Consider the following 72,089-nt stretch of genomic DNA (forward strand, 5'->3'; position numbering starts at 1 on the left):
CTGCTGAATAGTTGTGGCCTGGAGAAATGAAACCCATATAGACTAGGATTTATCTTTTTTCCCTGTAACAATCAGCTACTCCCTAGCTTACAGGTCTCCCAAACGTGAACTACACAGAAAGCTGGTACCAAGACAACAAGAAAGCTATTGATTCACTGTGATCCACTATGTAACTAACAATTAGCGGCTAGAAGAAGGCTGAAGACCTGGCAGCTGCAGTTTGGCCAGAGGGATTTCTTAAGTAAGCAACCTATGCAGAGTCATTAACCCACCCGCACTCCCACGTGCACAGGACAGCATCCCCACCAAGCCTTTGGGTCATGATTTGATTTGCTTTTGGACTGTGTCATGAATGGCTACCCTTACAAGTGCTATGTCTGGGAGGGAGACCACATTTTAACAGCTTTGCTCAGTAGCTTCCCCTGTCAGTGTGCAGTATGTGCTGTGGCTGTAAAACAGAAGATGGTGCAATCCTTTGAGCAGTGCTTTCCAACAGTGCTTTCCGCGAAAGTCAGTGGGGACATTAGTGGGAGCAGGATGGGACCCTGAATAAGCAGAGAAAAAAAATCACCATATGTTGGCAGGAGATGAATATTATGTAAATAATAAGGCATACAGACATTTTATAAGTGGGCAGGCCGATCTCATTATTGATCTACAATTAAACCAAACTGTGGGGTCATACCATCCTATTATGTTTAGCAGATTAAACTCAGTTAGGCTGTCTCTTTTCGTTATTGTTTCTGGTGGAGTTTTAGAGATTTCTTAATTCAGGTCAAAAAATAAGAGGCTTCCTCATAAGCATTTTAATTAACCAGATGAAGAATTCTCTTGCCCTCAGAGACTCAAGGTACCAAATCCAGAACTCAGCACTGCTACCCCTCTCAGACTGTCATATTTCAGCTCAAATTGTGTTTGTTCCCCTTTCACATCATCACAGAATGGCAGGGATTGGAAGGGACCTCTGGAGATCATCTAGTCCAACCCCCCTGCCAGAGCAGGGTCACCTAGAGCAGGTTGCACAGGAACGCGTCCAGGCGGGTTTGGAATATCTCCAGAGAAGGAGACTCCACCACCTCTCTGGGCAGCCTGTTCCAGTGCTCTGGCACCCTCAAAGTAAAGAAGCTTTTCCTCATGTTCAGATGGAACTTCCTATGTTCTGGTTTGTGCCTATTGCCCCTTGTCACTGGGCACCACTGAAGAGAGTCTGTGCCCATCCTCTTGACACCCACTTTTTAGATATTTATAAGCATTGATAAGATCCCCTCTCAGTCTTCTCCAGGCTAAACAGACCCACTTCTCTCAGCCTTTCTTCATAAGAGAGATGCTCCAGTGCCCTGATCATCTTCGTAGCCCTCCGAATCTCTCCAGTAGTTCCTGGTCTTTCTTGAACTGGAGAGCCCAGAACTGGACACAGTGCTCCAGATGTGCCTCACCAGGGCAGAGTAGAGGGGGAGGATGACCTCCCTTAACCTGCTGTCTACACTCTTTTTAATGCACCCCAGCGTACCATTGGCCTTCTTGGGCACAAGGGCACATTGCTGCTCATGGTCAACTTGTCCACCAGGACTCCTAAGTCCTTCTCCACAGAGCTGCTTTTCAGTAGGTCAACCCCTAACCTGTACCCATGCATGAGGTTATTCCTCCCTAAGTGCAGGACCGTACACTTGCGTTTGTTGAACTTGTTCCTCTCCTCACAACTCTCCAGCCTTTCCAGGTCTCGCTGAATGGCAGCACAGCCTTCTGGTGTATCAGCCACTCCTCCCAGTTTTGTACCATCAGCATCATTATTTATTCAAGTCAAAACCACAGACAGCAAATCAAACCCACCCCCCTTCCTCATTGACTACTCGGAAACAAAAAAAAGTACCTTGAAAATTTGATTTTTGACCTAAACATGTTCTTTGCAACCACCAGCGCATGAGGACCAGAATGTATGAGGAAAGCAACCTCAACCTGTGGAAGAAAGCCCATTTGGCTGGACCTTGGGACTATGCACACCTCATCGCAGGCATCTTGCCTACCCCAAGTCACCAGCGCAATAGGGTCATCCAACGTTGTCTCAGGGCTGAGTAAGAGTCCTTTTGCAGGGCCTCTTGGTGCACTGACTCCCCAGGGAGAGGCTCTCAGTTGAATGGTTGAGTTTCTACAGAGCATGCTGCTCCTCAGACAGATAGAGAGCTCCTTCCCAGTCCATGGTGGCTCTTGCCCATGTTCGCTAGGCTGCGGCAACTTGTGGTGGCACTCCTGCAGCAAGCTGACCTTTCACCACAGGCCACCTGTCGTCCTGGCAGGCTTGTTTAAGAAGAGGAACTGCACACCCCCAAAATAGTCATGGGTGAGAAAAGCATGCCCCTAAACTCCCCCACTCCCTTGTACGCTCCTCTATGTGGAGCTGGCGCAGATACTGCTCCTTTCCAACTTGTGGGGTAATGGTGTGCTGTAAGGGGGGAGGACATTGAAGAGCAAGTATGGTTTTGGGAAGGGCAGCAGCTCCAAGCGGCGGGGGACAAAGGAGAGCATGCTGGGCAACCAAGCAGTTGTCAGCTGCCCTTGCAGTGGTGAGTAGTATCCCACGGCAGGGATCGTAGCAGCGAGCTTTCTTGGCATCAAGGTAGGAGCCTTTCAAGAATAAAAATGAAGTCTCAGGTGAATCAATACAGACTTTTCGTTAGATACAATTTACGATCAACCTTATTTGTTTCCCTGATGCTCAGTAATTAAGAAGGAAAGTTTAGAATAGACTCCTTAAAACTTGGTGATGTGCTGTCACCAGGGAGCAAGGTGAAATAGCTTTTGTTTTAGCCATGGAAAAACTCCTGACAGGGAAGAGCCTGTGTGCCAGCCTAGGTAATATTAACCGTCCTAGACTTAGCAAGGACATGGATCAAGGTCAAAAAGCCTAACAAGGCTGGACACTGTAAAGAGATATACTGACTGTCTGTAAAGAAGCATGGCTTTATGGTTGCAAATGTCATATTTTTTCCTGTTCAGGAAATTTCTGGTGGTAAAGATATTTTGATCCAAAGTATGATTTACAGTAAAATGGGGAAGGATCATCCCGCAAGAGACACCTCACACCATATTTACAAAACAGATTTCATTTAATGAAGAATGGCATAATACTTATTCCTAAAGAACTTGTTATTTGACCCTATTTGCTGTGATTTATCTTCATTATATTGCCATTTTGGTCTTTTATGGTCCTTCTTCTCTAGCATATTCCCATGTGAAGAGGTAACCTGGTGAAGGATAGCTATCTCTCCCTCAGTGGCTTTATACCTAGCTTCTGATACTCACTGTGATATCTGACTTGGGAGCAGGAACGAAGTCAACTTCTGTCAGATGCTGAAGGCCACCAAAGTTGCCAAATTTTTCATGTTTCCTCCACTTTGCTCGCTGGTTCTGGAACCAGATCTGGATACAGGCAAGAAAGAAAAGGCACAGAAATGAACAGGAGATAAAGGAGGATCTGCTCACATCCAACTACTTTCCCTACTCTCTAAGTAAGCATCAGAAAACATTGATCTCCAGCTCAGCAGAACCAGGGGCTGAACCTAAAGGAAAGCATTGGGTTCAACACAGCACGTTTCACACTTTGCATAGCATGCAGGATCTCTGCATTATCACGACAGCGTCTTTTCTCTCATACCTCACAGAAAAACTAGGATCTCCCCGTTCAAGGAAAGACAGTGGGATGGGGTGCAGCAGGTCTGCCAGGGCTCTCCTGGGAAAGCAGACCCTTTCACGGTCAAAGCTTTGCAGTAGTGAAGGCACACAGCATTCTTCTTTCCCTAGGAGCTGTGATTTGTTGCATGACAGGACTCTTTCACCCTGTTCCCAAGTCAATAGACTGGGAAAAAACCCACCTAGATGTTTTGCTGGGGTGCAATAAAAATGTGTCACCAGTGCGAATGTAGTAACAGGGCTCTTCCTATATTTAGCTGGTAACATTTTGAAATTCACGTAAGGGACCTATGCAAAAGACCCAAGAGGATGCCACCTTCGAAATCACTCAGCAGTTGTATGCTATCTGCTATCTCTTTTGCACTGGAAAACAGACAAATAATTTTTTCAAAGGAGTTTCTTTCATCTGTCAGCTGATTTGACCTGTCTGGCTTCTGGCTGAGGCACACAACTATATATTGTGCAGCCACAGTAGTGCATATTGCTGCTTTGTTGTGAAAAGTTGAATCCCCCTTTCATTGTAGTTTCTAGCTGGCTTAGGAACTTACTATTTGACTGTAAACATTTCTTTCTGGGCAAATGATTCATATGAACACAAGGTGTTAGTGATCACAACCAGATGCTGCCGGAGGTAAATACATATGTATTTTAAACCCAATAATGAGCAACTCAATTATTTCTACATCTTTTGCCCAGGAAGTGATGGGAATGTCAGGAGCCCTCTGTTATATTGCTGATAGTTGGCAGTATCTGAGGTTACTGAAAGGACAGTCCTGTTTATCTGGCTTTGCATGTGTTTGAGAACTGCTTAGTCTGTATGAACTGCTCCATTCCCTTTCTACCATGCAAGAGTTATATGGTGAAACAGCACCATAAAAATGACCTCTCTTTAATGCTGACAAAGTGATTGAGGGCAGAGAAGGGACTGAAGCCAAAATTCAGCCTCTGAAGTGTTTCTTCCAAAGTTTGCACATGGGATAAAGTCCTCACTTTCAGGTTTTTTTTCCTTTTTTAATAAAGACAAAGCTGTATTCACAGACCAAACTGCTCTTCTTTGCCCAACCAGCTCTCCAACACCCTTACCCCTAAAATGATTTCTCAGTGCCCACCTTGCATTTCTTTTACTGGGATTTAAACATATTCCTCCATGCTCTGTCTACCACAGATATCAAGCTACTGATATCATTTATTCTCTGCACTCTACTAAACTTCATTTTTCCATTGTTTCTGAGCTATGGCACTGAGACAGAGTACAGTATTCCCAGGTGTGTTCACAAAAGTCACACCAGTGGCTTTAGAGCCACGGACAAGTGCTTCCTTAATCCTGCCTGAGATTTCACAAACGACTCATTTGCCCTCTCAGTGGTCAGCAGGTTGTCCAAGGAAATAAGGACTAAAACAGAATGCAGAGGGAGGGTGTCATGACCCATGTTGTAGAAATGTCCTCTGTTTGTTACTCTGTATGATTGTCCCTTTGTTGTTCTCTTGCAGACACATGAGCAATGATCCAGAGCTTGCTGTAGTGAAGAGTCAGCCTTTTCATTATTTTCCAGTCCTTTAATCTTCTTACCATTTCATAGCACTATCATTAAAGATTTTACTGATTATGCAGTTCACATTCACATTTGTGTTAGTAAATGGTTCCTTTGAAATGTCTTAATTTCCAGTTGGACACATGTTGTGGACCTAGATTTTTGTCTACTAGCACATGCCATTGTGATCTGCTCCGTTTTCTTAATCCAAGCAGGTCCAAGGCAAGGTCCTTACAATGACATGCCCTTTATCAACCAAATACACAGAAACGTAGAAACACAGAATCATAGAATGGTTTGGAAAGGACATTTAATGTTCATCTAGTTCCAACCACCCTGCCACGGACAGGTGCATCTTCCACTAGACCAGGTTGCTCAAAGCCCCATCCAACCTGGCCTTAAACACTTCCAGGGATGGGGCATCCACAATGTCTCTGGGCAACCTGTTCCAGTGCTTCACCACCCTCATTGTAAACAATTTCTTCCTTACCACCAATCTAAATCTGTCCTCTTTCAGTTTAAAACTGCCACCAATAATCTCATCATAAAAAGATGAGTTTGACATCATCTATTTTCAATAAATCAGTGTTCCTAAGCGTTAAATGTATTACCCTTTCTTTAATTCATTAACAGAGACTCATATCGTCTTTATCACTGTTTTGCCAAAAATCAATGTTTGGCTGACAAGCCAGTCATTATCTGGTCATCCTGTTTATCCTTTAAATACTGACATAACATTAACTTTCTTCAAGGCCCTTGGAACTTCTCTTGTGCTCCAGGACTGATTAAATATCAACACTGATGACCCAAAGTGCTTCTCAAGCAGCTTTTTAAGAACTACTGGGGGGAAGTCAACTGGATGTCTGGATTTAAATATATGCATCTGTAACAGCTGCTGTTCAACATTGTCCTATGGACAGTGTTTCGTCATTGTGTGATACTACCACCTTATCTGACATATTTCCAAGGATAGAACATAAATTGTGACTGAACATCTCTGACATTTCTGCATTATCCTTGACAGTCCCACTGTTTATTGTAACAGATCAATATAATTCTTCACTTCTTTCGTTTGTTCTTAATGGACTTTTATTGAGTTTCTGATGATCCTTAATTTTTCTTACCAAAGCTTTGGCCTGTATCCTTCTGCTTTGCTTATTCATTTTTTATAATTTATTGTTTCTAATGTTTACTCATACAACATTCTTCATTTTGTGTTGCATGTAGGCATGCACACCTGCAGGGATATAATTCCATCTAGCCGCTTAAACTGTTTCACGGCAACCATAGCTTTGTTTCTTGATTGGAGGACACAAGCTTTCTGCACATTTATGAAATGTTCCACATGGTTACCCAAGGGTTGCTCACCTTTTTTTCCCCAGTTAAAATATCTCTCTGAGGTGATTTGACTTATGCTGCTTTTACCTTTGTCGAAACTATTATTTCAACATACCAAGAGCATATACGAATTCACTGCACTCTATTTTTTTTTCTCTTTGACAAATGCAATCAATCAAAATTATAACTTATAACTTATAACTTATAACTTATAACTTGTAACCATACCTTGTTAATATAACTTGTAACCAAACTTATAACTTGTACCATAGTTACAGTTCTGTGGCCAGTTTCCATTTATCAGCCAAGATGAGGTCAAATGCAAAATTTCCTGTGCCATGCATAACACTGTCTGAATTGGGAATTTGCCATCTGCGATTCATACACAAGGGGCTTTTTACCTCCTTCATTTACATCTCAGGTTGATGTTTCCCATAATAACCCCACTCCCCCAATTATAAATGATTTTTTAGACAGAAGACTGTCCTGTCTTTCATGTGATTTGCTGTTCTGTTGGGAACACTGACTAGTAGCCCAGCTTGTGCTTTATACCATTGGGAATGAATTGTGGGTGCAGTGATATTGCTAATGGGCTTATTACAGCTATGCTGTTCCAATTTTCCCTGTCACCTAACTATAAAGCAATATCATCATGGTTAGTCGATAGTCCCAGGCATGTCATAGTCAATAAACCGCTCTGTGTTGAACTTTGATTGTTAGAGTGGGATATGTGCATAGAAGTACACTGATCACTCTAGCATTGTGACAAGTAGAGAAACTGCCTTATGCAAAGATCATCACAACAGTGCCTGGTAAACAACACCAAATTCCAATACACAGTGGTATGTATATGTTAATGTAGCAGATTTCATATGCAGTAAACATTTGGGGTCAATTTTGAGCTCAGTCAGCAAGACTACATTACAGCTGGGGGGAGCCGGTTTAGTTTCCACGCACTGAAATTACGGCCAGGGCATTTATAGTCTGCGATATCAAAATACAGAACAGTAAGAAAGCATTTTCATTTGGGCAGTTATTTTTACTTTTTTTGTAACCCTGTAGAAAATGGATGTGGATGACGGTTCATGCTGGATGTACATTAGTCTATAAAAGGTTGATAAATGATTAATAAATATTTTCATAAATGGCTGCTCTGTTGCTACAGAGTCCAACAGGTTGTTCATAATCATCTGTAACTCCTGTTTGCTATGCATTTAGTATGCTTAGAGCTCCTGTTATCCCTTTGATTAATCTCATGTGGTTAGTCCCAGCTAGGTGACAAATACTTTTTTCCCTGTTTGTAGAAAGAGAACAGTGATACTGGCCTCCTCTGTAAGGTAACACAGAGGTCACATATTTCATTATCATTGTCATCCAGGCATAAACTATTAAGAACGTACTCTGAATAAAGTATTGGTGCAGTGAGCATAGCCTTTTGGAGACACAATGTACCTGAACTCTGGCTTCTGGGAGGTTTATCTTTGCTGCCAGTTGATTGCGTATATGGACATCTGGGTAGTGAGTCACTTGGAAAATCTTCTCCAGTTCCTGAAGCTGCTCAGCTGTGAATGTTGTCCGGATTCTCCGTTTCCCTTTCCTCTCAACTGTGCAAGCAAGGAAAAGCGCATCACATTTTATGGGAAAAGGCCACAGGGCCACAAGAAGATTCAGAGATCCATCAATTTCTGTTAATTGCTATGGGATGGCACCTCCAACACTTTCTAGATATCTACTTACCATAGGTGACTGTCTCCTGACCCAGCAGTAAACGTGAATGAACTCTTTTATTGTTCAAGGACTGAGTCAAAAGCGCCCATTTTAAGTGCTAATTCCATTGGTGCACTGCGTGTCAAGAGATACAAAACCCTGTGTATTTTAAACACAGTAGCCCTGCAATGGGTTTGTCATCGAAGTCCTTTAGTGCTGGACCAACCTCTGACCCCTTTTTGCCCCTGTCTGTCACATGCACACATCTGTTGCTAATTTATAATTGCTTATTAACGATTTGTGAAGAAACCCTTAATGCAGATGGAATGAAAGAGTAGATATTCCATTTTGTCTTGGTGCTGTTCTCATGCCTGTAACGAATCACCATCTTTCTTTCAGCTCATAAATTTTCCACCCCTATTTTTTCCTGTCATACTGGTCTTACTAAGCTTTCCTCAAGCCCTGAGGTATTATCTTATTCCATTGTCCCTGTATCGATTTTGATGAATTTACTCCTCCTGTATGCCAACAAGATGAAAGAGTACCCAAACATGTGTGCATATTGTGGAGGGAAGCCAACCATTCCAAACTGACTGACTGCTGCTCTCTTCCCATACCGTTCCTTCGGCAGTATTTAGGGATAGGCAGCAGTTTCACTGCAGTGTGGCATTAAAAATGTAACCTTACAAAGAAAAGTAATGGTATTCTGACTGCACCGTTGTGCGAGGACTTTCTAAACAAGCTTAGCCTTAGGAACTACAAGGCCTTAAAACCCATGGAGCAGCATATGGGGAACTTTGGGTGCTGTGAATTCCAGGGGATTCTTACATTGCGCCGTTCCTTCACCTACTGTGGTGTGACCACACTAAAGACTTCCCGCAGCATTCCTATGCTGTTTTGAAAATGCCCTTCTACACCAGGGTATTTTATTTAGATTATGAACTCTGTATGCCACTTGGTGTAAGTTAGAATAAGGTCTATGTTGCTCTGAAATGATCCTGGTGGGCTTATGTCTTGCAAGAAGGCGGAGAAAGGAGCAGCAGAAGCGAGCTCTAAGGCAGCTGATCTGCAGAACTCATCCCAAGGCTGGAATGTTCTTTCATGCACAAACAGAGTATCTTCTAGTTGACATTGAATGACCAGTGCAAAAAGCCATGGCCGAAGCATTGTGAGTCACAAGGTTTTTTCTACTGAGCTTGGCAAACTGCAGCCTGATAGGAGTATAAAAGTTTTAATATCACTAGTAACTATGATGAGTTTGCTACTCAGTGACCTTGAAGTAATTGGCAATGGCACCACGTTGTTTGAGAAAATGATCTTTTTGAATAACTGCTTTTGGTCTTCCATGCTCTGATGGCAACAAGCAATTCATTCTATGTAACTAGATGCATACGCTTCCTAATGTGAACAGTTAACCCAGAGAAGGTTAGTTTAGTCCCTCAAATAGACTTGGTACTTTTTTCCCCTCTCTTTTGTTCAACCATTAGCATAACCTTTTCCTTTTGGGGATAAAGCAGTGAAAAAGGTAACTAAACACCTTGGCCAATATAAACTGGGCTCTGTGCCAACCAGAAAATGACATTTTTCATTCTGTAATTGAAACTTCATTGTGACTCTGTTGACACAAAAAATAAGGAATACAAAATTCTGTCCACTGACTTGGTAGGAAGGTGCCTAGGACGTGACATCTGGGGACCATTAAGTGAATATATTCCATTGTGAATATTTCATCTTTTCTAAACCTTTCAGGTACTTTGAAAGGAAACCAGTCATGCAAGAATAACTGAGGAGTGTCATTTATCATGAACACTGTCAATACACCCATATCTCAGAAACGACCTAATAAAGCTGATGTCCAATACAGTTAAATCTGTATCATTAGACTTTTCACCAGACTATCAAAGTACTACTCATTAGACTGCAGCACTGGCTTCAGCCCCAAGGGAAAAATGTCATTTACATTGAATCTTGCTGGCATTACTGGGGCAGAGATCTGAAATGAGAAATATTTTTGCGCGTTTTTGCTCAAGATAGCAATGGGCACTCTCTCCTAAGAAACCTTGATTACAAAGTTGCATCTACTTGAACCTTCCCAAAAGGTGGCTGTAAGGGGGATTTATTGCTATGTGGATTAAAAGGGAAATAACAGTGCTGAGAATATGAATCTCAGGAGACTGCATCTCCTGTAGATATGGTAGACACAACAGTCCATAACGGTATGCCTTCTCTGGAAGATTTTTAGCTCACACCTCTCTGTGGGTGGCTGGCCTCCATATCCTCCTGGGAGACACTGCAGACAGCTAGGATTGAGTACAAAGGTGATATTTTGTCAAGCACATCATGTTCTGTCATACAGTAATGAATCTCCCTGCTATATTTCTATTATTACAATGTATGGTATTTATATTTCTCTAGCACAGGGCAATTCATATGGCAGATCCCAATGAGTGAAGTTTGTCCTGGTCTCAGGAATTTGAGGCCTCCTTGAGATGTCCTGTACATCTTCCTGAGCACTGAGCTGAGCTCCTGCCTCTATCCAGGGTAGAAGACTGGCTCCACTAACCTGGGAGAAGCTGCAGTCTACCTACAACATTTCCTGGGTGGAGCAAGAGATCCAAGCTCAAACTGTGACCACATCCTTGTTCCTGTGGTCGCAACTGTACATAAACATCTGGGATGCTGGCAGTGTTCTTGTCCTGCCAGGTTTTGTATGCCCAAGAAGTCTATGTGCCTTCTAGCAATCAGAAAGCCTTCAGGAGAAAGAGAACAAATCTGCCTCCCTCACAGAAGATTTCTGAATTAGCAAAAAAAGACCTTTTTTTAAAAAAAATGTATTAGATTAATGAACTGAAATAAAATTTCATGACTATGCAAAGCAAGAAAGAAACTGTCTACATTTTAAAATATCTCAGATGTTAACTCAGATAAAAAAAATCAAAGTATTTTATAGTATTCTGCATATACAGTGGAATACAGTAACTAATGATTTAGCCCAGTGTAAACCCTTCTGTCTCATACATTAACTAGACCGTATAGAAATGGGATGACTCAAGTGGACCATGATGGGATTAAAGTGAATGCCAAAGACCAGCTGGATCAGGCATCACTGCAGTGGGTACCATACAAAGAGCAATCACTAGTTCTTGCCTGTAAGCACACATGATGACAGCCATCACCTCCTCTTTATAATGTTGAATCGAAGTTAAGGCCAAGAGTTTTAGTGCCCAAAACACAGAATACTACCTGGGTTACAAAGAAATTGTTTGCATTATTAAGCCATGCTAGCTGCAGGACCTCTCCGTAGAGGATATGTTCATACACATCAGAAACAGAGACAAGAATGTGGATATCTATCCTTGGCTACCACCCTAACTACTTGTAGGCACTGGAAGGATGCTTACTGCAGAGTCCATTGGATTAGTCAGCCTACAGATAGACTCAAGAAATCAGCTGTTAAAAGCCATGCAATACCATCTCTATAGGGCCGAGGTGTAGAACAAAGTCAGTACAGATCATGACTCTAGAAGGAGCTGCAAAGTCTACCCTGCAAAGTCTATCCTACAAAGAATTTATGAGAAGACAAAGGCTGTGCACAGCTCGTGAAAGTTTGTGAAGAAACTTTTAGTTGGGCCATCTTACGGTACCTGAGAGCTGGACACACTGCCTTGAACCATACAGTATTTTAAATTGTGCTGGAGATGGGATGGGGAATGGATCTGCCAGATAATGTCTTACTGTACTCTGTCCCACTGACAGCTAAGAAGAGTCCAGGAATAGAGAGCATGGCTTCAGAGAGTACAGGCTTGTGAGTTTCTGGTGTCTCATATCAGCTTCTTTGATATGAAAATGACTCAGATAACTTGGTGATGGGCAAAAGAAACTCCCTATCAGTTCACTCGTACATCCTCCACATTTTACCTTCTTGAAAGGTGAACTGTTTTACAGACAAGACTCTTATGTAAGGGAAGGATCTACACAGTGCTCAGAAGCGTCAATCCTACTGAAACCAGCTTTTTCAAAGCTGAAACTCATCAGATTAAAGAAAATACAATAACATGAGGTCAGCTATGGGCCAGTAGAGACTGAAGGACAGGCTTTGATTTCAACTGGAAATGAAATTAAATAGACTCCTGTGAACTAATCAAGGCTTTTGCCAGTAGGAAATCTAGAATAGGGCATTTTTTGTCTATATGTAATCAGTCATGCTATTTTTTTTTAACTAAGAAAAAATACAAAATACCTAGGACTGTATGTTAACATTTTCTCTTGCAAGATGAAACTTTCTCTGACTGTAGCTTTGATACTTCCCTTTGCCTTGGGACCTCAGCTTAGAGATCCCATAGCAAACAACAGCATTCAGAATTACAGTCTAATAAAGAATGTGGGTGGAAGATATAAGGCTAGAAAGTGTTGCAAGTGTAACGTTGGCTTTACAAACGTAGCTCTAGAGTCTCTGGGGAAATAAAAGCCTGCCTGAGTTTCCTGAGCTATTTCCTATGTAAAAGATGGGGATATTCAAGAACTTTTATGCTCTGTGAAAGTCATTTGCAGGTTAGCTGGCTGCCGAAACCAAGCCTGAAAATAGCAGGCAGCTAAATATGTCAGCTTTTGCAGATGCTTAGAGATACAGCTGTCTGTACATTGCCTTACTGTTGACATTGGAAGGGCCAGATTCCCCACATTGATAAAGCTGTATAGCTCCTTTAAATTCAGTAACAGGCTCCATTTGTCCCCTGCAGGTGTGGCTTTGTTACTAGGTCAGACTTGAAGCAAGTTTAAACATTTGAGTTTGTAGAAATACAGATTCTTCTTGAAGGTGTGCAGTGAAAGGATGAGATCAATGGGTACAAATTGCAGCAAGGAAAATTCTGATAACATAGCAGGAGAAAGGGTTTTCACCATGAAGGTAGTCTGGCGTGGGCCTTGAGAGGCTGAGAAGTCTCCATCCTTGGAGATATTCTAAACTTGACTGGACAAAGGCCTAAGCAGCCTGATTTAAGCTGTCCCTGATTAGAGCTGGGGTTGGACAAGATGGTCTCCAGAGGTCCCTCCTAACTTTGTGATGTGATCCCTGACCTCCAAAAATCCATATGGTTTGAAGCTCCCCCATCATTCCTTTCCTAAAAAGTAAGGGAAGTTAAGCTCAAGGAGTCTGAATTGCAACTGCTTATTTACATAGTTTTAGCTTAGTGTATTATGGCTTATTTTCAGTGCCTTTTAGGTATAACACAGGTACAAGGTATAAGAGATATGAGCCAATCGATACCGAAGACTACTGCTTGTTCCTGAGTTTGCTAAGTAAAAGATAGGCATCTGCAGCAACGCCGTACTTGGGGAAATTTGTTCTGGACTGTAGTCAGTAGTCCAATAACCTACGGTACACCTTGCACTGCTGTTTCTCAGCTGCCCTGTGTACCTGAACCAGATAGATACATGCTACCTCAGTGAAATCTCTGCAATTGTATCTCCCATTTGCACTTACCCATTAGCAGGCTAAGACTGTATCAAGCCTACTTGCTCTCATTACAAGGGTGCACACACTAGAAGGATAAGGAACTAAAACCCCAAGAGAAGGGTTGGAAGTTAGTGCTGGCACATATTTGCTTTGCAGTATGTAGTCTGGGTAGATGAAAACTGGTGGGATCAGTTTATCTTGCTGCAATCCTCTTTGTCATCTCTGGACAGACACCCTCTCACAGTATGCGATAACCAGATCTAAAGATTTTGCTGCTTCTTTGACAAGAAGAGAGAAAGCTGTTACATAAGCAAGCGAGAAACTTGAGCTAAATATCCTCAGAAATGTATTTTTCTGTGTGTAACTAAGTTGACTGTATCATTTGTTTCTCAGAAAGAAACTCAGGGGCGTTGAAAAAGAGCCTCATTATACCTGGTTAAGTTCTGTTTTTTCCTTTTACCCTCTTTAAAAGAAGTTCCTCTCTCTTTTCTTTTTACTTCAGCCAATTACAGATATGTGGGTCTCCCAGCGGCTTCCTTCCCGTGGCTTTTCTGAACATTATTCTCTTGTGGTGACATTCTGCTTGTGGCAGCCAAGCCCACAGCAAAAACAATTGCAACTCTATCAAAGAGTTATTACAAAGTGCTGATGGCATCAAGACAAAACGTGCTTGTCTGTGTACAGAGGTGTGCCCGTGGCAGTCCCTCTCCCAGTTAAAGAGGTGGCTCATGGCTTTCAAAAGAGCTGGCGCTGCAATATTTAGGTGGGAGTATGGCAGTGTGGCTAATCTTTATTAAAGTGGTTTTCCAGCCTTCGTTAAGAAGGACTGGCATAGCCAGCAAGACTGATCCTAATTGGATGGGTACAATGTGCTCCGGATAGAGCCTCCTGCTAGTGAAACACAGCATTTAAAATCCAGCTGCTGGCCGTTCAGGCGTTGCAGAAGTTAAGACAGAGCAGCACGACTTGAACTTTTAAAGGCTTGACTTCCCTCCCTTTAGTCCAAAACTCCTTGACGGAGAGTTGCTTCCGTCCTGGCGCAGAGTACAGTGCCTAATCGCTTGACAGCAAGGCTGAAATGAAGAGAGGTACAGACTTTAGGTACTGTGAGCAGGAATACTAAAAATACCAGACCAGGAACCTGTTTAAGTGAGCTGTGTGGCGGCGGCCGGGGGAATTTCTTAGTCTGCTTGTCAGAGGAATCGGCAAGGAGTAGACAGCTCGTATGAAACCATTCATGTGGACAGTTTGTTGCGGAGGATGGTGCTCGCCATCAGCCTGAGCCCCCGGTGAATTTAACCCTTCTCATCTGCCAGCAAAGAGATAATGGTGTTTACAAACTCTGCTGCCCTGAAATGGTGTTGTGCGTAGCTCTGGCACAGCCAGCCGTCAGCAAAGTATCTGGAGAAGGAAGCACGCCGGCCATGGTTTGAGGGACCCCAACTGACATGGGGATGTGTTAGTCTCCGTCACTTGGTATCAGTTCTATAACCAGGCTAAATGACCTGCACCTTCATGAACTCCTTCAGGTCAAAGTGGATTTGGGGTAAGTATATGTGTAGCTTCCCCGTTCAGCTGAATCTCAGGCTTGAAACTTACTTTCTGTGAATGTTCGTCCACTGACAAACTTCACCTAAAAGACAAGCGAGCAGTGACCAGCCTAACCCAATAACAGTTTTCACTGAGGAAAACAGGTTCTCCACCACTCTCAAACTCTCTTGTCAATGCCTTTGTCAGAAAACAGCCATTTGCCCATGGAGAAAGCTGAGATTATCGCAGGTTGCACAGAGAGCTTGTTTTCTGCTTTATTCCTGCTCTTTGTGGTTATTTGTGCCCGCAAACCTCCAGACATCAATCAGGCATTGTTGTTTACATCCCTGCCTCAGAGTCTGTGCTCCCTCCAAGAAACCATAATTCCATCATTATTTTAGTACGTAGTCTCTGCTGTTTCCCACCTCAGCATAAAGCACTTGCTAATACAGTAGGTAAAAGGCCTGCCCTCAATTTTAAAGAACAGTAATTAAAAGCACCAAATCCCAGAGGTGTAATGCAAAGTTCTCAGACAATTTAGGAAAAGCCAATAAGTACTCGAAAGACCTTTGAAATAAACTTATCAAGACGTGCTATCAACTTTACAAGTGGTCACATTACACATTTTTGACTAGCAGGAACAAATTAACCTCTGGGTCCTGCATAGTGTACCCTTTGGATCCAAAATTCCCAGGAAAGAAGGGGCTGCTGGATGAAAGCATTGAATGCTAACATTTACTTTAAAAAAAAAATAATAATGAAGAAAAAACAGAAACAGAAGTTATGATAGTCCCTCCAACCACTGACAGCTTTGCTTTTTTCAGTGCTTACTTGTATCAGTAAGACTCGTGTGTGAACATAGTCTGGAGGGTGGGAGTAAAGGATTCAGGTTTTGTGCCTTTCATTTAATATCGAGGGTGTGATTATAAGCAGTCAGTCTTCAAAGAGGGAGAAAAACAAAGAACCAGCCTGCAACAATGCCTCAGGTAAACCCACCAAAACAAGGTCAATGGTGTGCTGCATTCCTAAATGTATATAGGAATACTGCACTTCAGAGACACAGGGCTGCAGGGACTATTCACACTGACAAACAGAAGACTGGTAAGACAGCTAACGGCAGCAAAATTATATATATATATATATAGGCATTTATTTTTTATTCCTGCTTTTCATTTAAAATTTCTTCCTTTTGTTTTGCAGGACAATGGGAGGCTTGTGCCCTTTCTCTCAGTCCCCATTGGCATATTCTGGGCAGCCGATAATTATCTGGGATTGTGACTATACAGTGCTTCGTGCTCTCTTGAGTGTTTTCTAAATGCATTAAGATAAGTCAGCATATTGGGGAAAAGACTGTTCTGCTAGAGATAAACCATGCTGTTTCACAGGGATACATGGATTTGACCATATTGTCTACAAATGAACAGTACAAATGAATTTATGGCTTCAAAGAAAACATAAACACTAAGCTAAATATGCCGGCAACTGGCATCAATACAGAGGGTACATGACTTACACTGGAAGTTCTCCAGGACTGAGATCATCTCTCTATTTCCTGTTGTCTTTATGATAATTGCCACCAGAATTTGTCAATATGCTTTGGGAGCAAAGATGCTATCATAATTATAAAACTATTAGATTAATAACAAGATCCTTGAGCTCCCAGTCAGCAATGTGCAGAGGATTTCTTCTATGGAAATATTTGGATGATGTTGATTCAGTATGGCAGCCTCTTCTACAGTGAATAATGGAGACGTGAGCTGCAGGGAACAACATTGTCCAGTTGTTCCCATGGCCTGAAGCCCCCAGTTTCTGGTGGAATTAGGAGCCAGCTCCATTTATGGAAGCCTGAGCTACTTTGTGCTTGAATTATAGCCCAGACAAGAAATCCCACCAGACCAGGCACCTGCCAGTGTCTTAAGGTGATGCTGCTATCTGGCTTCTCCAAGGCGCTGACTGCTCCCTTGCTGGAGCATGACTGGAACCATTATCCATGTGAAATGCTGGGCACACTCATCCCCTGCCTTTGGATGTAAATACTTACAGCGCACACAGACAAACGTATACAATCAAACCCTGCATGTGTAAAAGACATTGTAGGGGAATTTCCCATGAGGATCTGAACTAGGCTGAGATCTTGTATGTGGCAGTCTAGCAGGAGCTGCCACAGGTCGGACAGGTATGGGGGCATGTAATCTGCTTGGGCTCCGGTACTTGGTTGTCACGAACTTGTCAAGTCTCAAGGGTGTCACACAGAGCAGAGAGAAGGAATTAAAAGGAAAGTGGGAGGTCAGTATTTAACTTGGGGGTTTACATGGACATGTTGCTGTGATGCTGACCAACAGCCACAAGAGTTTGCCCTGCTTGTTCTTAAGTTTTGAAGACCCTGGCAGTGATGGTGGTTGCACACAGCAAAATGGCAGCAATTAATAATTTCACAGAGAGCTGGCCCAAGCCAGAGCCTGTACCCACAGCTCCAAAGTAAGGCCTCTATCAGAATGGTCTCCTTCTAAAACGGGTTTTATCAGCGCCGCTGCCAGGAGCCGGGCTTTCAAAAAAAGTTCTGCTGAGCTTCCCATACAGAAGGCCGCAAGTGAAAGCACCCAACATTCAAAACAAAGGCTTCCAAATTCAAATGGGGGTTTAGCAAAATTAAATGCTACCGTCAGAATATCTCTAGCATATGAGGGCTTTTTTCTTTTTTTGCTTACAATGCAGCCTCTAAGTTCAAAGTGCAAGGGCATTGCTTCCTGTAAATGGTTTGTGATAAGGGCATAAATCTGTTCATTTTAAATGACACCGCATTTCTAAACCACTTAGTCGCAGAAGCCATTTTGTGGGAAAACCAAGTTTTTAGGAACACTACAACGTTATGGGCTTGCCTGGAAATATGCTCCAATTCCACACTCAGGGTCACAGTTGGGGTGCTCTTGCTATCTCAATATGCCCATGAAGGACATATTGTCATGGCCTTCTCAACACCTTTCTCCTCCTATCCAAATAAGCACCAGACAAACCCCATCCCTCCCGCCTCCAAGCTGGTTGCATAGCATGCTTGATTTCTTCTGCTCCCTGACAACTATACAGATGTGTATCTGTAGTCAGAGCCCATCCTCACAAATTATGTAGGTGTTTTATATAGATAGAGGCAGTCTGTGAGAAAGGGGTGAGGGAACACCAAGCCAAGGACTTCTGATGTCTTTCACATCGGAAAGCTCTCCGACTGCTGAGATTGCTGCTGTTCCCCTGGGTGTTTGTTGTAGGCATTCTGAGTAGGGGTGTGAGGGAGGTCCTGGGGACACCTCCTTGGCATAGGCTGTGGGCATTTGGTACCTCCTGGGTGCCTTGTTAGAGGACCCATAACTGGCTTATAGGTACCATGTTGAAAGAGCATCTGAAGCATGGCAGAGTCGATAGATATGGAAACAGAAGTCCACTTGCTATCAGCTCGAGCTGTAAGGATTACAGACTGCTCCCATGGATGGCGCCAGTCTATCTCTCCTGCAGGCTCTGCTGCCAACTTCATCTCAGAAAGGGGACTGCAGCCACAGCCAGAGGCAGGAGAAAAAGAGATGCCAGCTCTTCCCCTCTAACATAAAGTGGAGGGAAGAGGCTGAAGTTTATGATGCTGGAAAGGATTTTAAACTCGGGCCTCCAGCTCTCTGCTCAGAATAACACAGTGTGTGCACAGGATCCGAAACATCATTGTTTGTGCACTGCGGGTAAAATGCCAGTCCAGTGCTTTAGGATCCTCCCCCTCCTTTAGCCAGTTTCTATCAAAGGCTCAGCAACTGCAGGAACCAGTAGCCTAGAAAATGGCAGATCATTAAACCTCCGCTTGGTTTCAAAACCCTACTGCCACCAGGGAACAGAGGGATTTTGTTTAAAATGCCTTTAAAATATAAGTTGTCGTTGAAAGAGCCTGCTCAGCTCGGCTCAATTTTGTGCAGATGATTACCGGCTTCCCCTACTGCTTTGCTGATGAGGCTGGTACCAAACGCCGTGCTGGTCAATGAGGCTGCGTGTGGAGTTGGGACACCCGCCTCCCTCCTCTGTCACCCTGTGAAGGCCACATCCCAGCTCTGCTGTGATTCCCCATGGCTGGGGACTCCCTCCTGCATGAAATAGACTCCTTTTTAGCACTCACAGGCAGCTCTGAGTACTAGATACATACTGCCCTGGCTCTCCTGTGAGGACACAACATGATATTGCCCAGCTGCCATCAGCTGCCGGCAGCTTACAGGGCAGAGGCAGGCTAAAACATCCAGTTATCTTACGACACTTCTCTCTGCATCAAGACAGACGCCGTCTCATGCAGGAGGAGGAGGAGGTGACAGTAGCTTGTCACATGGGTCATGTATACCATAGCAGAAGCAGCTGGAACAAGGCTTTCCTTTCAAATCCATTTTACAGAAAGAAATGTTTTCTCTGCCAACTTGCAGAGTATGGTCTGAGGAAGATGTGTGGATCTCAGTGAAGCCAGGTGAGTTACCCTGCATCTGCGGTCACATGAGCCCATTAGGAGTCTGCAATAGACTTAATTGAAATTGCTTTTTTTTTTTTTTTTCTTTCAGGAAGGAGTGAATAATAACAAACTATGCAGGAAACACCTTACTGTTGCTACTGAGAGCCTGTTTTCTGGAGTGTAGTATGGTCATCTGTATTACCCTGTCCTAAAACTCAAAGAACTTAAAGCAGTTTTTGTCACGTGCTACTAATAAATTGCAGTCGGTTTGTTCGGAATTTGTCTTGTTCAGGTCCCATGCATCCTGCTTAGCTTAAAGTCTCTGGGCAACATATTGGCAAAGTATATTTGTACCGTCCTGTGCTTTGTCTAAGCGATTGCTGTCTACCTGTGCTCACAACTAATGAAATTAGCAGACCTACCAACAGGGCCAGGCTTGAAAATTGTGCCCGGCACATCCTGCATGCCAGACCTGTTGCAAATCGACACTTTGCTTCTGCGCATGCGGATGACCTCTTCATCACCTGTGCAGTGGGTCCAAGGTGTACGGAACACATCGAGCTGATTCGGCATGTTCAGCAGCCTCACTCCCTGCGTTGTGCAACTCACGTTTACCAGGAAACTCCATAGATTGCCACCCCAAGTAGGAGGGCAATAAACACCGAAATCACTAAAATTGGTAGGGTTGGCAGGCCTGAGCTAGATCTTTAGCTCAGAGGGTGGGTCTCCATGGCTATGATGGCGAGACTGGAGAACCATCCCTGTGACTCAGACAGGAGCTTAGCAGTAGAAAAATTTGTGACTTATGTTACTCGGTATTGCCATGTACATCATTGTAAGATAACAACTATGTTTTTGGGTACTCTGGGAGACAGTTTGGATATAGAGGCACTCACCATGAAGTGGATGGTCCACTGGGAAATCGCATAGCTGATCTTCCTCTTCCTCGTGTTTTCTTTTGCCCTCCAGGTGTTCACGTGCTGTGTCCTCACCCTGGAGGGAAGCTGGGCTGTCAGTAGGTCTCCTGCAGTGAGCTGTCTGCGTTTTCTTTGCCCTGGCCATGGGTGTAGCACATGTGGCAGGGAGAAGCATTTTGGCTGAAGGTAAGTCACAGTCTAAAAGACTCCTGCTGCTGGAATCTGTGAAGGACACAGCACAAGACAGCTTTGAATAAAGCAACTGTCATTCAGCGCACCTTTTCCAGTTTGTGTGAAAAAAAGAAGCATTGGTGTGATCTAGATACTTTACCATTCAAACCTGATCCCACAGCATCCTCATAGGGAAGCTTAGGAAGAGTGGGTTCGATGAATGGACAGTGGGGTGGATAGATAACTGGTTGAAAGACAGAGCTGAGGGTCGTGATTAGGGGCACAGAGTCTAGTTGGAGGTCAGTGATGAGTGATGTTCCCCAGGGGTCAGTACTGGGTCCAGTCCTCTTCAATATATTCATCAATGGCCTGGCTGAAGGGATAGAGTGCACCCTCAGCAAGTTTGCAGATGACACTTGGGAGAGGTGGCTGACACACCAGAAGGCTGTGCTGCCATACAGAGAGACCTGGACAGGTTGGAGATTTGGGCAGAGAGGAACCTTATGAAATTCAATCAGGGCAAGTGTAGGGTGCTGCACCACCCCATGAATAACCCCATGCACCAGTACAGGTTGGGGGCTGACCTGCTGGAGAGCAGCTCGGTGGAAAGAGATCTGGGAGTCCTGGTGGACAACAGGATGACCATGAGCCAGCAATGTGCCCTTGTGGCCAAAAAGGCCAATGGCATCCCGAGGTGCATCAAGAAGAGTGTGGCCAGCACATCGAGGGAGGTCATCCTCCTCTTCTACTCTGCCCTGGTGAGGCCGCACCTGGACTACTGTGTCCAGTTCTGGGCTCCCCGGTTCAAGAAGGACAGGGAACTGCTGGAGAGGGTGCAGCAAAGGGCTACGAAGATGATCAGGGGACTGGAACGTCTGTCTTATGAAGAAAGGCTGAGGGATTTGGTCTCTTCAGTCTGGAAAAAAGACGGCTGAGGGGGGACCTTATCAACACTTATAAATACTTAAAGGGTAGGTGTCAGGAGGATGGGGCCAGGCTCTTTTCAGTGGTGCCCGGCAACAGGACAAGAGGTAATGGGCACAAACTTGAGCATAGGAAGTTCCACCTAAACAGGAGAGGGAACTTCTTTCCTTTGAGGGTGGCAGAGCACTGGAACAGGCTGCCCAGAGAGGTGGTGGAGTCTCCGACTCTGGAGATATTCAAAACCCGCCTGGACACATTCCTGTGCAACCTGCTATAGGTGACCCTGCTCTGGTGGGGGGGTTGGACTAGATGATCTCCAGAGGTCCCTTCCAACCCCTACCAATCTGTGATTCTGTGATATTTTAAATGGCCTTAATCATTCTGTGCTGTGCATCAACACCAAGATGACCCCATGTTGCAGGGGCATGGTCCTCATGAATTTGACCCCAAAATCTAGCCTGTTCTCCACTTCCTTCCACCTTAAAACTTTCAAACCTTAAAAACACCTTTCATCTTATAACTTTTTTTTGTGGGAGATTTTCAAAAAAGGACTGTGGAAGTCAGGAAACGCAACCAAATGATCAAGAAAGCTCAGCTTCTCTGTTAGTGTCCAAACCAATGGCTGCCTTTTCTGAAGAACTCCAGAATACGGTAGATGTGGAGCTGCTCTGAAAATCTGTCAGCAAGATCGCTGTGGAATTTGCTGTAAGCCAAATGCGTTTGAAAATCTAGTCCTTTCTTAAATGTCCGTGTAGGTTCACCTGCCCTATAGGAAGATGGGCCAGAGAATAGGCTAAATGTCAGTGTCTTCCCTGATTCAGGTCCATTTGTCCTTTCTTCTACACCTGGGCTGCCTGTTGCTCAGATTTAGGCATTGGATAATTCTAAAGGCAGCCTTTGCCCAGGCTGTCAACATTTCCCATCTGCTTTTGTGACAGGTGACACTAGTGATATCTAGGAAGGTAGTGACAGTCATCTTCATGAAATCACAGGCATGCTCTTGTTGACAAGACAAACGTAAGAGAAGTGCATTTTCATGAAGTGCAGCCATAAGGTTTAGATTTGAGCATGAGTGTCACAAACAATGGGAGCTGAAGGTAACCTCAGCAGTCACCAGTGGTGACATGTGCTGGGACACCTGACCCTGAGTGGTGATGAAATTGATCACAGAAGCCACTATCTTTCTTCTGCCATGGTGTCGCCTTATTACTAACACCATCATACCTGTGTGTAGCAGAGGCACTGCAAAGATCTTTCAGATTAGTTTTCTGCCCTCCTGAATGTAGTATGAGTCCTTACTCTTCCTTCTAAAGGTAAGCAGACCTTGCAAAGCCATGCACTGAAATATAACATGCTGGGAAGCCTTGTGGTTCAAGGCAGTGGTCTATCTGTGGCTGTTAGCATCCCAAGAGAGGTATACCGAATACTTCCATTCTCTTACCCGCTCTTTTCCACATTAAAGCCTCACCATAAGCCCCAGTTCTGGGTGCTTTATGCACTGGCTTTGGTAGACGCAATCAAGGCTCAGGCTTGACTCTTCAGACACAAGATAACTGGGTCTGTGCTGCTTTAATGGCAAACCAAGAGTTTGATTTAGTTTTTCTCCATGCCTGGATATCTTTCCTTAGAAAGGCAGAGTAAGAGACAACACATAGGCATAATGGACCCATTGGGGAATTTATGTTCCATGGTTAGCATGACCCTGAAGTGAATGTGACAGCACAGGTTTGCCTAGGCTCTGGGATTTGCAGCGCATGTTCCCCACTCCCCTCTCATATCTAAATAGCAGCAGGTTTGAACCCCAACAAGCTGTACTGGAATAAACTCAATTTTTTAATATATCTTTTACTTCTGGTGCAGTATCTAACATTGGCAAAGCATCTAACTTTTTCGACTTGTCAGAGTTTTATTTTCTGAACAAACAACAAGTTCTATTTGTAAGCAGCCTTGGAGCAATGATAATTATAACATCTGGAGACACAGTGCCCAGTTCTGCCCTCAGTAAAAGCCCACACAATAGGAATTTTACAGAGGGCTGACACTGACATGAAGAAAATGGAGTTACAAGAGCTCTGGAAATTAGCCAAAGCCCCATGTCAATAAAGGATGATTGTTCAAATGTTATCTTTCCAAATTATCACCAATCTTTGGGTAAACTTCTAAACACAATTGCATGTGTCCATCCATGCAGACCTTAAGAACGTGGTCTGAGGTCCACCGCTGTATTTGAGGCATATTGTGCAAAATAGGACTCATTTAATTCCTTTAGGATCAACTAGGTTTGAGTTTTCTGTTGAGAAAACAGATGAGGTTTTGAACAATATTTGTGGGGTAAAGCAGAAGGATAGACCTGGGAGCGGTCACTAGCATGGGGGTGGGGTTAAATTATTTGCTCAAAAACTCAGAGGATATCAGTGTCGGCAAGGGTTCTTAGCCCAGGACTTCTGTCTCAGTCCTCCATCCCTAAATTAAGGACTAGTTGCACTCCCTTGCTAGATATGATGCTGTGAAAATGAATATGTTACAGAATTAACGGTACTTATATCCTACAGTAATGAGGAACATAAGGGTACCTGAGCAAGCTTCTCTTATGGGCAGTGATTAAAGCTTTCTAAGAATTACACTTGCATTTTCTAAACTATAGAAGGCTCTTCAAATGTCTTTATCCTTCATACACAACTTTCCTCCCCAAAATTTTTCTCAAGATGATCACATACCCCAGTGATGAGCACAACCTATATATGTGCATGGATAGAATAATTACAGGCTGAAGAAGAGAAAACAGGGAGGGAATGGAAGACTGTCCTAGGTACACGGGAAAATATCCATGTCTGTGAACTGGAAAGGAGTGGGAGAATCTGTTTGAGATCAAAGAAGAAAATTAGAGTGGCATGAACCTTAAAGAGAGGCTGGAAAAATCAAGGAAGTGTTCTGGAGGATAAGACTGAAGACAGATGTTACTGAGTTTAAAGCACATATCTGTGAGTTAGGAACCCTAAGGTCTAATCCTAATTGCGTTGAAACCTTCTCTGGTCCTTGCTGTCCTGAACAAGCAAGGAGACTGTCTGAAATGGTAACTCTTTAAGTCAGCCAGTAATTTTTGGTGCGTATTCATGTAACTCCAGCAGGGAGCTCTGAAAAATATCTACAAATTGGCATGGGCTAAAATTTCCTCCAGGGAATGCAGTTTTATTTTTTGTTTGTTTGTTTATTTATTTTTTTTCCCAGAGATGGCAATGACATTTCAGCCTGGCACAACATGAGATATTTGTTACTCTTACGCACAGAAATTACTTTGACTTGTGGCTTAAAATGGTCTTTTGGGCTTGACTTTCAGTTGTGTAGGAAAGGATGGGAAAATTCAGTCAAGACGGTAAGATTTCTTTTTGGAAGCAGGAGGTTATTTCAGATGCCATAAGTTACATTTAAGCCTTTTTGTGTAATCACCGGAGACAGACAGACCTGTTGTAGGCATAAGACTTAAGATTTTAGGGTCTTACTAAGGCTATGAACGGGGAAGAGTATCACTGAGAAGTGCAAGCAGCTTTCTATTGTGCTGGTTTTCTCTTTATACCTTGTTTTTTTCTTTTCCTTTTTTTTTTTAGGTTAGGTGGATTGTTTTCCCTTGTAATAGGTGGGGTGAATTGGTGATATTGGCCAGGTGGTATCTGTTCAGTTATATACCTTCAGCTGTTTCCTCTTTTGCAATAAAGCTGGGTGGAGTGTTGCTAAGGATGAAGTAAACAATCACCATATTGACATTTGTGTGTGAATTGGCAGTTGTATTCCTATTAATTTGCATATCCTTAACATAATGGGGCATAACACAGGCAGAATGACAAAATTAAGGTTTCTATTACTTCTTTTACTATTAGTTTCCCAGGTGTAACATCCTCATCCCAAACTCCTTGACTTGATAAAGGGCCTCCTGTTGGTGGAACCTCACTGGTGGAAACTGGGGGGGTAATGAACAATTATTTCAGGTGTACTTTCAAGCACATTGAAATCAAGTTCCCAGGGATTTCAGAAGAAGGAATTCTTCTGAAATAGGCCTGCTAATCTTTGTTTAAAATGAAAGAGTTGGCACTAGGGAGGAGACAAGCATTTGCTGGGTGTTTATTTGTGTCCCTTGCAAATGCCATGGTTACGCTTTCCAGGTGCTGTGACAAAAAGAGGAAAGGAAAAGTATAGACTGAATAGTAAAATGCTTTGTTGTTCACTATTTCTTTTTTAACTTGGTAAGAGTCTTTCAAAAATTCAAAAATTTCAGTAGACTTCTGATCAACAGCTGCAGTTCCATGTCATCTAGTAGTTGTGTTTGCGCAGTAAACTCACAAATAACTAATACTTCAACTGGGAAGTCACATACTCCTGGGAAGAGTGCACACTCCTTATTCCAAGTCCTGCTGGAATTACACTCACGAAAACCTGTGAACTTAGGAGTCAGGCCCAGACATCTTCTCATAAATGATCAAGTCCTGCCCCAGCTTTCCATGAGAGGCTGGCAATGTACATCACAACATCCTTTTTGTTAAAGAATCATAGAATAATTTAGGTTAGAAGCAACTTCTAGAAGTTAGCTGGTCCAGCATCCCTGGGGTTTTTTGTGAAAGGACTCCAGGGTAAGCTTTGTCTATATCCCTCATTTCTGACATTCTGCATCTTCTGGTCCTCTGGTATTACCCATCTCCTCAGCTCTTAATAGCTAGATTTAGACGTCAGGACAAGTATGATCTTGGTACTTAGACTGTCTAGATCAGCACACGAGCTGGATGATACTTTCTGTCCGGGGAATTTACCTTATGGTATGTATGTGTGTGGTGCCAGTTCTTGCTCTCATATGGATCATGGCTTGGCTCAGACGCATACCATACGGGAAATGTTCTTAAAATCCATAGTAAGATATAACTCAGCTCTGACCTGTAGTACTTCCTTCTTTGCTGCTGCTGAACTGTTCTGGGAAAGCAGCTGGATTTGCGTCCCATCCTGGATTTTCCAATAAGTTCTCTAGCTCATTTCACTTCCCTGACCTTGGCCGCACTGAGACAAATTAGATATGGCTGATATTTACACAACTTGTTTAATGCCAGTGTTATATGGCATGAAGTTGAATGACTTTGATGAAATACAGCAATTACCCCAAGATGTACAGCATAGGGTATTGAACTCCTGAAATAAATAAACCTTATCTGCAAAAAGTGGCAGTTCGTCTGTAACAGCAAAGGGTAATAAGCTTAGGTATCTCTTTGGTGTTAGTAAAAAACCAACAATGATAAAGCTTAATTTTCATTCTCTTTTTTAAACACCCTTGATCAATTGCAAAAGCAATGTACAACAACATTTTGGAATATCTCTACAGCTTTCCTGTTTTCCCAGCTCCGGTGACAGCTAAGTGAATCTTCATGTATATATACTATTCCATTATTTTACATTTTTCATTGCCCTAAGTATATTAATCCAACCTTGCTTTCTAGCAAGGGAGAGAAGAGTCACTATATTCTCTTGCTACAGCCACAGCCACTCTTCGGCTAGGCGATGAAGCGAAATCAAAGGCAAGGCCTGGCTGTTTTGCCTGTATTACTTTCAAGGTGAAAAACTGACTGTACTCTCGGGTGGAGCAATTTGGGATGAGCAGTACTGGCAGTGCAGTAATGCAATCCTGGGAACCCACCACGTCCTGCATACAGATTTGTCACACCTTGTGCTTGGAGCGGCACGCTTAGCCGAGACACACAGTGAAACAGGGCTTCAACATATTGATCGTGAAACAGACTTAATATAAAAAGGTCCTGTCTCTGCCATGCTTCTCTGTTCTCAGAGAATAGTCTTATGTTGTTAAAATGCGGCTCTATGGTCCATGTTATGAACAGCACTGACTTCATTTTCAGTGGTGTTATCTGTCTCGCTTTGGATCCAGTGGCACAAAGTCACTGCCATGGTCCCTCTCAAAAGGACTTTCAGCTCACAAAAAATCACTCCCAGAGAGTTCACACCAGCATTTACCCCCTTTTGCAACCTGGCACCTTCAGCTCAGAGGCCCCATTATGCTTGCACCAGCATCAGCTATGTCCTTGTCCACCCCTATAAACTACCAAGCTCTCACTTGTTTCAGGACCATATTTAAAACATGGTCTGCCCTTGTTCAGGTCCGATCTGCAACGGCAGCTTTAGGAAACCTCTAAATGCTGCAGTCCTCCAACTGTACCAGTGATGAAACAGCCAAGAAACACTAGCTGTGGCCATCAGCAACCTCATCTATCTTTGAAGCTGACCCTTTTTTGAGTAGCAGGCTGGATTTCCAGATGACTTCAAGAGGTCCCATTCAACCTCAGTAATCCTATGGTTCAGTGAAAATACAGCAGCACGCCATCGCTCTTCCCCATACACAGGTTTCCATGGAAAGCCACGGGTACTGGCACAAAGGCAGTGGTTATATACTCAGCCCCAATGCTTGGGGCTCCCACGGCTGTGAGATGTGTTGTGCGCTGGTGCTGCCCCATCATCAGGAAACAAGCTCTGTACAGAGTGAGTGAAGTTACCCCGTGTCAGAAGTGAACAAGAAAAGTCCAGGTCTTGTGCAAAGCATGGCGGAGAGGCAGCATTAGTGGGACTGGGCTTGAACCCAGCTGGTGACTAATGTTACACAAGTGAGTGTGGTGCTCACTTCACTGCAGTTTCTTTCCCGATTTAGGTTTGGTTTGCTTTCCAGTCCAGGTGAGTATCCAGTTCAGACATAAAGAGTTGAAACTATGCGAACAAGCAACGGTCACTTGGACTGCCAGGCTTTTGGAAAAAGACTCTTTCCCTTACTGCTGGATGGTTCATCCAGTGCCCTGGGAAATGGGGACCTGATCCATGAAAGGATCTCTCTGTGTTAAAAAATATAAAGTGTAGCATTAAGCTTTGTTGAAAGCAGTTGAGCAAGAAGTGAGTGACAATTTTCTGTCAAAACTACAGGTCATTTTTCAGTTAAGTGGATGTGTTTGTATACATAAAACATCTCCTTTTCATGAAAGATATAGATTAAAAAAGAAGAAGAAATACTGGATCCAGAAAATGTTGGCCATTGGTCTTTGTTTAAGGAAAGAAAGAGACAATTTCTGTGGGAGTAAGAGTTCACTCAAGGCCAAAGTAACTAAACTGAGGAAACTGAAGTCAAAAAGGCTAATGCACTTGCTGGTTTGCTAAGATAGAAGTCACGCTAGTTTTCTACTAGCTGGTTTTATTCAGCTCATGAAAGGACCTAGTGTCCATGATGATAAGGAGAAATGATTAAACACAAATGCCTTCTCTTTTGTTGTTCCAGCAATTGAGTTCTAACACTCCTTAGCTACCATTACCCTTGCAGACCATTTCTCCTGCTTGAGGATGAATGGTTGGATTTTTCTGAAAATGGTACTGATATGAGATTTGGCTGTAATTCTAGACAGCAGTCAGCTCTTAATATAAGTGAAACTCCAACAACTTCTTTAAGCGGCAGCAGTTTTAGGCTAGCTTCCTGAGTTTGAATGCCTGTCCTTCCTTATGACAGGCGATTCTTTTTTCTTTTTTTTTTTTTTTTTAATAACAACAGTATTGTTTTTTAAAGAGAAAGGCACTAGGATGTTGTATTTGTTTACTATAAGTACTTCTTATTGTTACTGAAGAGATCTATCTGCAATAACTGATCAGGTTGCATACCCACATCTCCAATGACACAGGGGCTTCATAATGTACAAAATCCCACCAAAGGCTGGCAGCAGAGCCCAGTCTACTGTGATATCAAAAGTAAATTATTTTTTAAAGATTATTTCTGTATATATAATGAATGATTTGTACCTGATTAGGGAAATCCCAGATTCCTACAAAAACTAAAGAATACAAATTCTGCATAATCATACGGGGTAGTTTTAGGGGTTAAAAAGAAAGGACCATTTTCATTAAGTGTTATAACTGGTACTTACCAAAGGCCAGTGGTGACCCTGCTTTCAGGGCTGGAGGTCTCTCAATGTAGTTACTTCTGTTCCTGGTTTCAATGCTCACGGCGGTGCTAGCAGAAGGTTTCTTTAAGATCTCCTCAATGGAAAAGGACAGGCTGGGCTTCCCCTGGCTGGCACACACCCGGTGGTCTGTCATCTTTCTGCCACAGTGGCCCCAAGGCAGAGAGTCCTCTCCTGCTCTCCTGGCTCTCGGAGCACCCCGAGAAACATGCAGCTGGGAAGGTGCACGTCTGTCCCCACCCGTGCCCGGACGACCTGCAGCAGCACCAGGAGGAAAAACAAAGACAACCCAGGAGTGAGCACACACGCCTGCTCCTCTCTGCTGATCAGCTTGGGACCAAGACCTGCACTCCCATGTCTGGGGAAGACAACATTAGAAATAGGAGTGAAAAGTCTTACCAACCCCGCTCACTGCTGAACATCCCCCATCCAGCACAGATTTATGGATCTCTGAACAATTGCATGGCCATCCCAGGAGGAGGTGGGCTCCTTGCAGATCCAGGTGAAAAATGCCCTGGGAAGGGTTACTTCTCATTAGTAAATCCTGTTTGTGGGACAGTCACCCTTCTTTTCTGCTTTCAGGCTGAAATCTGCGACAAGCCCACTACATTTGTACTATTATGGAGTTAAGAAACTAATCAGCAGGATGAATACTTGTCCCTCGTGCCATTTACTAGCCAGCGAGACATCCCGTAAACTTCTCTCGCATACAAGGAGGTGTCACACATGGAAACCTCCCTCACCAGCAATTCCCAGGTTATCCTTCAGCCATCCCCCCAGCCATTAGCTTTGGTTCAGATCCTCTTTTCTTCTACTTTGGAAACTCTTTGAACTTTCCAAACAGGTGCTTTTCAACATCATCCCATCTTATCAGCCACAAGAGAAAAAGAGATGCCCCTTGCAACATGCTTAGGAGTAGGAATTAGTACCCTCTACCCCCCACCTGTACTCCTAAAGATAAAACATTATTTTCTTTCTCTCCTGAGCTATGAGGCAAGCTAGCTTGATAACCATCACCAGTTGCCTCTGCCTCTCAGTCAGGCGTCCACCGCAGGGGGAGAAGATTTCCCGGATAATGCAGATAAATGCCAGTGATTCCTCTGCTCAGCCACTTCTATCTTCTTGTTAATTTTTATTTTGGGAAGAATGTGTGGTTAGATACACTCCCATTTCTTCCCTCTGCCTGCCCCCACCGACATTTCTTGCCTTCTGGGATTGCCCCTCACCTTTTAAATTGCTATGGTTGTGTCTCCCTCTCCTGCTGGTTCTCCTCTGCACCTTCGTTATCAGGCTCTTATAATTGTATTGGCAGGCCCTGCCTTATTTGTCCAATGAACTGACAATTCTTGAGCTGATATCCCATCATATGACCTTTTCATGGAGTAGAGACCAAAATTACTGTGTAACCAGGGGGCAATAAACCACACCTGATAAGATGAAAGACTTTTTCCAGATTCGAGATACTGGAAAAGTGGTGGGGGTGGTGGGGAAAGAACAATGAAAGAGGTAAAAAATGGTGCAGCCAGTAGGGATGAAGGATATTTAATTATCTGATTTTATTAATCAAGCTTCTTCCCGACAGGGCGACAGGGTAGACAAGCGAGTGTCTTTCACACTGACGAAATGCATGGGTAGAGAGTGGGAAGTGCTTTTCTTTGTTCCCTTTGCATCCCTGTGACCAGTGGCTCAATGGAGCCGTTTGTGTAAAGGAGGATCTTGCGCCTTCCTGGTTGTGTGGTGAGGTGGCAGCTGTTGCGTGGGTGCAAAAGGTCTTGTGGCCCTCTCTGTAAGGAGAGGACACCTTGCCATTTCAATCGATGCGCACAGGGGGATGCCGCTCTGGCCAAGCCATCCTCTCCTGCTTTGCTGCCAGTGCCTGTAATTCCTGCTGGCCACACAAAGAGGGATGTTCTCCCCTTCTCTGCTTAGGCAGAATGAGAGAGTAAGTAGTTTATGGGCTGAGCAGAGGTGAGCGTGTCATCTGTATGCAGAAGGAAGGGAAAGAAGGATACTCTGAATCTACACACTGGATGAAAACTGCCTATTTAATAGGCAGGTATTTTAATAACAAGGAGCTTTTGTTATTAAACAAAGCGCCTACTTTTCCTCGTAATTCCTGATTCAAAAAATATGAAAAAGTACAAGGAGAAACCTGGTGCATTCTCTTACAAATGCCTTACTTTCTCTACTCAACTTGCTTAAGGCACTAAAAACGGGGCCACTTCTTGCTTTAACTGGCTTCCTATAGAGTAATGTCTTCAAATCTTACTTCCCAGATGTCACGAGTTGAATGTCCTTAGCCCAGCCTCCAGTGTGTTACTTTAGCATATATGACAGTGTCTGGACTCTCTGATGTTTACTGTGCTACCTTTTATCTGGAAGCTTTCAGGCACAGCGTAACCACTTCTAGGGACCAGGAGACTCTGTTTTTTAAGCCTCCCCTGCTGTCCCGTTTTTCCAAAGGCTCTATGTAGGTGCAGGAGTGAAGCCCATGGATTTGTCTGCTTCAGTTGCCAAGCGAAGCCCAAGAAAGGACACATATTCCTTTGCTATGGAAAGCTTTGGCTTTGTTTTGTTATTAAAGCCTCTTTGTGTTCAAGGGGTTCATTTCTTGTTGCAGGGGGAGGGGGAGGAGGAGGAGGATTTCACGGGGAAGTCTGATAGGTCCCAACACTCCTTATGAGAGGACTCATATCTTTGGAGGTCACTGACTGGGTAAATTAGCCTAGAGACTTCAGGGCAAAAAATACACCTCCTATCCCTTCTCTTTGCTCCAGCTCCATTTTTGCTGAATTAAATACACACTGTTTTGAAAGGAAGAAACATAGCCTTCTGGCGGTTACATCTCTGTGAACGCTCACACCAGCTCCTACAGAAATCCATGTGACTCCGCATTAAAAATTTTCTGAAGGAAAGAGAGCTGAGACAGGCACGCTCCAAGTTTTCATCTTGGTGAAATACCTTTATTCAATGATCACATTGACGACACGTAACAAGTGAAACCAGAGTATCTCCATATTCAGAGAATACATGCTGCCTGTCTCCACCGCCGCCAACTCGCTCTGGGTAGGCACCTGCTGGGACAACGCTGTATTCCCATGTCACAAAATCAAACCGTGCTTGTTTGTATAACTATTCTGTCTTAGTCTGTGACTTTAAACCTCCCTGCTGCACCCAGGGAGAAGTTGATTTTCTGTGTGTGTTTAAATGAGACGCGCACATGCAAATTTACAACTTGAAAGCTTCCTTGTGAAGGCTTTATTTTTGTTCTGTCTTATTGTATTGTTCTTTTTATTAAAACTGAAGGCAATGCCAACTGAGAAATATATTTTTGTTCTTCTATATAGAAAAACACAACAAGCGTTAAAGTAGGAAATAGGATGAATAAGTGACAACTCTTGAAAGGGGATTAGAAAGCAGCAGTGTAATGATGCATAAATCCCACGTTTTGCATACAAAACTTTCTTCAGAATAAAATGCAGATTTGATATCAAAATGTTTAAGTAATACTGAAAGACTTGAACATTTTAATAGTTTTTAATATAAAAATGGAAAAATAATGATAAATGCTATTTCATTAACAAAAAAATTATATACTTTCCTTGGAATGACTGCTAGTTTGGAATTTCTTTGCTTTGTATTACTTTAAAATAAAGACGACTGGCAAAAAATAGAAGCTTGAAATGCAAATGAACATTTTGCAAATTAAAATACTTCAGTTGACCCCCTTTTTCAAATGATTGAGCTGCTGGAATGTAACAAATTATTTATGTTCAAAACAAGAAATGATTTACTTTTAAATTAAAAAAGAACGAAGAAGATATTTTTCTGCCAAGTTCTAATTTGATGGCTTTTGTAGGGTAGTTTAGGGATATTTTTACATTTCTGCTTGACCTGGAAATGCAGATGACTCATTTGTTACAATTATTGTGCTACCTGTCTAATTTAGTGTATAAATTCCTTGAGGCAGGAAACACATCTTCCCCTGGGGTTGTTGAGCTCTGAAGGCAACTCCTTACAGCCGAAGGCAGGTGTCTAAAGCAAAATCATGCTGTGTTGATTTTTCTCAACCTGTCCTGCCTGTGCCAGGCAAATCTAGAGGTCCACAAAGCTTGTGAGGTTTTTAAAATATGGCGAGCTTTCAGAAAGCGAAAAATCCTGGATATACGGACTCAAAATCAACTTGGTATCAATATTTGGGAGGTTTTTGTCCTATATTGCCACTCTCAAAGAGGAAAAAGAACTGTATTTATGCTGTCAGTCAGGAAGCGTGGCTGTTCCTGCCCCACTGGTCTGTTCCTTTGCATGAAGGCAGTAATTGGATGATATTCCACCCAACGCCTCTGGAGCTTCTCCTTTAAGCTCCCACTTTTGTATGTGACTCAGAGTCAGAGCTGTCCAGTGTTTATGCACAGCATGGATGCTGTAGCTGACAACACCTCATCTCCGAGGGCTTGTGCTCAGTCAGCTGTTCAGAGCAAGTCTATGAGCTCAGGTGGTCAGGGGCACCAGTGCATAGGTGCACCAGCAGTTGCCAGCGATGGTGCAGCTGCTAATTGCCCACATTGCCCTCTGGAGCCTCATGTCCTTGTAGGTTGTCTTCCATCCTTTACGCGTTACCGGACGCTGACAGTCTCCCCAGTGACAGCTGCTCTGATCTTCTCAAAGATCAACAGCTGGTAATGATCTAGCAGAAAGCCCATGCAGCCTGCCTTCTGGAGTCCTTTTAACCTCAGATTTATTAGCCCTGTTGTCTCCATAGATTTCTCAACAAGCTCATAAATTAGAAATATTAAGAAAAGGGACACCGCAGGTTTAAACTGATAACATTTATTATGTTTTTTTATGGCACAATTATTATCAATTGACATTTAAAATGGCATCATAATCCATCAAGGTGAAATGGACTCAGAAAGATATTTCTCCCAGGCCAAAAATAATAACAACAGCAGTAGCAAGACTGCAAGAGAGGAAGCACACAAACAGTTTGAGTCCAGGTCACTGATTACATAGTTTGGAGGTGGCTTTTAGCAACTTCACCTTCTGTTTAATCCATTCTCATATTTTATAATGCTTCTTTGCCCTGTCAGGCCCCTCAAGCCCTTTATAGAGGTTTTCCTATCAAAAATCTTTAGTTAATCCATGAGGGGGAGCTTGGGTCTTTGCTTCAAGAAGAGCAGGGCCTGTTATATATGGGAAGGGCCGAAGAGATCAAAGGTTGTCCTTTTCATAGCAATTTGACCCTCTGAGCAGAAATTGCCATGCAGAACTGTCCGGCATGGCTATAAACTGGCTTTGATCTGTCTGCTGTTTGGCTGACAGAAAGTTAAAAAGAAAAAGGAATGTGCTTAATTTAGCCCATCCTTGCAAACATGGGAAGAACAACAATTGTCTCCCCACCTACTGAAGAAGGCTACACAGTCCACACGTACAGAAATAAAAACAATTCTCCAGGGGGAAAAAAAGAAAAAAAAGCTCCAGGAATTGGTAACAGAGTAAAACATGACCTCTAGCTCATTATTTCAAGTTGTTTGTAGTTTGGTAGTGAATATATGTCCATAGTGATACACGAAAGTGAACTTCCTGTGTCCCAGAATGGTTCTTCACCATCTAGATGTAGAGAAGACACTGAACCCTCCTATGAATCACTAGCTCTATGCTGGACTGCTGTTGTTTTGTAGCAGTGTCTGCAATTAAAGAATTAGATCTTCATTGCGTTTTCTATCATGGAGATGCCCAGCAGAAGATGACAAGCCGTCTCTTTGGCCAATGGGGAGTAGACTGGCACTTCCAAATTGGCAATTCAAGCTATCCTCAGGTAAATGCCCGAGACAGGTGCTCCTGTCTCTGAGGGCAGTTAAGCTGACCATCAGTGCCTTGGCTGTATGGGAAATGTTTATATTATAGTAATGGGGCAGAGCTGCCAGCTATTGTCTCATTCCTGAGAAGACTGGTCTAGAGTCTTTCGCATCCTGGGTACAATTTTATGGGATGTAGCTTTCTTGTGCTGGGAGTATTTTGAGACTTCAAGAGATGCTCCTACACCAAATCAGGAAGAAAAGTCAAACTCTCAAGGACTCAAAAAAGAAAAAAAGGCTTCTTTTTCAGTTCATTAGTCTCAGCTCAATAAAAACATTTCATTTTGATCATAGTAAAATGCTTTGTCTTGCTGTTGAACTTTCAATTAATTTTTCACCATTATTAATTTATTTTTAAATAAAAAAGTAATCTTAGACACAGAAAACCAATCTTTTAAGAACTATTGGAACAACATGTTTCAAGAATTTGAAGAATTTTCATAAACATGTTTTTTTTAAAACGAATAGTGAATTCATACAACACGAGCATGGTGGTGTAGCGCTCTGTACGTGCAGAGCAAATGCATGTGTTTGCCACTGACCCAGTTTCCTGATCTCCTAGATACAACTGGAAAATCAGTTTTTGCCAAAAAATCCCCAAGAAACATTCAGGAAAAGTTATATTTCGAATGCTTTTCCTAAGGCTGCTCTCTGTCCTGATTAACAGGAGGTATAGTTAACTACGTAGTCATATTATATTGTTAATTACGATTTTTTTCAAAGGCTTTTCCTCTATTTCCATAGCTATTTTTCTCAAATCCAGCAGTCCAGTCTGCGAGGCATCCTGGAAAGAAGTTATTGCATCTATACAGACAATTTATGTGGGAATAAAGAAATTGTATTTCGTGCATAAAGGGGCTTTTATCTGTCTGGAATGCTCACAGATTTCAGTGTGTACAGGTTTGACAACCTCACCTTTCTCTAAAATTGCTTTGATTTCTACAGGAAAAAAACCACATTGCTACAGCATCAAGCTCCCAACTGTCTCTGACACTCCGCGTGGATTTTAACCAGTCAACGACTTCCACGTGGTAGGCTTTGCAAACAGTCTTGTGAAACAGTGCTTTAAGTTACCAGTAATTAATTCGATGTTCTGGCTGACAGAGCCAGTAGTAGGTGATCGCTGCTTGAACCATTTCTGCTTCTCAAAGCCAGGCAGGAGAGGGCAATGTGTCCTGTGGGAACGTGCACCAGGGCTGCAACAGCCCAGCTGGGGAAGTGAAAATTGTCTTAGAGCCCTGTCTTCCACTTTAAGTGGAGTCATCCCCATAGTGAAAAGATGTCACAGAATGAGAAGTGATACTCTTACCCATCTTATCCACACAAAGACTCTCCCGCAGTTACTTCAAACAGTAAAACTCGTGACTTACATGCCAAAAACAACCTTGATGTTTTGCATATATGGGTTTCTGCAGCCTTGGAGGGTGGGAAAGATTTACAGAAATACCTACAAAAAATGCCAGTAAATAAAAATCAGTTAAAGGCTGGTTACTAAAGCCCCTTTTCTTCAGGTGACTCATTCTAGAAGGCACAAGAAAACAGAGAGTTGTCCTGTCTCTTTAAACTTCAGACTTCCCAGCACCTAGACACACAGTTTTAAAGAAATTAATGATGGGAAAAATAACAATCATTCATGGTTTTTCCTGTCGAATACACCAAACCCTACTTATTCCACAAAGTGTTAGGGGGTGAACTAATTCTGATCCAGGCCCTGCTGGGCCAAACAGTCTTTTACCTGATGAGACCTTAAATATTATTTCAGGATTAACTGGGAGCTGGGATTGTTTGTATCATCAAAGTTCTCAATAGGTCCTGAGAAGGAATGGCAGAAGAGCATGAAGATGTGTCCTCAGAGACATTCAAAGAGAGTACCAAGAGGAGAATAAACTCTTTGTTGACAGAGGAATGAGAGCAGTACACAAAAAAGTCTTGATAGCAGAAGAAGATACTGGTCAGGAGCAAGATACATCAGCAGAGCAGACTGGGAGGTGTTATCCTTGTAACTTGTCCTGTCAACACATCATCTTTGTCAGTGCTAAAATTCAGGTCAAACTCCAAGAAGAGAGAGTAAAAGAGTTTTCACTGTAGTGATTCATTAGTTCTGCATACAAAACCTGGGGAAAATGTCACTTCCAAATTTAGACAATACATCAAAATTTCAACCACTGCCAGGGACAGCCGTGTCAGGTTGTCCAGATGGCAGAATGGCAGAGCAAGCAAATAGCCCACTGAGGCCCTGAAAAATCTTGGGAGAGCACAAGATATCTGTGTACAGACTAGAGAAGGAAAAATATCACCTGCAGGCACAGAAAGGAGACATTCATACACTTTCTGAGGAGATACGAGCCTTCTCACCTGGCAGTGCTCTCCCCTCCTGAGCCAGCCCTCTCCTAGGCTCCTTCCCTCCACTTGGGTAGCATTGCAACTTTTCCCGTCCTCTCCCTGGGGATCCCGAGAAAACGATGAAGTGCACAATATTCCTAGGCTTTCAGCATTTTGTTTTGTTTAATGGGCTCCAGTGGGAACTCCTATTAATCTACTCTAGATAGAAGAGCTTTTTGTTGTTGTTGTTGTTGTTGCTGCTGCTGCTGCTGTTGTTGTTTGCCCCCTTCTGCCTAAGGCAGGTCATGAATTATGTGCCTGATCTTCTTCCTCACTCCTGGACTTCCCTGTGATGTCCCACAGGGGCCCATTAAGCACTTTCTTACTGCATCCCTCCAGAGAAAGGCCAAGTGCTGAAGTGGCAGTGGCAGGGGGAAGAGGGAGGCTCTTGTGGCTCAGAGAATTACAGGATCTTTGGAGGGGAGCAGCAAGTCACCATCAGGGTTTGGATAAAGGCAGGACATCTCCAGAGCTACATGGGAGTGTGGGGTCTGCTGCGGGGTTGAGTTGCATACCAAAATAAATTTTCTGATTACGGGGCAAAATTATGGTTTGGGTGTTTTTCCTTCTTAAGTTGATCTCTGAGTCATGGTTATTTCCACGCATGTAGTGGCACGAGAACTCAGACTTCAGGAAAATGGACACTTCTGACCTGCAGCTGACTGCAGGTCCTTCTGTGGTCTGGCCCCCGAACTACACACACTCTCGAGCCAAAGTTTAGCTCCAGCTGCTAAAGCTGCCTATTCCCTTGGGGCAGAAAAGCCCTAGTTTGGTTCCCCAGGGTGACACCTAACATAGCCTCTTTCGTGCATTTCAAATACATTTCCCGCAAGAAGCCATCCCATGTTTTTATAACCACAGCATTTTAAACATATTTCTGTATTTTCTGACGTGACGCTGCCACAGGCTATGAAAATTTTTTGGGCTATATAGTTGGGTTTTTTCCTTTTTCCCTTGCAATTTGTAGTAGGAAAGAAACCTTTCTGTAGTTTTGAGCCAAGTTGGCCTCTCTTCAAGTGCACTGTCTGCTTTTTATCCATAAAATCACATACCGGAAAGTCCGTCTAAAGAACATTATTAGCTGAGGCTGCAGAGTCAAGTACTGGAAAGCTAAGGCAATGTCAGACTTGAGATTGCTTCTGCTCATACATTAAGAGACAGATGCATTAGGACATACTAAAAGCTTTTGTAGATCGTAGGACTCCTGCAGAAGGTGGGAGGATCTCTCTCACAGGCAGGACTGATGAATTACCTGAAAAGTGACTCATTTGCATTAACTCTCCCTAAACCGTGGCCCCCAGCCCCCTTCCCTCTGCTGATTTTGGTCCATTGTCTGCGTCCTCTGCAATTCCAGTAGGCACGAAAACCGCGGTGGCTGTGGCATATGCCACAACACTCTGCCACAGAGAGAGGAAGAGGAGGAAAAGGAGGCAGATGAGGATTGCCCAGTTCAGAAAACCTCTGAGAGGAATGAAAGGGCGTTTTTCAGCCCAGAAGGCAAAAGAGGGATTTTGAGGCTAATACTTTTATTCAGGAGCTGCTAGGTATATCACTCCTTTCTGTGTTTTTTTTTTCCCTGGCTCATTCAGCCTCCTTTCTGATGAGCTGTCAGTCGTTGCTGGCCAGGCACTAAAAAATGGCTACAAAGTAGTGCTATTTTCTGATCCAGTAAATGTTTCCACAGACCACCCTGAGGAGAAAATGAAAATTTACCCCCCGCCTCAACAGAGTGCAAAGCAGCTGAGCTGTGCGTGGCCAAAGCAAGGCACGGAGGAGAAATCTGGTGGAGGAAGGGTGAGGGCTGTTAGGGGCAGCTGATGCAGGGTTTCTCCCTCTCCCCCCACCCATGTCTACATTAGTGGTAATGTAACAGGGCAGTGATCTTCCTTTCTGAGTGAATACTGAAGCTAATTCGCAGTTTAGGTTGCCAAAAATAAAACTAATTGGCTGAAATGTTCCATTTAGTTGTGTTATCATGGGAGTAAGTTTTGAAAAATTAAAATATTTTCAGATTGTCGGTGCTCTTCTTATGAAATTCATGAAAACAGCATTTTTAAAAGTGAAAAATCTTTTCTATCATCTTCTTTATTTATTTAGGGGAAAAAAATGTCCCTGTAATTTCCCTTTAGCTTTAGGTACAGCCCTTCCCTCTGCTGGACGCTGACAGCAGATTCAAGCAGATGCTGCTCTACCCGTGACATACAAGTTGCCATTTCCAGATTTCCTTCATGGCCAGGAGGGCTAAAAGCATTTTTCGATAATGAAAACAGAGATGATGTTGTCATCAAAGCAGAGCTGGAGCCCCAGGCACATGCTTGTGCATTAATCTGTCCTGGGCATCATGTAGATTTGTTCCTCTGGCCCTGCAAAGGCAGGTACAGCCTTGGATGTGCTTTATCCACAGGAACTTCCCTGCAGACACCAAACACTAATTGCCATCCTTATACTGTTGCCATGACTAGGTGAATACACAAGACAGTCACTGTCAGCTTTTGTGTGTTTTTTTTTTCTAAATAGTTCCCTAAATTTTGTTTACATGCTAATATACCAATTGTAGACATGAGATGACGTTAAGAATCAGTTTATAATTACCCATCACTTCCTATTTTAAAAAATAAGTTTCTTTCACGCCTTTGAGGAACTATGAAGAATATGGAGTGCAATCACATTATTTTTATATCTTAAAATCTATCACCTTTAAATCAGTGCTCAGATAATACGTAATCTGTCAGTTGACTAACAATAGTGGCACAGGAAGTACATCTAGATCCTATTGCATATTCTGGCATTGGTTATTTAGAAACTGTACTAAATAAACAAAACTCTACTGCCAAGGAATTTCAATGCTACATTCAAGCATCCTCCTGCTTATAGCTGAAGATCTATAGTTTCGCTTAAACATTTAAAAATAGTTGAAACATAGTGTTTTCAGGGCCCAACACGGCCCCCATAGAAGTCAAATAAAAAGTTCCTTTGATTGAAATGGTGGCTGGGACAAACTTGCAGCATGTCTGTGCTTTTTCATTAATACCCAAGTATTAGGACTGCCAAATTCACCTGAAATATTAATATTCTGAGACTGTATTTTGAATTCAAGAGTTCTGAAGATGCACATTTTGGACTTGGGGCTTATAGTTTATAACAGAAATATCACATTCCAATAAAAATCCACCTCAGGCATAACAAGCTAAATGGCTAAATATTCAGATGGCTCCACCTTAATACATCATAGCTACGCAGCAGTAAAAAAAATTGCACGCAGACATATAAACACAAAGTCATACATATCCAAGGACTGTTTTCTCTTGATAATGCAAGGTAATAGCAATACAGATGGCATAACACAATTCACAAAAAGCAGTAAGAATGCATTTGAAATAGGGTAGAGAGCGTACAGGGAGGATGCAATAGAGAAGAGGATATGATGAGAAACCATGTCGGTGCAGACATGCTCAAGCCAATGTACAGCAGAGACAGTGTCCCACTTGGGAGAGTGCAACGCCATGCAGGTGACCTATGTGGATGTGGAAATAGCGTAGCTGTTCATGTGAAGCAACCACAGGTGACTCTTCACAGTTAATATCCAGACTGGATAATGCACGTACAGAGCATCAAGGAGAGCTGCAGCATAATCTTTTTATTTCCTGCTTCCCCCTCAAAAAAGACAGTCTCTGCCTTCCACAAAAATCTTTCTATTATGAACTTTTCACTGTGTGTGACTGAGCTAATCAAACCCAGAATTATTCAGTCCAAAGAACGTTCAAGGGTCCTTAGTCTGTGGACCCTGCCACATTACACTTTTTTATATCAAAGATTAATCCAGCTTGCATATCTCTCCTATTTGCAGCTGGAGCAGGGAGAAAGATGCGCAAACAACATCTTAAGCCGCATATCCAGGGTGGTTGCTTAACCTGACTTGCCTGCTCAGTTTGCAGTTGCTCTTTAGTGCTAATGGTTAACTTCTCCTCCCCCTTTTGTCTCCACAGGGAATTGTTGACAAATCTTCCTGGTGACCTTTTAGAAGCCCAGATACATAGAGAGTGTTTTAAAGACACAAAAAAAGAGAGAGAGAGGGGCAGAGTTTGCCCAGGTTTGTATCTGTGATGAGGAAGCTGCGATGAGTGCAGTTTGAGAGTATTTTTATTTGCTTCCTGAGACAGAAAGAGAATGACAACAAGCATTTGCTTAGTGACCTTCTGCATGGCAAAACATGACCAACAAACCATCTGTGTACTTTTCATGTTCATGCAGCCAAGATTCCTGCCTGGGGTGCTGGCTGAGTATCCCTGGGCCACAGCCCAAGTACTGGACTTTGAGTGCACTCGAGACCTTAACATGTGGAGGAAATAGGGTGCGCTTTCTGCATTGCTCATGTACACTTAGTTCACGGATGAGAAAAGCACTAGAGTTTGGCTCACACTAGTGCAGTGCAGTGGGAGGATTTGGAGGAAGACAGACAAACGGAGTGAAGCCATATGCAATTTGTGCAGTGTACCTGATTAATGAGTTGGTTGGCCTGGAATATTGATCAGATGAGGTTTTGCTTTTTGTCTTACAATTAACACTGTTGCAAAGCTTTCTGATCGAGGATGATTTAATGCCTCATTTGGTACCTGAAGTTTCACCCAGGGCTAAGAGAACGTGCACTATGTCAGAGGAAAAGGGAATGGCTCTGTGTCTTCACAGGCCCTCCTTCACATCATGGCTGCGTTAAACCTTGCAGTGGGTCCTCTCCATGCAGAGTCCAAACATGTAGCCTCCAGACCAATAGCCTGCAGTCACAAAGAAAGGTGGGAAGCTGTGGGCTTGGAAACATGCTCCAAATTGATGCAATTTTCTACTAATGCGGGGACTGGTGTCATATTATTCATTGAGCTTGCGGTTTGTGTTTGCTGAATTCTCCTAAATTTAGCTTCCACCTGGAATTCTCAAGGCACCAGACTGAGTTACAGATCACCTCTCCTTTAGCACCTAAGAATGTCCTTGTTCTAGGTGCTGTAAAAGCATATAGCAAGGAGACACTTCTGAGTATAAGATGAGAGGTGCCCAATTAATGCAGTGATCTTATGAAAAGAAAAATGTTACAAAATCTTGTTATGTTTTCATGCTGCCGTTGGTGGAATGGGCTGCACTAAGATGAGCTAAACCGTGGCTGTAGTTTAAACATTTGAATCTGAACTTCCTTCTATGTGCATCAGGGTGTGTCAGGACCCCGCGATGCTGAGATGTATGGGCTAGTTTCAAACACGCCAGTTCCTCCAGGGAGGATTGTGCTGAACTTTGCTGTGCTGAGATGCTGCTTCTAAGACCCGTGGAGCTATCTGGGTTAGCACAGAGTCCCAAACACGCTATCGAGTCCTGTTCAGGGAAGGAGTTATCTTTTACAGTGCTGGCTGTTGCATCAACCCACAGTGCCGCCCAGAGCGAGGCAGATGAACCCTCCGTTCTCAGTGCCCTCTCCCTCAGCAAGTGAAGAATTACTGAGAAAGCTGCTTCTTTCTCAGCTTTTCTCAGCCTGCACTGTACAGCATAGATGGCTAGTCTGCCAGCAGATAGCAGCATGCTGACAAAACCACTGAGCTTTGAGTTATGGCAGATAAGTTCCCAGATGAAAAGTACTGCCCTGGCAGGGTCCTTGGCTCCGTGTTCATTAGCTTTTCCTCTTCAAGAACTTCTGTTTTAATTTTTTTCTCCCACCGCCCTCTGGGGAAGATGTGAACAGAACAGGATTTTTATTTTTTTCCTGTAAGAGCTTTGATCTCCCACTGCTGCGGGGACCCACATACATTCTAAAGTGCCGTGACACATCCTTTAGAATCCTGACACATCCTTCCCATGGCTTGGGAAGGACTATTGCAGCGAGAGCAGCAGGCAATGACCGGCACTGCTAGCGGGGACCAGGGACTGTACCAATACCAAACACCTCTCCAAAAGCTTCAGACTTCAGGCTCCGGAGTACTTCCTGCACCGCCCACGCAGCCTCGGAGGTTTATTATGCAGCCACCTCTCAGCCGCAGGCCTGGCAGCCTCCCTGCCCCCTTCCTGCCGAGCAACCTGTTTCCCGCTCGCTCCCCGAGTTAGGTAAGGCCGGGATGCCGCGCCGGCCCTCAGGGCTGAGGATCCCGCCGGGCCCGCGCGCCGGCCGGACGCCGCCAGAGGGGAGCCCCGCGCGCCTCCGGGCCGCTGCTCCCCCCCGCAGAGCCCCGGGGGCCGAGGAGCTTCTTCGGGGGAGCGTGGGCGGGAAGCGGAATAATTATTCTGTTCTCCTCCCCCTCGCTGGGCTGGGACTAGGAGGCCTGGCTCTGGGAACGGACAAAGGGGGTTTTGGTATGGGAAGAAGGCGTGGGCCAGCGTGAGTCTGTAGAAGCAGCAGGGGAAAGTCCCGTGGCCTGGGTAGCCCCAAAATACAGGGCAGTTTGAGGGCTGCCAAGGCACTCGGGTGCTTTAGCAGCTTAGAAGGCAGGGGCGGTTTCACAGAAGAGGGAGGTTTCTGGTGTGGTCCCACAGGCACGGCATGCATCTAAATATTTTCTTTGGAAAAGAGGTGAGTAGTGAATTGGCATAGCCAGCCGCCGACATCACATTATTTACAGCAGTCAAAGCTAAAACTATTTGTGAAGGCTTGCAGAAGGAGCTTGAGAAACTGAGTGATTGGGTAATAAAATGGTGGATGAAATTCAGTGTCAATAAATGCAAAGTAATGCACATGGAGGAAAACAACCTTAACTATACGTTCACAGTGATGGACTCTAAATGAGCTATTACCACTCAGAAGAAAGATTTGTGAATCATTATATATAATTCTTCAAAAACATCAGCTCAAAGCTAGAAGTGGTCAAAAAGACAAATGGAATACTAGAAATTATTAGGAAAGAAATAGAGAACATGATAAAAGACATACTTTTTGTTACCATGCAAACCTGTGCTGTGCTCACATCTTGAATGCTATCTGCAGTTCTGGTCTCCTGGCAGAATAAAAAAAAAAAAATATGAGGCAGGTGTGGAAAATATAGAACTAGAAACTTAATGAAGAAGATGACAAGGTTCCCTGGAGTGAGAGAACAATTTATTAGACAGCGGGTTTAAAGGAAGAGCTGTAAGTATTCAATGGCACTGTGGAACTCATTGCCACAGGAAATTTTGAATGCCCAAATGTAATGTAATTAAAACAACAGCAACAATTAAATAAAGCTGTTGGCATTAGGCCAAACAAAGGCTGTATTTTTTGCGTGACGTAGACACAACTACAAGCTCAGGAAATAACAATTTCTAGCTGCTGGAAAGGCATACGGGGATAATCGCTCTACCACAGCCTTGCTTCTAACATTTTTTTTTTTATCTGTTGGGCTACACAGACCTTTACTTTTAACCAGAAAGGCCATACTTATATCATTATGCTAAAGAAATAGAAATATTTTGGTCCCAAGGAAAATCAATGGCAGAATTCATTGATTTAAAGAACAGGGAAATCAGTCCTGCCTCTAGCTGGGTCATGTCTCACTGTGCGAGGTGTTGCATTGATTGAAGCGAGACTGCTGGCACAGCATGAACAGCTTATAACAGGTAGCTTTGAGCTACCCAGAAAGTGGCAGTGACTATGAGTGGGATTCATTTCAGCGAACTTTAACTGGTGTTAAGAACTAGGTGCTTATTCTTTAGGCAACTGAGGTACTTCGTCCTGTCACAGTGTTTCCATGGTACCAGGTTTGCCAGAGGAAACCAGGACAAAATACATATGATGTTCCTAGGAAAAAAAGCAACTAAAACATCTGGAGCATGTCACCTTGGCTGCTTTTCAGCACCTGAAAGAGGAAATGAAGACAATGGTGTTTGGACCCCTTGGGGTAAAGACACCAGCTGAGAACACAATTTCCTGAGGAAAATAAATGTGATACTGTTTGCCTTTGGGATGTAACAGAGTAACCATACTTTTCACGTGTCCCAGCGATGGAATGAGTGAGCAAAACCCAGAAACGGTATTTGCATTAGAAGCTTAAATATTTCTGTTTGTTGCAGGATTATTGAATAGGGATCCCACTTTAGGTCATTAGTGAACTGCTGCTAGAAGTTAGAAGAGCTCTAACTGCTTTGTCGAGCCAGGGTTTCATCCCCTCTTATTGGAGAAAGACCTTTGGCCATTGAGGAAGCATCACTCCTCAGTACTCAGTCCTGACTACTGAAGCAAGCATGTTTTAGATGAATAGCAGGCAAAATCAAAGCAGAATATTGCAGAAGGCAATGCAAATGAAAAAATACTTTAAGCTGCACATTTTAAGAAGGTGTGAAAGAGGGGACTAGGTTTGTGGGAATCTGTTTTCAAGAGAAAAACTTAATGGATCAACAGCTTGAGCAGTAATGAAAACAGAGTATGTTTGTTCCAGAAATAATTAAAAAAATGGAAGACACCATGTTAAAATCCTGAAAATTCCACGGTTTAGGAACATTCCTCTCATTCTCTCCAGATCTCAAGCCTTATTTACCATATTTTTTAAATGGTCAGTCACTGAAGTTTTTCTGTGGAAAATAAATATGTGTATACATTTATGTATGTATTTATAAGTGGAGAGTAAAATAAAGAGCTAATGATCTTTTCAGAAGTGGGTACATAGGGCCTGCCAGTCAGTTGGTTTCTTTGGTGTACACAATTAATTCATATTAATTATCATGTATTGCAGTGGTGCTTAGCAGCTGACACTGAAACTGAAGCTCCCTTGTATCTATAGTAAGGAAGAGTCCTAGCCTTGAAGCCATCAGTGCTTAACTAGACAAGAAAAGCCATGGCAGGGAAAAGGAGACTTGTCACCCCATTTAATTTCTCTGACTGTCCTCATAATTTGTAACGGAACAACCACCCAAAGCAGTGCTTGGTTAGAGACCTCTGACCAAGCTAGTGCCTTAAAATGGCCCAGAGCAGTGCTGTGCAGACACCCTAGGACAAGCCCCAGATGCGGAAAGGCTTCACAGGTGGGGTGCTGTGCCTGTACCTGCCTCCTCTCACCCAGGTCAGTGTGGGAGAGCTGACAGGCTGGTGTGGCTTCCACCTCCATAGCAAGTCTGTGGAGCATTGGCAGGAAAGCCATCACTCACCTTGCCTTGAGTGACAAACACACCTAAGTGCTTAGCTGAGGGCACACAGAGGGGCAACACTAGAATAAAGTTCAGACCTGCCTAAGTCTTCCACATGAAGAGCTCCCAGTCCAGCAAACATTATCCACAAGTGTGGTCACATCTAATTCCATACTCTTATTATACTGTGCATGACACATTGCCTCTGGGAGGAAATCGTATGGTTTTGCAGTCTATGTCAGCTTTGGCTACACCTACTGTTTCAATATAGTTTCTGGGTACTGCCTTTTATTTGTTAAAAAATAAAAAAAAGTTGTCGTTGGTGCTCAGTGTTGTTTTACTATGATAGCAATGCGTGCATTAAAAATGCATAGGTAGATTAGATATTTAACATTCAGTTGGAGTTCTGGCACAGTCTGAGGGCATGAACTGTAGCCAAGAATATATGGATTCTTAAAACTGTTTCCTGTGCTAAATCTCAGCATCAGCCTGTCCATAAATAATGAGGAGAAGGATGATGTGAAATAATGGTATTGTTAAAATACTGTCACCTCTCCCTCCCCACATTTTTTAAAGAAATATATTGCAAAAAATTCATAATGCACTTGGCCATCTTTTTCATGTCTTTCTTTCTTCCTCATCCTGATGGAATCAGTGCTCTATATTACTCCTTAGATTCAAGAGATTATGGCAATCTTCTCTGTTTTTTCATTAGTTGAGCTGATTCTGTGCAAAAGCTGTTTAAGATTCATGAGTGATTTTGCCTCTGCAAAGACTAGGAATGCAGCTGAGGAAAAAAAAAAAAAGGAGAGGTTTCCAATATTCTAGTCTGACCATGGGATACTGATGAGAAATATGCACACAATTAAGTTGAAATAAAATACAACAATTTCTACCTTCAAGACTGTCCCCACAAACTGAGATGTGCCTAGCTCATTGCATCCAAACCCTTTGCATCCTCCCTTTTCTACAGACTGATATTGCACAGACATACTCCAGCTTTACTGGGTCTCTGCAGAGCCATAAGCTCCCAACATTTATCACAGATTTTCCCCAATCTGGGAACCTTGAGTTCTGTGGTTTCTGTGGCAATGGGTTGCTTCAGGTCAAAGTTTCTTATTTTCTCACAGCAGAAGGCTTGCAGACAGGGAAAATCAAATTCTGCTGGTCCTTGATCCTGAGAAGCTAGAGGGAGACGAATCCCCTCTCTGCCTACAGATCAGCTACCTACACTGTCATGCCTGGGGCATGCTGTATGGGTGCCTGAACAACCCACCAGATCCTGGCAAAGGGTGAACTTGGGCTTAGATAAATCCTAGGCTCCACATCTGCCTGTAGTTCCAACTTCACACCCCTCAGTGGATGCAGGGATCATTTCAACTGAATAATTTCAGGCTGATTGTCTACATATCTCACAGGAAGAAAAGCAGAACTAGCAACAAGATCGCTGCTCCAGTGTGCTTATCATGCTTAGAGGTGTCAGTTACGGCAGTCCAGTGCAGTACAGTTCAGTACAATGCTTTTGTGCCTCCTGATCCCCCAGACAATTAAGGAGATTGATGCGAATGATTTGCATACCTTGGATCCGCTCAGGGGACCATCGCTCCAGGTGCTGTGTAATGTCAGCTCTTTCACACAGGAATCTGTTTGTCAAAAGTGTCTGCAAATAACACCCACCTCCCTTCCCTCCTGGCTTTCACGTCCTGCTTCTGCAAGGTACTTGGAGCAGGAGCGTGGCATTAAACACGAGATAGCCTGAAGAACTACCCTCAGGCTTATGTTTAGGCACACGTGCTTCATTACTTTCTTGGATCAGGGCCTTAGCACCCTATAGTCACCAAGTGGATAACCCTAATGTGAAGCCAGTTCCAACTTTCAGTGGCTAAACAGCAGAACTAGCACATTGTATTGATGCTATCTTCTTCATTAAGAAAGATGATTCGAATATCATTATTTCTTGAAAAGCATCCAGCCTGTGAAAAGATTCAGACACTGTTGATCAAGTTACCATGGATTTCTTTTGAGACATGCAAGCTATTAAGAGCAGGAATGTTTTGTCTGAAATGCTATACAGAAACCTACGGATAGAAATAATCACTTGCTAGCTGTTACCTTTCATCTTTTGTACATGAGTAGAAGTTTACCATGTTCCTAATTACAGTGAATTAGATGAATTTGTCCTAACAAATCAAGCCATTCAGAGCGTGAATATTTTCTGGAAAGGGAAGAGCAAAAAAGACTTCAAACAGTGAGTCCAGAAGAAAAGGTTGTGCAGATGGGCAGACATGAGTCATAAAGGAGGGATACTGTAGGTGTCCTTCATACTTCTGCTTAATGTTTTTTCTTCTTATACAAAGGAAATTAGTAACATTGTACACAGACAGCAGAACATCTTCATTTGAGGACATAATTTATTAGAGCTTCTTAAAGAACCACTCATTATTTTGTAAAATGGGGACAGAATCCTTTGAGGCACCCTGGAACATGCAGATTCTATCAACCACAAGAAGATAATTTCTTCTCTCTAAGCCCTCTCTAGAAAGTTTCCCAGATGAAGTCTGTAGCACAACCGTGACTATAGAAATAGTTTTGTTCACTACATGTTGCAAAATGAAACAAAGAGGGACTGATCTAAAAAACTTGTGTGGCATTTTGTTCTCATTTACAGAAAGGTCTTTTTACAAATTTTGGCCGTGTAGAGTTGAGTGGGATGTGACTACAACCTCAGGAAGTGGGGAAAGAGGTGCAGTGACTCCCCAGCCTGCAGCTAAGAGTATACATGGCATCCAGTACAGGCTGTAAGCAGAGCTATAGCCCCATCAACCCTTCTCTCTGTAAGTCTATCTCTGATGTAAAAGCAAGGAAAAATTGTGCAAAAATAATATTTACTTTCACCTTAAGGTCCTGCTCTGTTGTAAGGGTAGCGGAAATAAGAATCAGTGTCTCTATACATAAAATTGCCACTTGTTACTATAAGCCTTTGCCCTGTCTTCCTCAGGGTTATGAGGCGTAACTGTGCCTGGTAGCACAATTGCAGAATTTCACTCTGAAGCTGTCTGAGGTTTCAAATTGTTAAAAATCCTTCCCCAGGTTATGACAAAAGTTAACACAAATATCTCCTCTTTTATTTTTAATCCAGAGGACACTAAAACTGAGAGAAACCCACTTTTTTCTCACCTCTCTGAATGCAGCTAGCTCTGGGGCAGAATACAGTCACTTTTTAACAGTCTCTATCACAACTGCGTAATTGGCTGGGGCAGGACAGGAGGTGACTGAAAATGTAAGAATAACTCCTTGGTGGATGCTCCCTCCCCCTCTCTGTAGTAGGGAAGAATCTATAAATTCACTGCAATTCCCTGATAATCCAACAGCTGCAGAGGACGAGCTGGGGAGGAGAAAGAGGAGTCACATTACTGTACCTCATGAAAGAGACTTTGAGATTCATTAGCTAAGCTCCTATGTTCCCACTGGGACTCAGGGAGGATTATGACCTGTCCTCACTGACAGCAAGGCAACTTCAGTTAATACTTTCTGGATTTGGTTTCTCATGGACTGCACTCCCTCACACACCCTGCTCTGCTGATTTGGATGGGGATTCCCAACCTCTCTAAAGCTGAGCTTCACTTGGTGAGAAAGTGGCCGCTATGCTTCATGCCTCACTAGGTACAGCTCCTCAAAGACAGGGATGAGGAGACTGGCTCGTCTTTTGCACGGGTGCTACTATTTTGACATGTCACTGTTTTGACACATTGGTATTATTAGCAGACACTGCGTGGCAGCATCTTCGAACAGCTGGGGTTGGGCAAAGGGGAGAGAGGAGAAAGTCAGCCTGAATCATCTCCTAAATGAGAAAGGCTACAGGATTTGCTCTTCGGAGTCACTTACTGAAAGAGAACATGTGTTGCAGGTGCAAATGTTACATCCCCAAACACAGGACGACCAGTGCTTTTGGGACCAGCCAGGCATTCTGGGTTGTGTGCCATCCAGGTAATGCTTCCACATTTCTGACTGGGATTTCTTGGACGGGAACACACCATACATGAGGAGATAGACACTCCCTAGTTGCACCACAGCTGCTATGTGTGTATCTTGGAGGCAGCAAAGCCACTTATTTCGGGAGTGATTGTGCTAAGCAATGATACTTGACAAGCAATGTTTGTCTGAATCCCTGAAAAATATCAAACAAACAAGGATTTCAAAGGTCACTGGAACAGCATTTCCAGGCAGAAGATGTGCTCCAGGTACTGTGGATGGATGGTAGTCATACATGAACAGTGTATTTCCATTCATGGCAGGTGAGACACCTCAGATCGTGGGAGGAGCTGAAAAAACAGGTATATAGGATGGCATGAGATCAGCAGGTCAGACCTGCGGGAGGGATCAGTGCAGTGTTGTGCTTTTTTATTGTTTGTTTGTTTGTTTGTTTTTTTCTACAGCACCATAATAAGATGAATTAGGTCTGAACTGGCTTTTTGCCTTCGTTCTGCACCTGAGCTTTTTAGTTCTCTCCATCAGCTCCCAGGCTGCTGCCTTCTGGCCGTTCATCCTTGCCTTGCTGACCAAAGACTCTGCTATTTAAATGGCACTTTTCCCAGAAGGGAACACACAAAATAACTGCACTGGCTGAACATCCTGCCACTGGTTTGAACTCTGATGTCAGACCCTGGCCAGTGGATCACATCTGAAATATACCGAATGAAGATATGCAAGACAATTTCTTGCAGGTTCCTTAATACCCTTGAAAAGGGGATGGTGATTTCTTGCTGGTCAACACAGACATCTCTGCTGTTTCTTCAAAGTTGCTATCTATGATATTTTCAGCGTAGTGTCTGGTCCCACGAATACCCAGTTCTTCCATAGCTTCAGGCATGGTGAAGTATTTAGCCTTTACCCAGCCCTACAGGCACTTATGGGAAGCTTTATTGGAAAGTGGTTAAGCAGTCTCCTTACAGCATGTAGCAAGACTTGCTGGAGGCCTGTAGAGAGCTTGACCATGCACAGAAACCTATCCACCCACGGCCTCCAATGCCTGCGACCATTTCTATCTTCCCTCAAGCTCGAGGCCAAAGGCTGAATGCTATACATCATTTTTAAAATTAAAAATGGGCAATGTTATCTGTAATTATAACATTCCAGGCCGTTTTTATCGTTTACAATGAAGCTGTAGTAAATGATGTAATTGTGTGGCATCTCTTTGCCCCTCACAGCAAGCACATAACACTTATTAGCTTCAATAGGAGTTATGTGCACATAACTATGCAAGAAATGAATATACCCCTTTGATTACAATAAGGTTATAAGCAGCAGGAGTCCATTATGATTAGCAGTAAAATGAAGAATTTTTCGTAAATCATAAATGTTACTTTATAATTTCCATTTCTCCTTATCCTTTTACTCTGTGTGCATCTACAAATTTCTATCTTGTCCTAATTCAGGCACTTTGCAATCATCCCAAAAGCTGTTATTCATTATAACCCAAAATGAATTTGCTGAGTCTTTTTTTTTTATTATTATTTCCAAAGGATCAATTATATCAACAAAAAAGGAGAAAAAAAAAGCCTAACTACAACAAATGTATTAAAATCACTCAATAATATTTGCCTGCATTGACTTTCTGCTTCTCTACCCTAGGGCTAGATCTGACTTGAATGTCACTTTGCATCCTTGCAAAGTCTGCTGTATCCTCAAGTCCTCATATTCCCAAATGGCAACAGAGGCGCCGTTAGTATCACCTTAGCCACTACAAAGCAGTACAAGGTCTAGCGGGGAGGAAGAAAATGCCACTGGCAGCTGTACTCTTATGGCTGCTACCACAGTATTTGCCTAAGGTGGTAGAGCGTGATATTTTTTCTTTTGGTTGTAAACCTCTGTTCTGGAAAAAGGCATTTTTCCTGCCATCCTTGTCACCTAGCAGTGATTCTGGGTGGTCACAGTTGGTGTAATGTAAGCGAGGGAGGCAGCTCTCGTGCAGGCAGGGTGTGAGATCCGCAGTGCCCATGAAAGCTCTGAGGCAGCGTTGGAAGAAAGGTGCAATGGTTTTGAGGTGAAGATGTGGCTGGGGATGTCTCTTCAGATATAATTGTGCATCCATGACTGTTGGAGGTAGGACAGTGGACGAGGCAGTCTGCCACTCTGCTATGTCATCTCCTGTATTTCACACGTATCTGAATAAAATTGCAATTCAGGCCAGTGCATATGCTGCACAAATGGCCAAGAATTAAATCTTTCTTTGACATTACAGAAGGCGTTTATGCTGAGAGAACAGGTAAACAAAAATCAACAGAGAAAATCTTTGGCACTTCAGGTGGAGTTGCGTTTCTCAGCAAAGAAGCATTTCTCTCCTGACATACAAAGCAAATGAAGGTAAGCTGTGTTTCCCAGAGGCAGATTCAGAATGATATCCTCTGGTACTGTGTACTGACCAGTCACTAGAAAGGACTGTCAGGCTTGTTGCCATTTCTGTTGTTTTTCCATAGCTGCTTTGTCCCTGGCTGAGAAATTGCATCTGACAGAAGCCAGAGTTTGTGTGTGGTTCTGGAAAGCGGCCATCGCATGTTTCCAAAGCACCAAGCCTTCCTATGGAGCAGATCTGCTGCTGCAAGGAATCACACTGTACCTACCATTGAAAATTAAAAAAGAATTCATACCAAATGCTGCGCAGGCTCATAGCAAGTAGCAGGTGTAACATCCGCTTGAAATAGGGAAATTACCGTGACCAGAGGGCTAAAAGGCGTGTTCAGTTACACATATACAGACATTCATATATAACCTCAGGATACCACAGTGAGCCAAATCCTACCATGCTTAACTGTGGCTGTGACATATGTAACCAACATATCTGTCCACATACTGCTCCCACTTTGCACTACTTATCCTGTCACTCCAGGTGTTCTCCGTACGATTGACCATTTCCCATTCAATTGGTAGGAGTTTTTCCACTAACTTCAGCAGGTGTTAATTAAGTCTTGTGAGTAAAGAAAATAATTTAGCTGGAACACTGCAGCATGAAAAAAAGATTTCTTTCGGTTTGAGCACTAACCAGATGGAGTTTGGTGTGAGGATGAATATTTGCTTTCTGTGGTGGGAAGGCTTCTCTCCAGGAGGTGGAATGGTAGCTTTCCTTCTGGAGTTGAAGGCACTGGCTTTTTGCTTTGCTGATAGAGTTGATCTTCCAAAGAAGCTTTGGCAACACAGCAGAAGCATCTGCCCAAGTGGAAAAATGGGGTCTCTTGTTTAGTGTAGGAAAAGGCATGGGAAACTCCTTTACATTTATCACTTTAAAATTCTTGCCAGATTATAGCAGAATGATCCCACTGTAAAACCAAGTAAGCGAATGCCTCATCGGTTCCTCCAAAACCTGCAAACACTAGTACCTTTATGCTTCTTGTTCTTCAAAAGTGAATAGAAAAAATCCCTGAATTTTTATCATGTTGCTTCATATTTGATTACTTTTTTCTTCCTAGAATTCTTAAAAGCCTAGAATCAAGGTACTAGATGCAAAATGACATGCTATTTGTGTATTTATAAAACCATATTATCAGGTATTAAAGTGACAACTAGCTCTTTATTTAAGGTGGTAAAATGTTTTTTATTATAAAACTGTATTTTCCAATAGTTGTAGCTTGTGAAATATCCACCTTCTAGGCTAAAATTTGACATACTTGGTGAACAGTTTTAAAAAGTTTACATATAAAGTATTCAGATCATTTTCAAGTGAGGATGAGAATGTATTTCTCCCGTTGTATCCTGTGACCCTTTTCAACAACTCCTATGGACAAAATGTCGGACAGTTGAAAACTTGTGATTTGCCATGGAAACAGCTATGCCTAAGTCATGATGCCCAGTCTTATTGTGAAGGAAATCGATTTTTATTTAACTGAGATATGAATGTTTGAAAATCCCATACCAACCATGCACTGTAAAGGCTTTTTCTTCTTTTTTTTTTTTTCTTTCTTTTTTCTAATTTTGCCTTACAACCTTGATCTTGGAAAGACTTAACACAATTGCTTAACATTGCATGCTCTGAGCAGTTCCCTTGGCTCCAACACAACGACCACAATGTATACAGCCTGCATGGAGAGCAGGTCTTTATGAAATATGGTTACACACTTATTTTTTTATCACTGACATAACTTGTAACTAATCTCAAAGCATAATGACCTGGCTATATTTCAAATACTTTAACAGCTTAAAACAAATTTGAAGGACCCAGGCTCCCAGCAAAAGAAGTGCTCTTCTTAGGGTGTGCACACTGCTCCCCTATTGGAAACATACAGAGGGCAGGGAAGAAAAATGCTCCTGAATTTTATTCTGATCCTTTTTTTGTGATTGGACTTCATAGCCTTCTGCAATTTATGGCTTCTGTTTGCTGCACTCTGAACAAGGGTGCAATCTAAAATGTGGGAGCTGGAAAGCTGTAGTTCAGGATACAGGCTGGCTTCACTAAGCAGCCATCTCTCTCCTTGTTCCTGAAGAAGCATTTGGCAGTGGATCAAAAGATGGCCGTTTGCAATTCCTACGCTGAAGCTGGAATAGTGAGCTTTTGGCAAGCCTGGTTAAAACACTAGCATAAAGGGATGCAATTCCACAGCTACTAAAGGTGGCGGGAAGCCACCTACTGCATGAAAAGCGCTGGAAAATTCTTTCTAGTGGGCTTTGCCTTCCAGTCTCTGAGCAACTCTTGCAGGCATCTGCAAAAGGAGGTGGAGCCAAGAGACAATACGTTAACGACAGACATTGAAAGGCAGGTAGTAAGCAAGGATTTCTTTAACAGACCATAGCTGAAGAGTGTATGAATGAAATTAGTACATATTTTTGAGAAGAGCTCTAGGAACATGTATCAGAGGGTCTGTCAGAGCACTGCCACTCACACAGGGAACCTGAGCAAATGAAAAGCATGTATGGTTTCCACACATGCTCTGTCCTCTGCTGTTGTATGGCACTTTCCATAACAACGATCGACTTGCCTAGAGGTATCAGAGCCAGCCATTTGCCATCTGGGTATCTCCACAATGCAGCAATGCATTGAGATGCAAGCTCCAGTTTGGGGACATTTGAGTCATATTAATGTGACCAAGCTAATAAGCTCTGCCTTGGTGAACCGTTACCTAACATTTCAACAACTGTTTAGGGTAAGATATCAAACATGGATTTTCTCCTTGCTCAGGGAGTAGAGTGCAAAAGTCTCTCATACTGTCTTGCTGTCTGACCTGATGATTGGCCATTTCCATCTGCCTCAAGGCCCACGTTGGATAAGGGCTAGGAAAGCTTAAAAGACGGGCAGGATGTTAAGCAACTCAAATTAATGTTGAGAAAGATAGAGATGAGTCTGTCTTTACTAGGCTGGGAAGCAAATTCGTGTTTTCCACTAGGAAGAGAATGCCTCAAACCCACACTGGGGAAGGGCAAACCTTCTACTCTCCATCCTTGGAAAGAGGGAATGGGAACACCTGCCTATAGTGCTGGGAGGGCACTCCTCCTCTCCCAAAAGACAGGAAACACCAAGTGCTAAGCCCTCCTCAGCCACATGCTCACTACGTTGCTCAGCGCCATAGTCAGGCTGCTCTGACATACCAACCTCCTCTTCCCATGAGCCATAGGGTTTGCAGTCCCTTAGCACAGGTTTTGTATGCCAGTCTGAGGTTACCAGCCCAAAAGTTCAGTGCTGCAGCTGCTATGACCTCTCCCAGTTCAGACCTGTAGGGACGCCATGGCAGAGCTGAGCATGGAGAGCCATGTGTGAACTATCCCACCCCTGACTCACATAAGAGCTCCCAGGAAGGGAGGGAGGGAGGGAGGGAGGGAGGGAGGGAGGGAGATGGGCAGGGGACTGTGGAGGTGGAGTAGGTGCACGATAGGACTGTGCTGGGCACAGATAAGGCACATTTTTCATGATTTGCAAATGGTTGTCCATGATCCATCTCTCAGCACTTAAGTGGAAGGAAAAGAGTAGGTGCATTACAGCATGTTGGCTCTCAGCTTGCAGTGGGGCCAAGTATCAAACCAGTTCCTCCGTATTACAGACAGTCAGAAGGCTCATGGGTAACAAAGCCAGCTTATCTAAACAAAGAGGCAATTGTGTATTGCACACATATTATTTTATCCAGGGGCTATGATGACTCAAGCTTCCTTTCTTGCAGCTGATGGCATCATTAGAATTAGAAGAGGAACCCTTGAAGGAATAATAGCCTCATGATTCATAGCCTCCTGTTATTTATTTGCTCTATAAATTACTGAATCCCATTGTAGAGAGATCAGGGTGAGGCTGGGTGTAGTGCAGGGGCCGCCACCAAGCACTAGGGCCTGGGATGGTGGACTGGCAGGAGCTCAAGCATGAGCACACGTGGGACTGCTTCTTTGGGGCAAACTCTAAGCAGGGTGGCACCTTTGTTTGTTTAGTGCTGGGGAACTTACTACCTGCACGTCTTACTGGTGTACCTTTTCCGCCAACTTTGAAGAATGGTGAGATGAGTTGGCCTCACTCCAGTTGAATTTAATCACTCATAGCTCCTCTAATATTTCCTAAGCTCAGTGGGTTGTAGAAAACTGTCATTAAACATGCAAAAGCAACACTGACGTTTACTCTGCACGGAGGGAGAGAACATATGGAGTGAGCCCACACTTCGTGCATTGCAGCACTTCAGAGACTGGATTAGCATCTCTTTTTTCAGTTGCTAGTCTGGCCTGGAAAGTTTGTTAATTGACTAGCATCGTTAGCGTGGCGAAAACATCAGTGTGTTGTCCTGAATGCAGCTGGAAACACGATCCTAATATAATTTTATACCTTATGATGCTTGATTTCTAGTAACTTTCAGTAGATTATCACCAATATTTGGCTGCTGACATCAAAAGTGAGGTCACACCTGTTACCAAGATGGTTCTTTCTTAGTATCTCTCAGTTTTCTCAGTTTTTCGTCACCACAGACAACGGTGCTCCCCACCAACACTCAGTGATTATGCAATAAAGTGTTTGGTTTTGTGGCCTTACTCCATACCGTATGACTGGGGTCAAGAGATAGATGTTTTTCACTGAAAATTCAGTGAAAATTTCAAATACAATTAACACCTTTTAAATGGCAATAAACACTTCTAGGAATTCCATTCCAAGCAAAATGGGAGTACCTTTCTTTAACCCCAGTCCTTCTATGCTTGCAGCTTGATATTTCCTATTTGAAGTGAGAATGCAAATAAATAAATGATAATGATGCTCTGCTAGAGGGAATTACTGCAATGAGTATTTTGGAACAGGAGCTTAAGGCCCATTTTGCACTACAAATGGAGAAAAATGGAAGGGAAAAGGCAGTTGTAATTGGATCATGGATTTTGCAGTTTCTTAACTCTCTTTTTCTCTTTCTCTTTATAAATATATACATACATGCATGTATATTTAATGTACTGAATTATTTCTCCTTCATGGCTCACGGTGTAAGCTCAGGCATCTTGATGTTAGGAAAGCCACAGCAGAATGCCAGGCTTGCACCTAAACTCTTCAGTTGCAACATCTTATATAGCTCTTCCTGAGACAATGGAAATGGTGCAGGTATGGTGACAGCGCTTTTGGACTGAGCTCTGGAACTGTATTTGATGTTAGAATTAAGTTGGAGTTGGGGAGGTTAGACTTCATCTGCATCTACAAGCTGCACTCCTCACCTGTGCAATTCCCTTATTCAGCACTCATTTCCAGAGTGCAAGAAATTAGGGTTATTTCTTTGACAGCTGTCCTAGAAACTCAGGGTCAAGTCCTCCTGCTTCTTTGTAGAGTTTTATATCGGATACATTACTGCAGCCTCCAAGCACTTTTTCATGAAAAAAAAAAAATCACTAAATCCCACATGGAGTTCACAAGGCGTCTGGAAGTTTCCTTTTTTGGGGTCAGCACTCTATGTGGATGGCTGTTCTTTTTGCAGGGAATGAGGGAATGAAGGCATGAAGTGGGGAGAATAAAGGTTTTTGTATTGTTAGTGACAGTGTTGGCGGTAAAGTTGTCTCCAAGGAAAGCCTAGTGACATCCTTTAGAGACCCCCAGGCTTGGGAGCACAGTTGCTCCCCACTTGAATAATTTTTGCAGGGACTTCCCTTTGATCAGAGCTGTTTTGTTGTCAGTTCTCAGAGGCATCGTCTCAGAGGAGCCCAGCTGTCAACAGGGGTCACAGAGATTGAAATTTGGTCCTTCACGGAGCAGGGATTCAATCCTTCATCTTCTTTGAAAAATGAGACTTTGAATTGATGTCAGAGGCTATCTGCGAGCTAGGGAAGGAACTACAGCAGAAGCTCTGTGTGCCTACTGCAGCTTCAGCCATACAGAAAGCAACATTTTATACCAGCTGGAATTGAGTGGCAACCTTAAACCAAGGTCCAGATATGGTTGCTTCTAATAATCCATGCCCATGCTGATAAATGCATAGATTGTGTTAGCCATGTCCCACTATTGTGAGGAAGAGATAAAGTTGCCTTGCAAGCTGAAGATGAAAAAAAGCATTTTTAGAAATTAATGTGAATTGATTGCACAGATTATTGAAGAGTCTGGTGGGACTCTGGAGCTCTGCACTATTCTTGACAAATGGACTTCACCAATGGAGCCACCCTCAAAGCACCTTTGGCCCTAAAATGCCAGCAGGTGGGTCATTTTATTACAAAGCTGTATCGATGCAGTGAAACCTTCTGTCTCCAGACTGACACGGACTCTGCAGGTTACAAATGCTCCAACTGTGGCAGTGAATATATTACCAGAGAAGCAATGTGTGTGGGTTGGATATAAAAAGGGAAAAAACTACTTTGGTAAATAGAGAGTGGGAGCGATGGTGAGACTGACTCCCGTGCCCTGGGTGACACTGCATCATACATTAAGTGTTATTGGGCATGGAGAAAGCATGGCAAAAAGCACGGCAAAAAGTGAGCCAACAAGGAGAGGAGCACTCCTGGACCTAGTACTGACAAACACAGGGGGACTGGTGGAGAACATTAAGGTAGGGGGCACCCTAGGTTGTAGTGATCATGAATTGATAGAGTTCAGGATCATGGGCACTACGCACAAAACAACAAGAAGTAAAATTACAACCTTGGATTTCAGGAGGGCTAACTTTGACCTCTTCAAGAAACTGCTTGGAGAGATCCTGTGGGCTAGGGCTCTGGAAGGCAAAGTGGCTCAAGAGAGCTGGTTGATATTCAAAGGCCACTTCCTCCAAGATCAGGATCGGTGCATCCCTAAGAGCAAGAAATTGGCCAAGGGATGCAGGAGACCTGCATGGTTGAGCAGGAAGCTTCTGAAAAAGCTCAAGTGGAAGAAGGAAATTTACAGTAAGTGGAAGAATGGACTGACCTCTTGGGAGGATTACAAGAATGCTGCCAGAGCGTGCAGGGATGAAACGAGGAAAGCCAAGGCCGCCTTGGAATTAAACCTGGGTAGGGATGTCAGGCTCAACAGGAAGGGCTTCTGCAAGTATATTGGAGGCAAAAAGAAGAACAGAGAAGTTGTGGGCCCACTGTTGAATGAGACAGGAGCCATGGTGATGGAGAAGGCGGAGTTACTGAATGCCTTCTTTGCTTCGATCTTTACTGCTCAGCCCAGCCCTCAGGAGTCCCAGGCTTTGTAGAAAGTAACGGGGGAAGAGGAAGACTTCCCCTGGGTTGAGGAGGATTGAGTGAGGGATCAATTAGGTCAATTAGATATTCACAAGTCCATGGGCCCCCATGGGATGCACCCGAGAGTGCTGAGGGAGGTGGCGGAAGTCATTGCTGGGCTGCTCTCCATCATATTTGAAAGGTCTTGGAGAACAGGCGAGGTGCCTGAGGACTGGAGGAAAGCCAACATCACTCCAGTCTTCAAAAAAGGCAAGAAGGAGGAGCCAGGGAACTACAGGCCGGTCAGCTTCACCTCCATCCCTGGAAAGATGATGGAACAGCTCGTTCTGGGCGTCATCTCAAGGCATGTGGAGGAAAAGAAAGCTATCAGAAGTGGATTCACCAAGGGGAAATCATGTCTGACTAATCTGATAGCCTTCTATGATGGCATGACTGGATGGATAGATGAGGGGAGGGCAGTCGATGTGGTCTACCTTGACTTAAGCAAGGCGTTCGACACGGTCTCCCACCGTGTCTTCCTCATAGGGAAACTTAGGAAGAGTGGGTTCGATGAATGGACAGTGGGGTGGATAGATAACTGGTTGAAAGACAGAGCTCAGAGGGTCGTGATTAGGGGCACAGAGTCTAGTTGGAGGTCAGTGACGAGTGGTGTTACCCAGGGGTTAGTACCGGGTCCAGTCCTCTTCAATATATTCATCAATGGCCTGGATGAAGGGATACAGTGCACCCTCAGCAAGTTTGCTGATGACACAAAGCTTGGCGGGGGGGGTGTGACTGACACACCAGAAGGCTGTGCCGCCATACAGAGAGACCTGGACAGGTTGGAGAGTTGGGCAGGGAGGAACCTTATGAAATTCAATCAGGGCAAGTGTAGGGTGCTGCCCCTGGGGAGGAATAACCCCATGCACCAGTACAGGTTGGGGGCTGACCTGCTGGAGAGCATCTCTGTGGAAAGAGATCTGGGAGTCCTGGTGGACAACAGGATGACCGTGAGCCAGCAATGTGCTCTCGTGGCCAAGAAGGCCAATGGCATCCTGGGGTGCATCAAGAAGAGTGTGGCCAGCACATCGAGGGAGGTCATCCTCCTCTTCTACTCTGCCCTGGTGAGGCTGCACCTCGAGTACTGTGTCCAGTTCTGGGCTCCCCGGTTCAAGAAGGACAGGGAACTGCTGGAGAGGGTGCAGCAAAGGGCTACAAAGATGATTAGGGGACTGGAACGTCTGTCTTATGAGGAAAGGCTGAGGGATTCGGGTCTCTTCAGTCTGGAAAAAAGACGGCTGAGCGGGGACCTTATCAACACTTATAAATACTTAAAGGATGGGTGTCAGGAGGATGGGGCCAGGCTCTTTTCAGTGGTGCCCGGCAACAGGACAAGAGGTAATGGGCACAAACTTGAGCATAGGAAGTTCCACCTAAACAGGAGAGGGAACTTCTTTCCTTTGAGGGTGGCAGAGCACTGGAATAGGCTGCCCAGAGAGGTGGTGGAGTCTCTGACTCTGGAGATATTCAAAACCTGCCTGGACGCGTTCCTGTGCAACCTGCTCTAGGTGAACCTGCTCTGGCAGGGGGGTTGACTAGATGATCTCCAGAGGTCCTTTCCAACCCTATGATTCTATGATCCTATGAAATGGCAGGCATTCATAAAATGTTCAGGTTCTTCTGGCTTAAAAAGTGATCTCTGTTTAAGAGCCAGCACTCAGTCCACCCTTTAGTGGGTGTTTGGATACAGTCAAGCACCAGCACAGCTGGGGTGGGGAGGGGAAGGCAGAGCAGACACCTCCACAAGGTCAAATACTGTAAGGCATGTGGTAACACAAGGGGAACTCTGCCTGGGAATCCCTTTCTGGATCTGCGTGTCCCTCAGAGGGTAGCATGGGGGAAGCATGGGTGGCCCACGAGTGGGAGCAATAGTGACAGATTTTTTCCGTGAGCTCCATGCCCTGGTTCCTTCTGCTGTTTGGTAGCACAGACAGCTTTTGTAGGGATGCATGCAAAGAGTCAGAGCAGGCTGTAAGAAGCAAACTGGAGAGATGTCACAGTATGGTGTAGGGAAAATAAGGGCAGGACAAGGAGAGGATGAAGATCAGAAGCAACAAATGGCTGGGCATCCAAGCCTTCTTCCCAGCACTGGCCATGGAAGAGGCATCAGAAAAACTGGCAAAGTTAGAGGTGAGAAAGTGGCATTATTGGTGTGGGATTGAGGTCTTTGTGCAGAAGAGATGCTGAGGTAAAGTGGATGTGAGATGAAAGAAGAGTCCGAAACTGGTCTTTTGCAACACAGGCCTTATGTTTTCACTGGGAGTGTCCTTATGGAGTCTGGCATCTCATGTTGAAAACAGGTCTTATAGAAAGGCATTCAACCTAACTACAGAGATGGAGAACCCACCATTGCCATGGGTATTTTGTTCCAGTAATTAATCATCTGTGCTCCTAAGAAGTCATGCCCCATTACTATGTTAGATTTGCTGGGCTTCACCTTCTGGTAATTAGTTTTTGTTATGCTTCTCTCGGCTAGATTAAAGATCCTTTTTGTATCCAGTATTTTCTCCCCATGTGGGTAATTATACCCTGTAGCCACACCACTTCTCAATCTTATTTTTGATTAACTAAACTAGATTGAGCTCCTTAAGTCTTTCCCTGAAAGGCAGCAGGCTCTTTTGTTCTTTATCCACCCTCAGTCTTTGAGTTACATTTTGTGACTCTCCTCTCCATCCTGTCCATTTTGTGGTACCTTTCTAACAAATGGGTGGTAGAATGTGATTCAGTGTTCTTCTGTCAGCAATGCTCATAGTGGATCATCAACCATGCCAGAACTTTTAATTTTAGTATTTTTATAGAAAACAGTATGCTATCATGGTTTTTATTTGTTTGTTTGCTTGCTTTAAAAAAACAAAACCAAAAACCAACATGCTAAACAACCCTCTGGACTCTGAACTCCTGCAGATACTCAGTTATCACCTATTAGCTGCTCCAGGTTGAGGGGCAGAGCTGGCTGTAAAGCTGCTGACGTGCCAGCAGGCAAAGATTTGCTGCAGCATAGGGCACCCTGCTCCTCAGTGCCTCAGGCACTCAGCAAGGACCGTGGGGCTGCCTGATGCACCTAGAGAGGTTTTGAGCTCTGTATTTCTCCCCAGGGAAAGGCAGAGGATTCCACATTCAGAACATACTTCTTCTTCTTCAAGCCTCCTAGCTTACTACTCATGCACAGGAGATGAAGTCTTTTCCATGCATGATTCACTATTCCTTTACAGTTATACACCAAAACTGCTTTAGCTCTGCTGGCCCCAAACAGCTCACGTTCAGCTCTTTATGAATGTTACTACTTTTGGGGGTTTGTTCTATGTCTGACACAGACTTTATAAGCTTCTGTACTGGGTTTTGCATGGCAAGGTTTTGGTAGCAGGAGAGCTACAGTGGTGGCTTCTGTGAGAAGCTGCTAGAAGCTTCCCCCATGTCCAATAGAGCCAATGCCAGCCAGCTCCAAGGTGGACCCACCGCTGGCCAAGGCAGAGCCCATCAGAGACGGTGGTAGCGCCGCTGGGATAACATAGTTAAGAAGGGGAAAAAAAAACCCTGCACAACACCAGCAGCAGTCAGAAGAGAGGAGTGGTGAGTGCAACAGCTCTGCAGACACCAAGGTCAGTGAAGAAGGAAGGGGAGGAGGTGCTCCAGGCACCAGAGCAGAGATTCCCCTGCAGCCTGTGGTGAAGACCATGGTGAGGCAGGCTGTTCCCCTGCAGTCCATAGAGGTTAACAGTGGAGCAGATATCCACCTGCAGCCCATGGAGGACCCCACACCAGAGCAGGTGGATGCTCAAAGGAGGCTGTGACCTCATGGGAAGCCTGCACTGGAGGAGGCTCCTGATAGGAACTGTGGACCCGTGGAGAGAAGAGCCCATGCTGGAGCAGGTCTTCTGTCAGGACTTGTGACCCCATGGAAGACCCACACTGGAGCAGTCTGTGGAAGGGACCCATGCTGGAGAAGTTCATGAGGAACTGCAGCCTGTGGGAAGGAATCACATTGGAGAATTTAATGGAGGACTGTCTCTCATGGGAGGGACCCCATGCTAGAGCAGGGAAAGAGTGTGAAGAGTCCTTCCCCTGAGGAGGAAGGAGCAGCAGAAACAACGTGTGTTGAACTGGATGCAGCCCCTATTCCCTGCCCCCCTGCGCAGCTTGGGAGGAGGAGGTAGACAAATCGTGAGTGAAGTTGAGCCTGGGAAGAAGGGAAGGGACAGGGGAAGGTGGCTTTTTAAGATTTGGTTTTATTTCTCATTATTCTACTCTGTTTTGATGGGTAAAAAATTAAATTAATTTTCCTGAGTTGAGCCTGTTTTGCCTGTGACGGTAATTGCTGAGTGATCTCCCTGCCCTTATCTTGACCCACCAGCCTTTTGCTATATTTTCTCTCTCCGTCCAGCTGAGGAGGGGAGTGATAGAGTGGCTTTGGTGGGCACCTGGCATCCAGCCAGGGCCAACCGGCCACAGCTTCACAGAGAAACCAGGGCTAGTTCTTTTTGTTTGTGTCAATAATCTAGTCTTCAGCTTGTGATATGGAATCACTCAAGCATCTGACAAATAATAAGTTCACTCCACAGTATTAACCAGAGTAATTTGAACACATTAACAGTTTTCTATTCCAGATTCATTAGTTATATATAAGATGTCATCCTATAGCTTTTGTTAATACATTACCTTCAAATATAGAGGGTGTCTAGGCACAAATGAGCTGCTGTTGCAGATATATTGTTATTTTTTGGGATATTTTTGCCTTTGGAGTACTGGATTTCAATACTTTAATGTTGTACTACGGCAAAAGGCTTATGCTAAGGTATGAAAATACAGTCATCACAGTGGATATTCTTCAGGTAAACCTTATCTACAGCAGCAATCACCTAATTCTGATATAATTAAAAATAGACAGACAGAAAGAGAAAAATATTCTAACAGGTCTTTTGTTGATGACATGCGCTGAGGGAAACATCAGAATAAACAGATTTAAGCATGGTTAGGAGCTTAGATCGTATATTATTTCTTTCGGTTTATAACACAAAAGGAAGGGCTCTTTCTGCCAAGCTTGACTGATTGCTTGTGACGGGATTTGGAGGGATGCCTTTAGAACAAATGGAGGTTTTTCTCTTCAGTGTTGCCAGTCTGGGTGCCTCAACTGGGCATCAGTGAAATGTGACACAAAGCTCCCTTGATCATAGAGCAGGCTTGTGAAGGGGGGCGAGATGAACAGTTTTGAGACAGAGCAGGGGAGACGCTCCTGCACTAAGGAAAAAAAGAAAGACATCCTGTGCTGTACATCAACTGTTCCATGTATGCCATAAAGCCCATCAGGAGCTGTGGCTGGTTGTGTCAACATGATGACCAGTGACACAGGGCATGTCTCCGTGGAGAGGTGTGAGGTGTGAGCCAGGTAAGCACAGCCCTGGTAGCACAGCTGGAAGTAGTGCCTTGTCCTAAGAGGTGCCCACTGAAAGACAGAGCAAGCAGAATTACTCCCCCACCGTACAGATGGCAAGCTGATATCCAGATGGCAATGGCCAAAAAAATCCAAATAGCAGCATAGAAAAACTTCATGGTCAAGCAGGGTCTTGAATGTGGGTCTTCCAAGCCCCATGGAGGGGCTGCTGGAGGGGTGGGAGTGGGTGGTGGGAGAGGCGAGGCAGGACTGTCAGGAGTAGGATGAATGTCTTGAAGCGACTGCAAGACAATAAATTCAGCAGTTGAAAGGAACCAAGGACACACGGACCAAAGCTATGCTGTACTTAATCTGCTTAGATGCACCCTTTGCTGTGAGCCAGCACCAGGGCATGTGAGACACACACACTCCTACCCGCCAGCATCAAGAACGCTTTTACGACCACAGTCAACTCCCCTAGGCCGTCAGACACAGTTGTCTAGAATAATCAGATAATAGAGGGGACAGGGAAAGAAAGAGAAAGAAAAGAAAACAAGGTAAAGAAAGGAAATGAGAAAGCTCTTTGATCAAAGCCTTCTATGGATAGGATTTGTTATTATTATTCTAATACCTTTTACCACAGCAGTGGGCCTTTCTCAAGCAGGAGATGCCAGCTGGGACAAAACAGGTGCAAAGCTGGTTCACTTTACAACATGGATTCTTGCCTAATAGGGGCTGAACTCCAGCCATCAAATGCATTTCAATTAGAGTCTCAGATTTGTCCCTGAAATATCAGACCACTCTGTGATCAGCCAGCTATGCCCATCTTCCAGGTAAAGCCTTTTACTCCGTCTGTTGGTCTAAGCAGGCTGATCCAGGACCTGCTCTCTTCCTGTGGCTAATTTGTTGCTCCCATAGGAAGCAGATTGGGGGAGGCGGGGGGGAGTACAAACACCGGAAGGTTTCTGCAGAACGGCTTTGGAAGGGGAGCGCACCCACCCCTACCTCCCCAACCACCTCCCTCTAACACAGGCAGCATTTCCATGCTTTACTTTAGTAAGATGAGAAGTGAGGTTGAGTTTTTGGGGCAGTCTCCAAAGACCTTGGATGAGCATCCACAGCTTTCTTGGGGTCTAAAGAAAGTCATCGCTGAGGTGGATTCCTGGAAACTGAGACAGTTTTGTCCAGCACAAGCTATCTCATAGCAGGGGGAAGATTGTCATTAATACTGCTTCTGCCAGAGCCTGGTGAGACCATTGCCTCAGCAATTTTCCAACAGGCAGGAAAGGGATTGTCAGCTATAACAACATCAGGCGTGAAGAAGCATCATCCAGGATGTAGGGAAACAGCTGCTGTTTTTTCAGCATTTTTTTCAGCAGGATTCAAGTGACCCCGCAGAGCAAAGGGCAAGACCCTCAGGCGACAAGCTGGTGGGTTGCAGCAGCGATATCAGTAAAACAAATTGTCATCAGCTGACCTTAGCTTCCTGTCGCGTTATCTTTCTGAGCTGAGTGACGCCGTCCCATCAAATGAGGGCAGGAGAAGGAGGAGGGCAGAAGCATCCAGGGCTGCAAACTGCATCTCACTCGGACCTTCCAAGCTAAGATGTTGGTGCTCCTTCTGGATAGAAAAGTGTATTCTCATTTTGCAAATGATAATTTTAAACAGCTTTCCTTAAGCCACGGAGCAAACTCTGGCCATAGCTTTCACTCACCTTTAATTGCACACTTTAACCATTATTATTAAATAGTACTAGGGAAAAGCTAGATACCCTGGCTGGGACAGGAGACCTATTATGTTACATTTTCTGGTAAGTTTATGACATGAGCTATAATAATTTTAGGACTCAGTGGATGAGATGGAAAAAAGGGAAAAGGATATATTCTTATTAGGAGCTAGATAAGGAATGTCCTGACTAAAACCAGTTTTTGCATAACTGAAATTTTGCCATGAGAAATTTCGAGTTTGACAACAAATTCCAATTTTCCACTGAGAAAATGCAAATGACAGCTGTAGAGCTGCCCGCCTGGCAGGCGTGTGTCAACTTTGTTTTCTCTCTTCAGGGAGGCAGTTGAATCAACAAGAACCATTTTGACAGGCAGAAAGTCAGCAAGCCAAACAATAAAGTAAAAAATTCTGTTTAAAGTTTTCTAAAGACTGTATATGTGTGGGAATCCTACTTAGATTTTCACTTTTACAGAAAGCATTTGTATTTAATTCCTCCCTTCCAAGTAATTGGGGAGCACGACAGCACTGAGCTTTGTATATGGTGCAACAAGTGAAGAAGTGAGGCACAGAAGAGACTGCAAGCCAGAACTTCCCAAGTGACACTGGCTGCGGAGCCTGACACACATTTTCAGAAGTGTTTTTGAGCTTTTACCTGAACACCAAAATAGCCAGCCACATCTTAAAATGAAAAACGGTAAAATAATAGATTAATTTAGATCAGAAGGGACAATTCTGGGTCACCTTGTCCGACTCCTTGCTCCAAGCGGGACCAACTAAAAAATTAGGTGAGGTTGCTCAGGACCTTATCTACCTGAGCTTTGAAAATCTCACAGATTGCACAGTCCCTCTGGGCCACTCTTGCAGTGCTTTCACCACATGTATGGTGAAAAAAATTCCTTATAGTAAATTGAAATTTCTGTTGTTGCAAATTGTGACCTTTGCCTCTTGTCCTTTTGCTGTACACCCCCTTTATAAGTAGTAGTAGTAGACATGAGTTAGATCCTCCTCAGCCTTACCTTCTCTGGGACATCATTCAGGCAAAATTGGAGGGGAAAAGCACTCCAAGCTCAAGTACCAGCTGTTCAGAAGTATGTGTAGAAATAAAATGAAAACTCCACTTCTGGCTCAGAATGCTATTTTAGTGCAGGACACTGCCTAATCAAACATGGTTTATGATGATTGCTCCAGTCCAGCTAACCTTAACCTGATTTAAAGGTGTGTAATATAACAGGGAGTGGAAAAGTAGCATCACTGATCGAGTCTGTGATTCCCTGTCAGGTTAGTAGACATTAATCACCATGACTGTTATGTTCTCTGCTCCTTAGTTTAAAGGAACTCTTTACACTCTGGTGTAAGTCTATGAACTGTTAATCTCCTCATGGTATGTATTTTTGGCCCAATCTTTACAAAACCACCATGGTGCTTTACTGGGGTTGAGCACGCCAGTTATTTTTCAGTAGCCAACCACTGGTTTACCAGTGACTCCAGCGACAACACACAGGAAAGCGAGGCTAAAAAAGGAAAAGCACAGCATTGTCAGAACTGTTGGGTGGATGTGAGGCTGATCAGAGGCAAAAAAGTTCTTAACAAGTGCGAAGGTTTGCAATGTGAGAGTGATAACTAGCACAGGGGCAGTGAAAAGGCACGTCCTAAAGACAGGGTGGTCAGGGCCACTCTGGCCATGCAGCATACCATGCTCTCACACTTGCTCTTTCCCCCTTCCCTCTCCTTCTCTCTATCTCCCCAAAGACAAATCTAACCTCATGTTTTCACAGGAGCACTGCCAGCAGAGACCCTCAAAAGGACAAGCCAAACCAGCACATCTCTGGAGTACTCAGAATACTCTCACATGGCATTTTGCTAGGCTGAACGAGGCATCAATCCATTACTTAATCTTGCTGCTAGTCCAAGATTGTTCCCTGCAGTATATTTTACAGTGCTTTGTCCGGGCTGGTTTTAAAACATCCAGGTGATGAGACTTCCACCGGTTTACTTGGGAGAGCTATTTTACAGGCTAACAGACATCACCATTAGCACTATTTCTTGTCACATGCATCAGCAGCTCTCCCATAAATAATTGCTAACACTACAGCTATTCTACAGGCCCAGGGAAGGTGAAGGAATACAAACAGCGAGTCAATATTCAAGTGAATAAAGGAATAAAAAGATAATGCAGGAACGTTGGGTTATGGACACTTGAATAAGTGACAGTGAGGTAACCGGTTCCCTCCACATTCATCCCTGAATAAATGTGAGGTAATCTGAGAGAGCTCAGGCACAGAGGGGAACCGGGCTGCTCAGGCTGCCGAGTTCAGCTGTGCCAGGATATAGCAGAGTTGGCTACAGACGCCCCCATTCCCCTGTAAGTAAATTACCTCACATGTATCATGGGGTAAAAGTATAAGGAGAGCTACTGCAGAGCAGCTTAAAGTGTTCCCTGTTACTTCTATTACATCTAAGGAAATGGACATATGACCAAGTGAGTAATATCTTATTTAATGCACCTTAGATTATTTTATTGAAAAGCTATTTCCTGCTCTTCAACTTCTTCTCCTTCTGCAGAGGTCAGCACCTGACACAATGGGTGAAACCTTACAATCCTGTATGCAGACAGGTCTGAAACGTTCTGTATAAATGAAAAAAAACCCTATCCCTCCTGGCCCCTGCTGGCAAATCAGCACCTTTGGTAAGCAGCAGTCTATTCTGCATGGCTACTAATTCAGCACTGATAATGGCTGTGATACCAGCAGATGCTTTTCAAAACTCCTCACTGCAATATTTCACTCAATGTCCCCCTTTGGCAAGTAATTCAATAGTTTTACTGTAACACACTGGGCAATGCCACCTCCTTTTCCTTTGTTCCTTATTACAAGTCCATGTATCTCAACTCTTAAACAAAGAAAACCTGCTGAATACACCCTGCAGACAGCATTTCTCTTAGAATACAGCCTCCCCCTGAAACAATTAGCAGGCGGAGGCGTACAGCGCCAGTGATAATCTCATTGAATGACACGCACCACAACAGCTTTAAAGACAAGCTGATGCCTCTCTCACAGAAACCAGCAGCAAGCTATTTGGGGAGGATTCAGCAAATACAGAGCAGCCCATGGTCTCTGGCTTTAGAGAGATGCCATCTGACCTCAGGAGTCTGTCCCCTCTTTTGATCAATGTGGAATGGTTCCTTAGCTGTTTTCTTGTAAGGGGACCAGCATAGTTTAAGCAGTCCTGGAGCAATGCTTCCCCAGGGATCTTCTTCCACATCTTACTAGAAAGGAAGAAGTTTTTCTTAACATTCAAACTTCACAAGTTTTCCTTCTCTAAAGTTCATCCTATTATGCAATGCCCCATTGTACTAAGCCTGCACAAAGTCTCTTCCTCTTGGGATTTTCCTTGAATTTATTTGGAGGTGATTATCATATCTCCTCTTAGTTGTTGCTTTGCCAAGATGTACATAGCTTGCTCTTTTAATCTTTCCATATCAATCAAGCCTTCCCGCTACCTAATAATAATTGTGCCTCCTCTCTGAACTCCCTCCAGCTTTTCAATATCTTTCTAGTGACATAGTGCTCAGCACGGCACAGGAGATGCCAGCGGCATTTGCAGCTGTGTAGAGAAGGTGCTTCATTCATCTGCTCTGCTGCAGAGCACCTCAAACTAGATTGCCCACCTGCCCTACCGCCTCTCATTGCAACACTTCCAAGAGCAAAGGGAAAGCAGGTTTCAGTGCTGGAGAGCTGTCAAACTGGTGGAAAGTTCCTCTGGATATGTTATACCATGTTTCCCCGTAAGAAATGGCACTGTACCCCTCAAGGAACATGTGCTGCCTATTTCTGGGAGGGTACTGGCAGCATCATTCTGAATACAGATTAGTTGTTGCACCTCTGCTTTGGTCAGACTTTCTGTGGCAGCACAATCAGAGCCCCAGATGATCAATGATGCAAAATTTCTGCACAGAAAACAAAAATTATTTTGACTTTTTTAAAGCTGTACGCCACATTATGAAATCTTTTCTGATATACTTATTTACTACTTAATCTAACAAAAAATAAGTTTGTGAATCATACTTAAGTCAAAGCATTCAATTACCAAGCCAAATTCCTGAAAACCTGAGCATGTGCCCAGTTTAGCATCAAAATGTGTTTGGTATTATAGGAAGAGCTATCAAAGAGAACATACAAAAATGCTTTATTATACTTCTACCACTATTTAGCAAGCAGTTCTCTATTAGCGCTGAGAGGACAACAGATGTCTTTGGTTTCTGCAAGCATTGCCATCTATCAAGTAATTGGTCTGTCCAAGAAGGGAATTCTGTGTCACTAATTGCAGTTCATATCAGAAAAGAGAATCACAAACAGAAGTCATAGG

General features: G+C 43.7%; 1 protein-coding gene across 1 annotated transcript; it reads right to left on the reverse strand.

Moving 5' to 3' along the window:
* Positions 1 to 2,385: 2,385 nt before the first annotated feature.
* ISX (intestine specific homeobox) lies at positions 2,386 to 29,838 on the reverse strand. The gene is made up of 5 exons (XM_074572528.1): positions 29,667 to 29,838; positions 20,608 to 20,850; positions 8,010 to 8,161; positions 3,301 to 3,417; positions 2,386 to 2,622 (listed from the first exon to the last, which is right to left on the reverse strand). Exons 1-5 carry the CDS (start codon positions 29,836 to 29,838, stop codon positions 2,386 to 2,388), a joined length of 921 nt encoding a protein of 306 aa, XP_074428629.1.
* Between the last annotated feature and the right edge of the window lie 42,251 nt (positions 29,839 to 72,089).

This window comes from Larus michahellis, chromosome 1, assembly GCF_964199755.1.
Source record: "Larus michahellis chromosome 1, bLarMic1.1, whole genome shotgun sequence".
NCBI classification, from domain to species: Eukaryota; Metazoa; Chordata; class Aves; order Charadriiformes; family Laridae; genus Larus; species Larus michahellis.

Coding starts and splice junctions, on each gene's coding strand:
- ISX (XM_074572528.1), bottom strand. CDS start 29,838: ATGACAGACCACCGGGTGTGTGCCAGCCAGGGGAAGCCCAGCCTGTCC. Junction 20,851..29,666: donor AGGGTCACCACTGGCCTTTG/GTAAGTACCAGT, acceptor TGTCCTTCACAG/ATTCCAGCAGCAGGAGTCTT. Junction 2,623..3,300: donor CTCCCAAGTCAGATATCACA/GTGAGTATCAGA, acceptor TATTCTTGAAAG/GCTCCTACCTTGATGCCAAG.